The sequence below is a fragment of the Chenopodium album genome, chromosome 20, assembly GCF_948465745.1.
Source record: "Chenopodium album chromosome 20, dcCheAlbu1.1, whole genome shotgun sequence".
NCBI lineage: Eukaryota > Viridiplantae > Streptophyta > Magnoliopsida > Caryophyllales > Amaranthaceae > Chenopodium > Chenopodium album.
Genome location: NC_137853.1, coordinates 8,675,773 through 8,736,720, shown reverse-complemented (window position 1 = coordinate 8,736,720; position 60,948 = coordinate 8,675,773). Strand labels below are relative to the sequence as shown.

Below are 60,948 nucleotides of genomic sequence, written 5' to 3'. Positions count from 1 at the left end.
CGTAATCTCTTTCACTTTACGTTATTTACATGTTATTGGACTTGGTGATGACTCTCAAAGCATAGTAAAATCAATCAAAAATAATAATTCAATCAATCAAACATACCAATTTAATTCTTGAATATTTAGTGACCACATAATATTTAATGTTGAACCCTTTTTTATTTTACCTCAGTGTCAAAGACACCTTAAACGCATAAAGCGCCAAAAATCCTATCCCTCGGTGTTAAAAACACCTTAAGTGCACAAAGGCACCAACATACTATTTATTCCTTGTGTACATAGACACTTATATAGCTTCTTCCTCATGCTTAAAGCATCAATAAAAATTATATGAACCATAATAAAATTCCTTTTCAATATTCCAAACATAATTAAACAATTAGTTTGATTAAACATGCTCTCTATCAAGGCATAAATAAACATGTGATTCATAAATAATATTCCAAACTATAAATTTCCATTCAATAACTCATCACAAGTAAATCATGCTTCTCAATTCAATCACTAATAACATCCAAATCACAAATTTCCATTCCAAACCTAGCATGATACTATTTTTAATTAATCAAACACATTTAGCATGCTACTACATCAACATAACTATGCTAAGTACGCGAACGTACCTTGAATACGATCTTAAAATCGCCACGACTAGTAAAAATTGCTCACTTCGAAGTCTCCTACGCATTAAAATTATAATAGAGCATTAAAATCCACTCTAAACAAATTTCCAGCAATATATACTATTTTAAAACCCCTCATAAATTAATTAGAATAAGCTGAAATTATATTTTAAATACCATAATTAAGTCCCACTTAATGGGTAATTTAAATTTCCTTCAAAAACATAATATTAAGGGTTTTACATAAAATTCCAGCACTTTATTTCTAATTAAAACTTGCTGTAATTTGGTCTTAAAGCACTTAAATTGAAGATCTAAACATTAATACATCATATACTTTCATAATTTCATAAATCAAGAACCTAGGGTTTCAAAAATTAGGGCTTTTTAAATTAAAACCAAAGCTGAAAATTAATTAACATAATTACAACATTCAAACATCAAAATTTAATCCCAAAACTCATAATTTATAATTAGATTTAAGCATAGATTAAATTAAAATAAGAAAGCTAAGTTTTTTTTTTTTTTTTTTTTTTTTTTTTTTTTTTTTTAATAAGTGGTTCGAAAAAGGGAAAAAAAAAGGGGAAGAGAAACGGCAGCCACCACCGGCTGCTGGCGGCGGTGGCTGCCTGCTGCCGGCGGCTTGCGCTGCTGGCAGCGGCGGCCAACAGCTACCGGTGGCTGGCAGCGGTGGTGAGGGGGAAGGCAGCCGAAAAAATATAAGGGGAAGGGGAAAAAGAAAAAGAAAGAAAAATAAGGAGGAGAGAGAGAGAAGTTTACCTTGGGTTTTCTCCACTCTGGGCAAAGTTTGATTTGCCTCATAAGTGGGATATTTGTACCCCTTCTCTACTAACCCTCTTCCCTAAACTTTCCTCTTTTAAGTTTTCCTAATTCCTTCCCTAATAAAACTTATTAAAATTAAACTTTCCTAAAATAAAACCCCAACTTTTGATTTAAATAATTAAATAAACTTTCCTTTTATAATAATATTAATTAAAATACTTTAATTAAAATAATTACAACTATTTAAATGCTTATAAAATACATACTTTAAATAAAATACGTATAAAAATACGGGGTATTACAGAAATAAATCAATTAATGGGTCCCACTTAGGAAAAACTTTTGGCATAATCTATTATCCAAGGGTAAACATAAAACTTTGTCTAAAAATGCTTAAAAACTATAGAACAAAAACCAAAAGGCTAAAATTGACTAGAATTGGTTGTGGGGAAAAAAAAAAAAAAACCATATAATGCATGCATTATTCAATTTAAGTAGCCAAAGATTAATAGAGTATAGCAAGAAAATAAATCACAAAAAATAAAGATTGTTACTGAAAAAGTCTTATAAAAATTGAGAATATTGATGTCATAGCTCTTCTTATGCTACTCCGTAATAAGCAATTTAAAGCATTGGGAAATTGGGAATGAAATTTATCTTAGACCATCTCCAATGGTGAGACTTGAATAAGTTTTTTTAAGAGAGGGAGAGAATTTTTGCAAAGGATACCAATAAGTTAGTATCTAAATGTTTTTAAGAAAGGGAGAGTATTTTTGCAAAGGATACCAATAAGGTGGTATCTAAACTTAGCAACTCCAAAAGAAAGTTGCTAAGTTAGATACTCAACTTTGTGTCTTATTTAACAAAAAGTGTGGGCCCTTATTAATATTATAATATATTTTGTAATTTATCTAAGTTTTTTTTTTTTTGAAAATCTTTTAATATGGATTTGGTGGGCCATAAAATTGAAAGTGGTATTAGTATACTTTAGAGAGTTTCACGGTTTCACCCAGTGGCGGATCCAGCATTTGGAGAATCAGGGTATGAAATTAAGTTTAATAAAAAAAATTACAAAATAAAAAGTAATATGTGGACCGTAATAATTTTTTCTTAACTAAATTACAAAATACAAAGTAATATGTGGAGCGTAATAATAATTTCTTAACTATTGTATTAGTATTTGCGTGTACTATACACCCTATCTTCAACAACAAGCTTATAATTGAGTAACGAAATATCTTTTTAAAAAGAGATTGTCTAAGAAACCTGTTATGGTAATAATAGATCTCTTTGATTAAAAGTACAATTCTACCGGAGAAAATTAAACAATATTACCTAAGAGACCTGTTATTGTAACAACGAGTCTCTTTGTTCAAAAGCAATACTGTGGTTTGTGGAATACATATCACCTAGAAGACCGCCTAAAACAAGTTTTAAAATAGGCGGTCTCTTATAGTTTAGTAAATAAAGGCGCGCTGATTAGGCTGTTGTACGTGGTGGAATACTGATAAGGCTGTTGTGGTGGAATACTGATAACAGCATCTAAGAGACCGCCTATTAGATACAGGCGGTCTCTTTTTGTATCATTTTTTTTTTCGCGAAATGGGGGTACAGTTGTAACTCTATGTACCCCCTAGATCCGCCACTGGTTTCACCATTGGGAAATTAGACTTCACATAAGTTGTTATATTGAGAAGTGGGTTGTATATCACCATTGGAGGTAAAAAACAACTCATTATATATTTCATTACTCAAAGTTGTGTCTCACCAAAGTCACCATTGGAGATGGTCTTAGATTCCATAAAGATCACATGAATGAGGGACATTATGAAGTAGATCAGAGACAATATGGTAAGTGGTGTTGTAGGTTTCACGGATAAAAAGTTTAGGTTTAGTAGAGACTATTATGTTATTATATTGTCAGGTTTATTAATTTGATAAGCAAGATTGTCGGTCCCTTGAATGATGAAGTTCATGGAATATCTATATAACAGACAATTTATTAAGTAGGGGTAAACAGTGATAAAATTTTAGGTTTTAGTATAGACTAACTAGTATATAAGCATGTTATGATTGTAAGGTTTATATAGATGTGCAACCATTAATTAAAATAACAGAATAACTAGAGAAATCATAGAGACAATTTGGTAAGTGGTTCTAGGTTTCAGTGTTTCACTAATAAAAGTTAAAGATCAAATTGAAAACTAATATGTTTTTTTTTTTACTGAGGTTTGAATAGACGGCGTTGGAATAGATCACACGTTAATTTACAATCACCTAAATGATTGGAATAATAGAATAACTTAAGATATATATAGTGACAGTTTGATAAGTGGTAGTTTTTCACTAATAAAAGTTCAGGTGTAAGGGCCTGTTCTCATTGACTGAACTCAGCTGAACTGAACTGAACTGAACTGAACTCAGCTGAACTGAACTGAACTCAGCTGAACTGAACTGAACTGAACTGAACTGAATTGAACTGAACTGAAATGAATATTTTATAAGAGAAGGAAATTAGGAGCTGAACTGAACTGAACTGAACTCAACTGAATTGAGCTGAACTGAACTGAACTGAACTCAGCTGAACTGAACTGAACTGAACTGAATTTCAACGTAAGAGAACAGGCCCTAAGTAGATACTAATATATTCTTAGTTCTTACTGTGAGGTTTATATAGAAAACACTGAAAGAGGTCCCAACTCCCACACTAAGACTTAGCACATGTTACATAACTAAATCAACGGATCACTCGAATAACAAATTTACTATAGAAATAAACCACAATTGCTAATTTTGAGAAAGTTGACAGAGAGACAATTTGATATATGATGCGATAGATTAAAATTTAGGTTTTAACGAGGACTAATTTTATAATTCTTTTGATATAGAATTAATTTAATTGATTAAAATTTTAGGGGTAAGAGAAACTCTAATGGTTGTAGCTAGAGATTTGCTTGCAATTTTAAATAAGTCTTAGCTACTAGCTTGACCATTCGAGCTAGAAAATGCAATTAGCCTGGCCAAGCTAATTTGCTTGAAAAAAAAACTTGCCAAAAAAGAATAAATAAAAAACAAATAAAAAGAAGCTTTTTAAGTAATAGAGGTCATTTAAAAAGCAAGCTAATAGCTAGCAATTGGAGTTTAAAATAGCTACAATGACAATTAGTGTAAAGCTTATGTGGCACGACAAACTAATTTGACAATTATCTTGCGGAGTTGCTCTAAATACACATGGAAAGTTAAAGTTCCTAGGATTTTAAATTCTCTTTTGTTGTTTGGTTGACAAACTCATAAGAAGTACTACCTCCGTTAATTATTACTTGCAACTTTGGAGGTGAACACGGTTCCCAAGTCAAAATTTCATAATTGTTATTAAGGGATATAAGGGTATGTGATTAGGTATGAGAGAGAGAAATTAAAAATGATTAAATAACCACCTAAGCCACCACCAGTCCACCACCACTGACTCACTCCTAAAACCCAGACCTGCCATCACCACCACTGCCACCACCACCCTTCGCTGACATCCCCTATACCCAGATCGGCACGACACCCTCACAAACCCAAACCCACCATCGCCAAACCCCAGATCGAAGCTCACCATCTGCCGACACCCCCTAATTCCAACCTCACCACCACCGCACCCCCTAAACAAAAACCACCCACTCAACCCCAAACCAAAAACCCGGCCCCCAGTCAACCCGAAACCATCCACTGAACCCGAAACCACCGGAAATCAAACTCCCACTCAACCAAAACCACCAAAAATTAAACCACCGTACCCATCCTAGAACCACAAATGCCCTAGCCATTTTGAAACCTCCCCTAAACCCCCTGCTCATCTCGAAACCAGAAATCCCCACTCAACCCGAAACCATCGGAATTCAAACCACCCAGCTCTCAAACCATTAGATCTAAACAACAGGTGGATGAGGCGACGTTGTAGCGGTGTTTAGAGGCGGCGATGTTGTAGGTGGTGGTTAGAAATGGCGGCGGCGACATCGATATTGAAGGTGGTGTTCGAATGAGTTATTGGAAGATGAATCTGATGGTGGAATGATTTGTTGGGTTGGATTTTTGATTGAATAAGTATGGGTAAATTGGAATTGGGTGAGAATAGTTATGTTAAATAAGTGAAATTATTAATTTAATGAGTTGTAATTAAGTTATCTAAGTGTGTTTTTAACATTATTAGTAAGGGTATTTTTGTAATCTTATTTAAAAAAATTTACCAAAAAAGGAAAGAAAATGGAAAATTGCAAGTAATTGGAAGCATCCTAAAATGGCAAAAGTTGCAAGTAATAGTTAACGGAGGTAATATAAATTCTTAGGAATTTCCGTTTTTTTACAAAATGGGGGAAGTTAATTACCTAGGGGGACCTAGGAGCATGTTCTGATTGACTGAACTGAACTGAAAATTTTATGAGAGAAGGAAATTAAGAATTGAAGTGAACTGAACTTATTGGAACGGAATTGAACTGAACTGAACTGAATATTTTATGAGAAAAGGAAATTAAGAACTGAAATGAACAAAACTTATTGGAACTGAACTGAACTGAAAATAATTAGAAGAGAACCGACCCTAAGTAAGTGGAACTTTCTATTGGAATTTCCACATCCTATGGTTAACCAAACACAATTTAGTATTTCTTAGAAATTCTAATTGCATAGGAATATAAACTTTCAAGGAATTTGCAATTCCCACATCCAACCAAACGCAAACCTTAGAATCAAATCCCGTTTATATCTTAGGGTTTCACGTGTACTTGATTTTTAACTTTATGGTTAGATGGTTTCGGACTTTCGGTTCTATTTGTCTTACTTGGACTAACCCCTTCTGATATGCAACTCCCAACGTCTGCCTCTTTGAATAAAAAGACGTAAGCGTATGTGGGTCCCTACCATCTGACAAATCACACAAAATATAACCGTTAGGTACGATCCAGTAATTCTCCCAATACCCAAGGGGTAAAATCGTCATTCCATCCTCCTCTCCCCCCAAAATCCACGGTTCGATACCCAATACCATTGTCACCCTAAACAAAGACAATTTTAATTTCCACTCAATTTTACCATTTTACCCCTCAACACTTCAAATCCGAATCACTATGTTAAGGGCAAAATTAAAAATTCACAAAATTCCAAAAATTAAATTAATTTCGAAATTTCTAAAATTCGGAAATTGTCTCTCTTATTAAATGTTAATTCAAATTTTGGACTCTACTACCCTTTTTTCTCGCAATTTTCTCTCTCTTCTTAGTTCTCAGTGCTTCTCTCTCTAAATTGTGCGCAAAAACCCAGTAAAATGGATGAAGAAATGGAAATGGAGGAGGAGATAGTTCATGTTTATGATGTTTTTGAGATTGATTTTGATTACGAATTTGATGCAACACGGTTCTTTGATTTCACTCGTCCTGAGTCGGAAGCTGAGTCGAGATTTTCCGAGTCGTGGTTTTCTAGAGCTCCTGATTATCCTCCTTCTCGTAAGTTGTTGGTTAAACCCTAATTTTGATTTGGGTTTTTCAATTTGAAATGGGGTTTTCTTGGATTTTTGAAAGATGGTGCATTTTTGTTTGGGTTTGTGAAATGTGTGAATTGGAAAATGGGGGTGGAAAATTTGAATGTCTTTTTATGTAATTTAAGGTTTTAGGATGGTAATTAGTGATTATTGATTTGTTGTTGTCAATTGGGTATTTTTTTTTTTATTTCTTAATTTGAAATGTTACTGCTTGAATTTGAAATGTTACTGCTTGAATTTGAAATGTTACTACTTGAATTTATGAACAAAATTACATACTTGTATGGTAGTTCTTAATTGTCATGTTACTAGTTTAAATTAAATTAGATTACATTATCAATGTGACAACTAATTCTGGACGGATGGAGTAGTATCACATGGTGACATGGGGGAAGGAATTACTGAATTAGGGAGGTCAAATGTAGGCAGACAGAGAGTTATTGAAATTGTTTTGTACTGAAAAGAAAATGTTAGATATTGGTGGAAAATGTCAATTTGAATTAATACTATCTAGGGTTTTGATTTAATAGTAATTGTGATTAAGAAATGAAAGGTATGTTGTCCATCACAAAATGTACACAAATCCAAGCCTTAATTTTTAGGGTTCTTTGAGCTGATTTTGTTTTTGAAATTGTATGAGCAAATGGGAAGGTATTTGGCCTGTTTTTAGTAAGATATGGATTGCATTGTGAATGGGTGACTTCTAACTGTAGCTTGCTTGAAGCTTACTGAATTATGAAATAATAATTTTTAATATTTAGACTTTTGACTTCAATTGCATTTTCTGATTTAGAAATGCTCGATTTAGGACTATTTTTTTCCTTTCTTAGAAAATGCTATTAATGTAAATGGCATCGAACAATAACATGTCTTTATGTGACTACATAATATTGTTATCAGAAATCTAATTATTGTTTACCCCTTAAGCTAAACCTTTGATTTTTCTTTTGTGAAGTTGACATGTTCTGCTTTTGACTCAACAATGCAGCTTTTGTTGCTCAACTATTTCCATTAAATGGTTTGAGCTCACCGAATGTGGATGTGTCCCCTAAGTCTAAATATAATGACAGATTGTCTAATGATGACGGTAATGCTAGTATTGATCAGCACGCAGAGTATTGCGATCAAGATGAGGCATGCAGAGGTATTACTTGAGGTTTTTGTTTATTTGTTCATTCCTTTTTTTTTTTTTTAATAAGTGTAGAGCTCTTGTAATTCTTATATGCTATCTAAGTCTTCATTTCTGAAATCTTTTTTGAAGAGTTTTGAACTTATGTAGCATGCCATTGTAGGCACGTGTAACTTATGCATATTTTTGCTTGTTACACTACATACACAAAGTCAGGGAAACAGAATGACATTTATTGTAATAAATACAGTTTAATTGTCATATTGCTTTTGTATATGTTCTGGAGTTGATCATTAAGGCTGTATGCTTATAATCATGCCAGAGGTGGTTTTTTGGGAATGTTGTGGACATTATTGATTTTGATTGAATTCTAATGGACTTCATGAGTTAGTTAATATGCTAGTCTGTTCTTAGCTATTTCTCCTCTCTCTCTTGTTGCAGAAGACAGTAGCCAAGCTTTACTGAGAAAATTATACGACGGCAATTTCCTAAATTCCCAAAATCAAGCCAAGTGTTCACATGGAGGTCTAATTTTTATTCTTTGGTTGTTATTCTTCCTTTAAATTGTATGCTGTGAGAAAGAAAATGAATTCTTACTTGGTTTAAGGAGGCTGAATTTTTATTTATGATCGTGAAAGTTCAATATTAATTGTTTGCGATTAATATGTTTTTTTTTTTAAAAAAAAAAATTGCCGAAGCAAGGAAGATGAGCAACCTATTTGTATTTATTTATATTTTATTATTTTTTTTATGACTACACGTTGTTTTAATTGTGTAAACATGCATTATTTGTTCGAGCTAAGTGAGTTTCCTAGGTGAATACTTTGCATCTCTGTATCCATCCTCTAAATAATCTGAAAGTTAGTACATTCCCTACTTTGATGTGGTAAAGTATTTGGTAACCCTTGGCTAGCTTCTTAAATACTGCTACTATTTAATATACCAGGTCCTAGAGGATTGACTTTCTTCAATCACTTGGCCCATGATAATATGAAAACAAAGCCTAAATCCCTAGCTAAGCCATATATGCGAAAGACTTCAACACTAATGAAGCCTACAGCGAGTCAGCTGGCGAAGCAAAATCAGCAACATCAAGTTTATAGTTCTTCTAGGTGAGTTTGGCATTTCTTTGTTATCTTATCCTTCTCTGTTGTGAGTGAGTTAGGGATGGAGACACGGAGTAGAGGATGAATATTGTACACGTTTTTCTTTTGAAGATATTCTGCTTTTTAATTGAAGATTTTATGCTGCCAGATTGCAGAAAAGCGAAGGCAATTCAGGAGCTCATGCTGGGATGGAAAGTCAAGCTTCAAAGAGGCAAAAGCTAGATGGTGGTCACTTACGTAAGGTATGTACACTCCCTTTTGGTTGGGCTTCTTGTAGAGAACTATGTTATGTGATCTAAAGTAGTCATTTACTTCAATTTATGCATCTTAGATGTAAATGTGAATGTGCAGCTCTACTTGTTTTAGGAGAAGTGTTATTTTGACATAATTTTGGTCAACTAATTTTCTAGATTATGTTTGCAGTTTGCACTTAAAGCTGGTAAGAAAAAAAAATTAAATCATCCCATGCGAATTTTAAATGCTTTCAGTCTCATTTGTACGATCTTAGTCATTGATTAAGATGCAGTGGTTTTTATGTTATGTTTATTAGTTTAATATGATATCGTATCTATTAGAAGGAAGTCTATTTTAATGTCTGTGACTCTGTACTTCATATTATTGATATGTTTTGTTTAATGTGTCTATTTTGATCCTGTACTTTATAAATTGATATGTTTTGTTAAATGTATACTACTATCGCTTAGTATTTGGTTTTCGTGTGACAGATTGTCGATATGAAGCAGCCAGTCAATCTAACCCACAAGTTGCCCAAAAAGGTATCCACACTTCAACAGAATTTGATGGATTTCTCTGCCTGCTTTCTCCATTGCATATCTGATTTTTGGCTAATAGTTAATGTTCGCAACAAGATTATTCTGTGTACTTGGTGTGTGCAAAAACGGGTACAATAATTTGCATTTTGGTTCTTGATCATTGGAATTTCTACTAAACTTTGATTTATCCATTTAGGATGCTGCGCAAGGCTTGAATTCGCAAGCTAGGCTAAGGATTACAATTCCAAGGGAGCCAGCCCTAGCTACCGCGCATAGAGCAGAACGGACAAGGTTGAATTATATTTTTTATCGTTATATTTGTATTATAACTTGCTTCCAATCATGTGTCCTTTGGTTATAAGGACTAATCATCCAACCTCAAGTCTAAAATACATGTTAGTAGCTGTAGCATTTATAAAATTTTGGCATATGGTTTACTTATTATTCTTCATTCATTTACAGGTTAACTAGCACTAAAGAAATGGAACACACAGCAACTGCTAGCAGATTTAAAGCAAGAACGTTAAACCGAAAGGTAAATCTTCGTGAATTCAGAAAAAAACTTTCAGTTTTATTTCTTAAAATTTTTGTTCAAGTGCTTCTTGCTGTAATGTGCAGACCCTTGAAGCTCCTGTTCTACCATTCTCAAAGAGAACTACACAGCATTTGCCAGATGTTAAGGTGAGGCATCAATGCCTTAGCCTTGTTTACCTTCCCCTTGTCCAAAAATACATGTCTGATGATGTTGATGTTGCTCTCAAACATCTTGGCTAAATTTTGTTGTATTACTTCATAGGCCTCTCACCTTAAAACAAATGGACGGAAAAACCCGAGTACCTCCACTGATGCATCGACGTCAGTCTGTCGAAATGATAAGGTTAAGTGTTGTGCTTAATGAATGTATCTGTCTCTACAACCATATCTTAGCCTCTTTTGAATTTTGCTTGTAATTCCATTTAATATAGCATTTACACTGCTTTTAAGTGCTTATAATATTGTACCATAAATGCATTACTATGGAATCTCACCACACTTACTTCCACATTTCTACTTTAGGCCTTGCTAGTATCTTTAACTTTATTTAGAACTATTTTTCATGACTTTTGATAAGCATTCGCTCTTTGTACTTTTCTTTTTAAGAGCACCTCCACAATCTACTTCAAATCCGGAAATTTATCTTTGAACTGCTCTGCATGCACTACTTGATACCCATTCTTATTTCCTGTCCTCTGCATGTGTCTCATTATTAATGTAGTAGCATGGCCTTTTACCATGTGGGAAACATAATATGGCTGTGTGTTGAAATGTGACTGAAATTCAGCAAGTTTTTGATTGTTTAAAACATCAGACAATGACATGGGTGCATGAAGTGCATAAAATTCTGATGCGTATTAAGGACCATAGATCAAACATTCATTTCAAACGGATTTATCAGATTTGGTATGAGTAAATGGATGACTACCATGAGTAAAATGCTATGAATGGCTGACACTAGATTCAAGTAGAGACTACAATGGTCATAATGTAGCTGAAATTCTGCCAAATGTGATTATGGGGAGGGTGGTGGGTTTCTAAATGTAAGCTCACCTTTCCTTTAACCTGTCTAGTAGTGAGAGTTACCATGAACAATTATAAATTATTGTGTTTAAGTGTGGTAGTGTTAGTGTGTCTTTAAGCCCCTCCTGCAGTAAATGTATAAAATAAAGAGAAAATAAAAGTTTCTCAACATGAGAAACATTCTTTTTCGGTCATTCGTCATTTTCGGTCAATAAGTTGGGTAATATTGTAATTTTGTCAAATAAATAAATGAATTCTAGCATTAACAGAGCAGCTTCAATGGAGAATTGAAGAACAACTATAAGAAGTTTAATGAAGAAATCGAACAGGAGCTCTAATGGAGGTGCATGATGCACTACCCTTTAAGGTTAACCATGACCCTTATATCTCTATTGTTTTTTAGGATTTTCGTTTAATTTTCGTGGAAATGGTGGTTCACGAGAGGAAAAATTGACAACTTTAATGGAGTACTACTTAAAAGAAAATGGTTGGAAGAGGACGAAGAAGAAGGATGAAGATGGAGGTGGGTCGCAGGACGGGATCGAAGGAAGATGATGGAGTCGGGTTGGTTGTTAATGGAGATCTGAGGAAGAAGGAGGGACGGGAGGAAGAAGGAGATTGGGGAAAAAAAGCAAAAAAGTAAAAATAAAATAAAATAATATATTAATAAAGTTTGTTTTAATTACTAAAATGCCATATTTGTAAAACATCAATGTTTCTCATTTTGAGAAAAAGGGCAAAGCCTTAAAATAAAGTCTTGGGCCTTTGGTATCACTTGTACACAGAAATCTTGTTTCTCGAGAACTTTTTTTTTTTTTTTTTTTTTAATTTTATTTTTAATTTTATTTTTTATTATTCTATAATGGCTGTAGGGGCTACCTGTAATTTAAATCATATTTTCACAACCTTAAATCATTTTGGGACTAAGGCTTTGTTATTGTTGTTGTTTTTGTATTTTGACAACTTGCCAATTATCCCTTCCTTGGGGACATGCCTTGAGTTGAGCAAATACAAGCTAGTATGAGAAAGGACCTTGTGCCTTTATGGCTGTCATTTGTGATTTTATTTTTTATTTTTACCTGTGTGCTGTGTCCTAATGGTTTATTCTTGGCGACTAATAATCTCTGAATACAGGTTTTGAACAAAGTTCATGCTGATAGCTCTATAGAAACTGGAAATAAGGATGGAAAAGGGTATGTAATAGCATCTGTATCTTATAGCCCGTATTTCACTTGTTTTGTTTGGTGGGGATCAATTTGTCATTGATGCGTCTTCATATCTCTCTGTCACATTGTTTACTGATCTACAAATGTTGGTAACAGTCTCAACGTTACCTTTGCCTACAACAGAAGCTCATTATTTACAATAATTTTGGAACTCACTCTTTTACCTTCCCAGACTCTGTTTTGCATGGGGTTTATTATGTACAATATGAATGATTCATATTGATAATAAATGGTGGTAGTTGGTAGAGTTTTTCAAAGTATATTATACATGTACATGGTCATTGCTGTAATATTGTAGTATGTAGGAGCTTCATGTTGATTATTCATGAAATGATCTTAAGCTATCGTGTATCATTCCTGAAACAATGATTACTTAAATATGCTTAATCTGCATATAATTAGCTTATCTTGTTATGGGTGAACTGATTATTCCATCCTATGTATCGAGTGTGCAATACAATTCTGTGCCAGATGGTGGCTTACGTTGGGTTGATATTGCTTTGTGCAGAAGTGATTCTGTGGATGTTCCAAAAATGGCTGTACACCAAGTTGTACATAGCTTTAAAGCACGGCCTCTTGATAGGAAGGTAATGAATACTAGTTATCAAAAGACATTGATTTTCTTTTTTTTTTATTTTTTATTTTTTGTTTTATATTTTATTTTATTTTTTTTACTGTGAATCTGTGATCATGGAAGCAGCTAGCTTCATAATTTTAAAAAATTCTGGTTAAACTTTATCTTGCGCTAGCTCCATCAGTAAACCTACTCATTCCTTTCATAAAATAAAGTTGAATTGGTTTACATTGTCTGTATGCAGATATTGGCTAGTAGAGGAGACATAGGTGTTTTCAGAAATAATAAGCGGGATGTTACTGTACCAAAGGTAGTTTGTCATGCTCATACTCTTGATTGGTGCTTATATAGTTATATGCATTGCTTTGAAGCATATTCCTTACAACTTTTTTCCTCTAGGAATTTATGTTTCAGACATCAAAGAGGACTCAGCCAAATCTTCCAACAGAGCTTTTTAGCAAGGTATCTTTGCTTTCTGGTCGTTTGGTGGATTATTATTTGCAGATGCCATACTAATGTCTCTTTTAGAATGATATAATCGATCTATATTTCATAATGCTTTCTTTGTACAATTTGCAGCTCTCGCTTGCTGGTGAACCCCATTCAAAAAACTGTGCACAGGCTGAGTTACCCCAGAACACTACTATTCCAGCAAAGGTTCCTTCTTATACAATAACTTGAAGCATTTTCTTTCCTTTATCCTGGAACCTTGCTGACTTCTCACTTCTTGCTTCAAGGAATCAAAAGAAAATAGATGGGAATCTTCTCATCTGAATAAGCAAAATGTAAGAAAAATTTCTTTTGTTGGCAAATTAGCTTTTCGATTGATTGTTTTTATTATCAGTTGTCTTTTGCTTGTCTAGATTAGTTTTGAGTTAAACTTTTATACATCTTGAATTCTAGATCTCTATGGATTACTGGATAGTTCTGCATCTCATAAACTGCTCTATACAGACAATACATCTGCCAAAAGAAAAATTAGACACTCGTAATGGAAAGGAGCGATTGACTGTTGCTAATGGAAGAACTGGTGAAGTTAATTCTCGTTGTGGCATGAACAGGTGCTTTTTTCATCTTTAATTAGGTAGCTCTTTGCTGTTAATTTGTACAATTATTTGATTATTGTATGTCATGTTTACTGTAGGCCTTTAGGGAGCCGGAGACAACAATAGCACATATTTTTCATCTTAGACTAGTCCCATAATCCAAGATGTATAGATGCCTTTCGATGAAGTTTTATACCAGGGCTGAGGAATCGGTGTCACAATATATGCAGGAAATGGTTAAGCTTTTCAAGCTCTTACAGAATAAATTTAACTAAGCTTTGTATAGAAATGTTGCACCGCCTTTTTATTCAAACTTCTTGTGCCCCCATTTTCGCCTGCAGCCATAGATTAATCCAATACAATCTTCATCAGAAGGTGATACAGGAATGTAATTCAACAAAAGGAAAACAATTATTCTCATCAAAGAAAATTTATGCTTAAAAATTTTATGTCGACTTTGTCCTATTTAGATGCATCTGCAATGTGTTAAGGTTCTGCAAATTCGTAAAATGCTTTTAGCTGCGGCATTAGGATGGATTTATCACAGGGATATAACTTTATAGCATTCATGACACAGTAATGGTAAAGAATCAGGCACTATTTTGACCCAGTGTTGGATTCATGCCTTTGGTACATACATACAAACAGAGTAACAATTAACGTCAAAGTATCAATTCTGGTGCTAAGCTTTCATTTGTTGCTGCTCTTGCTTATGAGTTGTTTTTAGTCATAGCCGAAACAAGTGAAAGGGGAGACTGTTTTGTCCATCGCCTTATACCATTTGCTTTTTTAGGCTTCTTGTTATGTTCCTTCCCTTGCTTCCTCTTTGCTATGGCAATGGCAAGATCATTTGGGAACAAAGTTTGCCAGACAAAGCCATGTAAAATGGTTGAGACGAATAGTATGGCCACCATTGTACTAGACATAAATGACAGGGATAGAGCTAGGCCCTTGCTTCCTATCGATGGTGCCTGCTCTGCATACTTGATAGTAGCGATTGATGCAGTGGTCATCGGGAAAGTATATGACCACCATGACATTGAAAACCTGAGCAAGAGAAAGTTGATCACATAAACAATTCATTGCTCAAAAAGAAGAAGATATATGCTTGTAAATATTTTGTGTACATACTAGTAAAACTCTAAATAGGATACCTGAAGCCAGTGAAGAAGGTGGGTCGAACAACAAGTGAGATATAGAGAAACAAGGCAATGAAGAAGCAAGTCCTTGATAAGCCATCAAACTCACCATAAATAGCCTCCCATGCAATGCTTGCTGCAGCCGGTGTTGCAATGAACATACAATATACTGGGTGTAACTCCTTGGGCAATGTTTCACTCGTAGGCAATCTTTGATAAAGAGTAACAAAGACTACAAGGTAATGCGCGAAACCCACTGCCCACAGAAACTTTGCAGGCTCTTTCCACCCTACCCTGGCTCCTAAAATGGCACCAACAAAGTTGCCAATAACTGAAAGATGAGAAGACGGGTTAGCTACCATGCTTAAACGCCGTCTTCCTCCAGAAAGCCATTGACCATAGATCTTAAGCTCGAGTATGAATGTTGGTATGACAAAAACACAAAAAACAGCGGGATGGAGGGTGTTTGGTGCTATTCTTGGGGGGACTCCTATGGCCATAAACATAGCTACAATCCATGGAGCAAAGAAGAAGTTAACTCGAACAGGATGGAAGTACTCTCTTTTGATTGCTTCAAAGTAGAATATGCATTTGAGTAGATAAGTGGTACACACCAATACTAAAATGAACAAGGCTAGGATCCAGAGTACTAGGTTAATTAAAGGGGTTACTTTGAGGAACTTCATTGCCGGGCTGACTGATAACGACTTCCATAAGATGGATTGGCTGCTAAGGCCAAGGCAAATACCGAAACAACCTATTGGGAATCGGAGCAAAAATGGCCATGTCTCATCCCTTGGTAAAAGAATGTCATCATAGTCCTGAAAAACAAGTACAATTCAGGTATCTGCATAGAGAAAATTCATCATTTGATAGAAACAACAAACATGTCATTGGGTAGGTAGTAATGGTAATAGTACGAGCATTAAGGAATTTCAAAGTTTAACTATCGGTGTTTTTTGAAGCCCTAGACACATATATCGTGCTGAATATATCATCTATGGGACATATATGACATACCACTTACACAAATAACACAATCAACTTTAACATGTCTTTTGGAATGCCCTAGACATATAACGTGCTAAACATAACATCTATGAGATGTATAGGACATACCCCTTACATAAATCAATTTAAACATCGATATGGTAAGAATTAAAGGTTCTAGAGGGCATATTGCAAAATTATATATTTGGGACATATAGGACATACCAACTACATAAATCAACTTTAATATCAACAATATTATATATGATGGGCAACAAATATTTAAAATCAATGACATACACAGTGTAACAAAATATTATGTGTAAACAATACCTTCACTTGATCTAGCTCAGGACCTCTGAGAGCAGCAAAGTATCTTCCTGCAGGAACAGAATCATCTCCACCTTGAGAGTGTTGAGACCCATTATTATTATTATTTTTATTGTTATTATTATTGTTATTGTTATTATTGATATTGTTATAATTATTAATATTATGATTATTATTAATCTTCTGATTATAATCCACCTCATTAGTATTTTCCTTTTTCAAGTGCATCAAAGAATTCTGCTTAGTAAGAGATGATTTAGTCTTAAACATGCTAAAATCACCCTTTTTAACTTCTCCAACAACAGCTCCACTACTTTTTGCACCTAAACCTCCAAGACTTCTTCCACTCCTACTAAGTGCAACTCTCTCATTTTGTTGCTTCCCTTTTAAAACAGAGAATCCCGTTTCAAGAGATACTTGTCTACTTAAGCTACTCCTGTTTCTTGCCCTTCTTGCTGGTTCTTGAAGCCTTACCGGCCTCGACCTCCCTCGTTTCTGAGCCGTTGTTGTTGTTGTTGTTGTATTCGACGTTGTTCCTTCATCTTCTTCTGACAATACTTCTTGTATATCTATCAAATGAACATTGGAATCAGGTGGAGTTTTGTCCATCTTATCTTAATCTCACAAAATTGTTGGTTTTTGCTCTAAATAAACCTTAACGTTACATAATTGTATTTTTTTTTTTTTGGTATGTCCTTATATTATATGTATGTAGTCTTGCATATATAATATAATTGCTTATTTGATAATGTGATTGTATGCAAAAGTTTGCCTTTTAACTTGCTTTTTCAATATGAATCAAAATGTTGGTTTCTAAGCGTGAAGAAAATCACGGGAAAAGGTGAAAAGAAAAGTTTTTTTATAAACCAATTGGTATTTCATGAATTTTGAACCATTAGTTTTGGTTTTGGTAGATGAAATTGAAGGGTTTAAAGGATCACCTCGTGAAGCTAGGCGTGTTGAAGATCTATGGTGCCAACTTGAAAAGGGAAAAGATTTTGATTGCTCAACGAGGTTGATAAAACTCCATAGAAAAGATTTCACGGGTTGAAAGGTAAACGGAAATTCAAGGTTGACGACAAATTTTTAAAAACTTAAATTGGGTCTTTTGTCGAATTAAAATCCTCTGTCCCATTTAGTTTGTCCTAAAATAGGTTTGTTTTTAACAAATATAGTAAAGATATAAAGGGTAGAAATGAGTTGTTATAAAACAAGAATTTGTGAGTTACATTATTCTGTTGGCATAGGAACCTATGAGTGCAACTAACCTTTTTACAAAATAAATACTCCATATAAGAAAACAGTATAACTTATACTTGTAAAATTCATTTTCACGACATTGTAGCTAAGATTTACCTTTTTTTTTTTTTTTTTTTTTCATTTTATGATATTAGTAGAAAACTATGCCAAGTATACCTTGAACAGCCGCACAGGTCCCATCTAATCCGAGTTAGCGGCATATTAAAGCTTCTTAGAAGTAAGGGAAATGTTGACGAAATCCTCTCCCCCAATAGACTTTGAATGGGATTTGATCTTACAAACTCGTCATGATTATGATGTTTATTTTTTTATTTTTATTTATTTATTTATATTTTTTTTTTTTTGGGGATGAAAGTTAGATTTACCAATTGAATGATCAATGTTCTAGCATTTGGTGTTTCCTACTCCCATATTTCCACATACTTGTTTAATTAAAATTTTATCACAAATTCTAAGGAGCATTTGTGCTTTTAGGGAACTAGAATGTGCTCATGGAAATGCATGAGGTTTCTCAATTTACAATGTTATTTTATTTGGTACACATATGAGAGATGAATTAGTAGAGCAGGACTACTGTTTATTTTCATATTATTTGTATTGTTGTGTAATAAGAAAAAGTTTGCTTACACAACCTGTTCTATTCAACTTATTCAAATAATATTCAATAAAAGTAATTTAAGCTCAGCAATAATAAGGTTAGTTTAGTAAGAATAAGTTTTAAGTTGTAAAAATCAATAACATTAATGAACAAATATAATATAGAATCAATAAAATAAGTTATAATTGTTTTCAAAAATAAAATAAGTTATAATCAGAAAAAATAATTTAAGTATTGTAAAAGTAATATAAATTCAATAAGAGAAATTTAAATTCAGAAATAACTCCAATTCAATAAAAATAATTTTAATTCAGTAAAAATAAAGGAAAGAGAAAATGTCCTAAGGTAATTGATTTATTAGAGATGGATTTAATAGATGATAAATACACTTTAATTTAACAAATTTTGAACCGGTGCTTAAAGTCCATTTAAGTGGATTGTTTACAATTTGTGTTGTATAATTTTTATTTCGATCCAAATTTGTATTGTATAATTGGTTGTATGTAGTATATTACATCACCATGATCAGTTATTAACTCATTTGAAAGATCTACAAATATAATAAATATAATACGGAGGAAGTTAAAATTAGTTTTAGGGCTTGTTCACATTTACTGAAATAAGCTAAACTGAATTGATTATAGTTGAACTGAACTGAACTGATTGGAGCTGAACCGAACTGATTGGAGCTGAGCTGAAATGAATATTTAATGAGAGAGGGAAATTAGGAGCTGAACTGAACTGAACTGATTGGAGCTGAACTAAATTGAACTGAATTGATTGGAGCTGAACTGAATTGAAATTAAGTAAATGTGAGCAGGCCTTTAGTTAGGCCCCGTTCACTTCACCTTATTTTTGCTAAATGGAAATTAGTTTTCCTAAACTGAAATTATTTTTGTAGATTTTCTATTTTATTTTTTCTTTAAGCTTACTGATTTTTAATGAACTGAAATTATTTTTGCTGAACTGAATTTATTTTTACTAAATATTATTTTTTTTAAGGTGAAGTCAAAAATGCTTTATATACACACTATGCAACAATTTTATATCTTAGTCCAAAGATATCTTAATTGGTGGATTATCCGAGATTGCCCGATATAGGATTTGGGGTAAAATAAAAATATCATTTAAAATGTGACCAATCTATGACTGTAGGCTAAGATTTAGAATAATAATGTAGATTTGGGAGTCAACTTGTTTCCAACTAGAAGTGGTAAATGAGATCTTAAGCTTCGCCACTTGACATGGGTTTCGGATTTTAATTTAGCTGTGTGCAGTAGACTGTGTGGACTGTGGAGTATACACCACTCACCCAATAATTAAACTTAGGTTTACATCTGTTTATCATGCAAAGATTCGTTGTCATACTTTAATTTGATATACATTATTTCATTTCATATACTCAATTAAAATTAGATATTAGTCATGAATTATTACTAGTTTGAAAAAGAGTCATAAAATTTCATTAGAGAAGTATTTGACTTCAAGCTTTTTAAGATGGGATGTACATACTACATAGTAATGTATGTTAAATAAAGTTTGGCTAAACAAATATTTTTCTTTATATTTAATGTCATATATGCGGATTATTATACAGAGTATCTAATAAAGTAGAACAAATATACAATACGACTACTAAAGTTTACAGAAAAGAATAGTTAAAGTAAGATAAGCTAAGAGACGGTGGAAGGAATATAAGATGTGATCTGTAAATGCGGAAGAAGCCTGAACCAAAACAAAAAACAAACATGAATTTTCAACATAATCATGAATTAAAATATGTACAAAAGTCAACGGTACACACTATCACACTACTACTCTACTACGGTGTATTACACCGAAAACTCTCACTCGTACTAAGTATTTGCTACTCTAATTTTGGGTTTATAGAAAAGCACACCTTAGGGCCTGTTCACATTTACTTAATTTCAGTAAGTTCAGCTTCAATCAGTTCAGTTCAGTTCAATTCAGCTCCAACCAGTTCAGTTCTGTTCAGCTCTTAATTTCCCTCCTTCATAAAATATTTATTTCAGCTCAATTCAGTTCAGTTCAGCTCTTAATTTCCCTCCTTCATAAAATATTTATTTCAGCTCAATTCAGTTCAGTTCAGCTCTTAATTTCCCTCCTTCATAAAATATTTATTTCAGCTCAATTCAGTTCAGTTCAGCTCTAATTAGTTCAGTTCAATTCAGTTCAGCTCCAATCAGTTCAGTTCAGTTCAGCTCAGTAAATGTGAACAAACCCTTATTCATTATCTACTACTTTCGTTTCTTACTAACTGTAACCAAATGAATTATTTTTACCTTACAAATAATACCCTTTTGATGTAGTTAATACTCCCTCCGTTTTTAAATACTTGCTCCACTTTCCTTTTGCAACCGTTTTTAATTACTTGCTCTATTTCCGTATTTGGAAATCTTTTATAATATTTAATTCTTTTTTCTCAACTAGTGGACCCATTTTTATTACTTTTAGATTCTCTCTCCTCCAATTTACCTTCCACTAACCCTACTATCTTCATATTTTAATATTTATTCAATATCTCCTAAAACTCCGTGCATGAAAAAATGGAGTAAGTATTTAAAAACGGAGGGAGTATAAAACAGATGTACTTGTAGCATTATATCTCAGTGTACCTGGTGGTAATTAGTAAGTGCACTTAAAGTATTTTATCTTCCTCATTTGATCAATAAAACACAATCTCAAAGAAAGAAAATTGTTTGGTATAACACCTGGTTCTAAATGTCCCCAAGTGTAAGATACCAATTGCTCTTCACTTCTTAAAAGTCCGAAACTCCAATGGGTCAACCCAGCTCAGGTTGGCAGGATAGATAATTTGGCAGAGTAGGGGAAGTTAAGGGAATCTCATTCTCCAATCTAATTGTCACTAGTGGGGATCGAACTTTCATGGCTGGTCTAGAAAGTTTCGGTAAACTTGGTGCATAATAATTTTATACTTCCTCCGTTCTATTAATATTGCAACAATGGACTTTTTGCACTATTCATCACTCTTGTTTGACCATATAATATGATTTATACGTTAAGCAAAATATAGTCATGTGGGATCTTGTTGGATTCGTCTCATAAAATACTTTCACGATATCAACTTTTTATAATTTTTACTCTTACACAATTATAGATATTTAGCATATAAAATCTGCTTCGGGATGCGTAATTTCCTCCTTATTGCAATATTAACAGAACGGAGGAAGTAGTACATTAGTTAGTTTTAGAGTTACTTTCAGAATTTTTGAGGTAACTATTAATATTTTCATTGTAATTTTTAACTTGTTTGTTAGGGTTACTCGGGTATATTTGCCTTTATACATTAGGAGTCCAGGTGATCAAAATTTGGGACAAGGCAGACCTTAGCATCAAATCTTATACCCATAACTGTAAAAATTTGATGGACTTATTGGGCCAAAGCAGACTTTGTTGGGCCTGATGCTAAGGCCTGACTCAACCCTTAGCATCAGGCTTGTTTGAACTCGCACTTTTTTCGAGTCGGGCCAGGTTCGACTAGTGGACAGGCCATAGTTGATCACCTCTAACTAAAAGTAGTTTTTTACAACTTGATACGGAGTAATATTTTTTTTTCTAATTAAAAGTAATCAAAGAAAATTAGATGAATAGTGCAAAAAGTCAAAAATACAAAACGTTGTACGTGCAAAAATAGGGATGGAGTATAGTTCTAAATGTACAAGCAGTACAACCATTTGTTTGAATCTACAAAGTTACATTTCCAAAGAAATGACGAATATCATAAGAATCCAATTCTTGGAAACATATAGTGGAATAATCCATTTGGTTGACTTAAAGACTACCAATTAAATGATCTGCAGTGATTATGTAGAGAAAAAAAAAATACATATAATTCTTCAAAATTATAAACTTATTTCAAGTTTTCAACCAACCAACCAAACCATTAGAAGAGTCCCCAAATTCTCTAAAATTCCCGGAAGATATAAAAGAGCTCCCTTCCCAAAATCAGCTTATACTAAAGTCTTCACTACATCCATTTTCACACGAGCAAGTAGTGCAAATTTACTACTACTTCTACAAAGCAAAGAGAGAAATGAGAGACAAAGACAGATCACAAATTCATTATCTTAGATCAGATCAAGTGTATGTTAAATAAATCATCATCTCTTTATTTTTAATTCTTCTTTAAATAAAAAATAATTAAAAAGTCACCTTCATCTACAAGACTACAAGGCTACTTCACCGACAATTAATCCCCCACAAAATACCACCAAATTTTATCATCCCCAATCAAATCACTCCTCTCCACCTCACTTTACTCATTCCCTCATCCCATCTCCCTACAATCCCATCGCCACCACAAATGGTGGTCGAACCTCAAACCAAATGGACACCCCGTCGCAACAGCAACCCAAAACTCGACTCCTCCCCAGACCAAATCCTCCTCGAAATGCCCCAAACACCCCCATCCGACGCTCGTAACAACAACCTCCACCACATCGCCGCCGTGTCCGCCACCACATCAATCACAACTCTCACAATAGTCCTTGCTTGGTACTCCTCCAACATCGGCGTCCTCCTCCTAAACAAATACCTCTTAACCATTTACGGTTACCGTTACCCTATCTTCCTCACCACGATCCACATGATTGCATGCACCTTCTACTCCTCCTTCGCCATCCACTCCCTCCGCCTTGTGCCCGCCCAGTACATCCAATCTCGCAAACAACTCCTCAAAATCTTCTCATTATCAGTCATCTTCTGCTTCTCAGTAGTATGCGGCAATGCGTCACTTAAATACATACCCGTATCCTTCAACCAGGCCATCGGCGCCACCACCCCTTTCTTCACCGCCATCTTCGCATTCGTAATCACCTGCAAGAAAGAAGCTCCCATTGTCTACTTCTCCCTCCTTCCCGTTGTGCTCGGCATTGTCGTTGCTTCCAACAGCGAACCCTTATTCCACCTCTTCGGATTCTTCCTCTGCGTGGGGTCTACTGCAGGGCGGGCACTGAAGTCTGTAGTACAAGGACTACTCCTGACGTCGGATTCAGAGAAGCTGAACTCGATGAATTTGTTAATGTACATGGCCCCTATGGCGGCTGCCGTTCTCCTACCGTTTTCGCTTTACATAGAAGGCAACGTAGCTGGGATTACAATCGAGAAGGCGAAACAAGACTGGTTTATTGTGTTTCTGTTAGTAGGGAATGCTACTGTGGCGTATTTGGTTAATCTGACTAACTTCCTGGTGACGAAACATACGAGTGCGCTGACGTTGCAAGTGTTGGGGAATGCGAAAGCGGCGGTTGCGGCGGTGGTTTCGGTGTTGATATTTAGGAATCCGGTGACGGCGATGGGAATGGTTGGATTTGGGGTTACTGTCATGGGTGTTGTGCTTTACACCCAAGCTAAAAGGAGATCTAAACTTACAGCTCATTGAAATTATTTTATTTTTTTTAGTTTTTTTTTTTTTTTTTTTTTTTTTTGAAGTTTGAAGTTTTTTTAGTATTTTTTTAGTTTTGGGTAAATAATAAAGATACCAAAAATTATAAAAAAAAAGGAAAAATGAAAAAAAGGAAGAATTTATTCTTTGTGATTTTTAGGAGTATTTTTTTTTAAAGGGAAATTAACTCCAATTACTATCATAGTGTCATTACTATTATTACTCTCCATACTTCAAAGTTGATTAAATTTGTTTTTGTTGAATTTATATTGTATTGTGATTATTTTTTTAAAAAAAAAAAATAATTTGATGGGGGATATTGTTGTTATTCCAAAGGGAGAAGCAACTTGTGATGAGCATTAATAGAAAGGAAAAGGAGATTCCATTTTTTTTTTTTTAATTTGCTTGTAATTGTACTTTGTATAAGGACCAATTCAATAACAAAAAGTTAGGCAAAAAGAAGAATGGCATTAATGTCTTCTTCCTTTTTTCTTTAATTTTTGTTCGATATGTTGTTTTTAGCTTGTTGTTTTCATTTTTTTAATTGCTTCATTATTGAGGATTTATTTTGGGTGTTTGAATGATTAGAGAACAAGAGCACAATCTAAAACTATGGAATTTGCATTGATTTATATATGTATCGATTATTAGAGAATTAATTAGGTGATGGAAATTCTTCTAATAAAATTGTGTGTTAGGTTGTATAATTTTAATTCCAAAGAGACCAAAACTTTTAAATTTTTTATTTCCTCCTTTTCTAGTAATGGCTTAAATAAAGTAATTTTCCGCTCTTTTCAATCACTTGCATTCCTCTTCTCTCTTAAGTCTTAACTAGATTTTTTTTTTTCTAAATAAAAATAAAGAACTAATATAATGAAAAACAAACAAAATTTATAATCTAAGATAATTTATCATCACTAAAAGTGAATTTGAATATATTTTAAAAAAAAACCAATTAACCATATAAAATTTTAATCACACTATTTAGTAACCTTCCAAAAAGGTCCATATTAATATTATCCACTTTATAAGTTTATTCTCTTACAACTTACAAGGTTTATTTATCCAAAAATAAAAATAATAATAAAATAAAAAAAAGGTTAATTCATTATGAGCCTACCAAACAAAGGCAAAAATAAAGTATGGAATAGTTGAGTGGATGAGATTGGTAGCATTTAATAAGGCCATTTGGGACCTACTATCAAGTGGCGGCCGTCTTAGTGTTAATCTAGCAGCTTAGTTGTCATTGTATTGACAGAGCAGAGTGATAGAAGATCAATTGAAAATTAGTTGGCAATTTCACAATTTAATTACTCATACCATTTTTTTGTTGTTATTTAAATAAAATTACTAGAAAGTGTAATATATTCAAATTGGTTTGTATAGAATAAGAAACATCCAAAGTTGTAGCACAGTGCATAAGTAATAGTGGCATCTTTTTATGGTAAAAAAGCCAATGTTTGTGTTCAATTTGTCGGCAAGTAAATTAAATTATAGGGTATATAAATTAAATTATTGTGCATGAATTAGAATTGACGTTAACGCCATGGGACAATTCATATTTAATGTAGTATGGACTATGGTATATATAGTACTACATGATTGCAAATTTGTCATGCCTCATTTTTCATACCTACATTCGTTTACGAACAAGGTATTCCTGCAAATTAAACAATCTTTAAGCTAGTACTTAATTTTCGTTTTTTTTTTTTTTTTTTTTCTTTTGTTTATATCAATTATATGTACAAAGGATTCCCCCTCAAAAAAAAAAAAAAAAAATGAACACAGGATTTGTGGGGTTTAAATCTGAATTTTGTTATTGACACATTATAAGATGCATTACTACTCTGAAATCTGAATGTTGAATGTGAAAAGTTAAAATTTATTAGACTTGAAAATCTTATTATATACTGTAACTGTTACAATGTTAAGATAGTACATACACCTCATTTTATTTTATTTTATTTATTTTTTTTTTTTTTGAAATAAGTACATACACCCTATAGTTTCTCTGATTTTAAATACTAGTATATGTTTTTCATTTCTTTTTAAAATCTTAATTTGTATCATGATTTTTTTCAATAGTGATGTGAATTTAATCCTGACATTGAAATTGGAACATTAAGTGTAGTAGATATGCCATCTATGTGACTAACTGACTATGGGTAAGTTCTCCCTCAGATTATTTTTAGTTTAGTTTAATTCAGTTCTTAATTTCTTTCTCTCATAAAATATTTAGTTCAGTTCATTTCAGCTCAGTTCAGTCAATCAAAACAGGTCCTATGTCTACAAGCTTAACTTGAAAATGAAATAAAAACTACGTGACATTTAATTTTATGGTCACCAAATATTTATTCAAGCATGGACATACCAAATACTTCGTATTAAGATGGTATGTGTCTATCTCCATTGTTATATCATTGATTTAGAAATTTACAGTTTAAGCATTTGACTGATTGTTATTATACAATGTACGAACAAATTAAATCTTTAGCTTCTTAAAATAAACATACTACACCTCTCTTCATTTTGTCATTTTTTGCTTTTAAATTAGTTTTTCCTTTAGTACGTATTTTAATACAAATTAGCGTTTCAAGTTAGTAAATTAAAGCTTTTAGAGATTTTCATCCCAAAGAACGGACTTGAATGACCTGTTCTCTTCAGATTATTTTAAGTTAAGTTAAGTTAAGTTAAGTTCTTAATTTCCCTCTCTCATAAAATATTCAGTTTAGTTCAGTCAATCAGAATCGGCTCGAAATTGAGAAACTATACTACCACACACTTTGACTAATGTTAGTTTAGAAACGTCTATTCCAATATCGTTAATTTATTTATACTCCCTACTTGGTAGTATTAAATTAATTAGACTATATATATGAGCTGCCCCTTTAAATGACTAGTGAGGTGGTGAGCACTGAGCAGTCACAAGTGAATTCGGGCATATTTCATGGCGTAGGGCGTAGGTCATCATCCATCGATCTCAAGCCTATAGTTCCTTTCTTTCCGTGCAGCAGATAAGTTTTTGGCCAATCACAATTAAATTGCAAGTCAAACGAGTTAATACAAATTGAGAGTACTAACGTTTGGGAAAAGTTGCACAAAAGGGACTCAAGTTTCACAAGTTGCAGTTAGAGTACTCAACTGAAACTTTACCTTCTACAACAGGTTAACAAAACAATTAAAAAAAAGGAAAAAGAAAATTCTGATATAAAGTCAGAAGGTACTAACGTTTGGAATAGATTTATTTGTTAGCAATTAAAATATAGCCGTTAGAACTTCAAAAAAGAACAGACTTCTATTTAAACTCCTCTCCACAGCCCATCTTCATCAATTTTCATTTTCTGCAAAACCAAAAAAAAAAAAAAAAAAAAAAAAAAAAAAAAAAAAAAACCAGAAGAAGCTATATCAAAAAATTGAAGCAGAAGTTATAATTTATTTGAAAGGACTTGTAACATGTCAAGGCTAAGCAACTCTGGTAGCAGATGTCACTGTGGGTTGTTGGTGTCTAAGAGCAGGGCATGGACAAGAGATAACCCTGGCAGAAGGTTTCTTGCTTGCCCTGACTACGATGTAGAAACTGAAAGGAGGGGCTGCAAATTTTTCAAGTGGGTGGACATGGAAGACCCCAATGAATGGCAGAAAGAAGTAATATTGGGCCTTATGCAAGAGAAGCAGGAACTAAAGAATGAAGTGATGTGTATGAGGAAGGAATTGAAGGAAGCAAACAAGTATGCTAGAAAGGTTGAAAGTGATTATGTTATGCTTAAAATGAAGAGGGCTGCAAGGATGAATTTAGGCATTAATTGTGACTTATGGAAGTTTATTGTTGTGCTTATTGTGGTTGGAATTTGGTATGCAATGAAGAAGTGATGAAATGTACCTTGTGCTGCTAGTTGTTGCTGTTTCTCTTTTTCTTTGCTAAATCCTGTAAGAATTAATGAAATTAGTGTAAGAACTTATAGTAATGAATCAATGAAATTGAATAATGTCAATGTTATTATTATTACTTGCAATGCTTGACTTGTAATGGTGTTGCTGTTTTGGCTCTGCTGCTGGCTTGACATAGGGTACTGGTCCTAGCTGAAGGAGTAGACAGTTTGCTCTCCTTCAAGATCAGTGTAAAATGCTCTATGTGGTTGCTGTTGAGTTGGCCTAGGGCATGGTGGAACCTGTTAATTAGGAAGAACAAGTTAAAGAATAAGTAAATTAACTTAAATTATGTAATCAATTTGATAAATTAGATTTTCTTACTGATGCAACTCTCTGAAAGCCATTAGGATATGTGTATACACCATAACCCCTCATGTGCATGGGCACGGAATTGGTTGGTGCATTCCCAGCACTTGGACCTTCCTGTGTTGTGGGTGATTGCACAACAGGTTCTCTTTCTTTTGGGGCATTCTTGCATCCCCTTTTGTTATGCCCTCTTAACCCACATAAGCTGCAAGTTTGTGTTTGCCCTGTCCTTCTTAGCTTGCCTGATGCTGTAGTCTCACCTGACTGATACCTCCTCTTTGTTTTTGGTCTTCCTTGCACCTTTTTCAGCTTAGGTGGGAGCACAATTGCTTCTGATTGGGGCCATTCTTGAGGACCATTCAAGGGCTCTAATAGAAAATCATAGACCTTCATGTACTTGGGCTTTGTGAAAAACTCATTAACATAGTCTTCTGGTTGGTCTGCTTTATTCCAAATAGCTACCACAGTATGCTTGCAGGGGATGCCACTTAGTTGCCAAGCATTGCAACTGCAAGTTTTGGCCTGCAAGTTAACCACAAATTTGTCTTGTGTGGCACCCTTCCTGACCCCATAGCAGAATCCCCCATCCCAAAAAGCATTCCACCCCCTTGCCCAAATCTTCACTTTTTCTAATCTCTGATGAATCCTAGGACAAAACACTATAGTCTTCTTCCCTATTTCATCTCTTTTTTTGTGTAGTCTCTCCATCAACCCCTCTCTTATGTCCTCAAGCATTGTAATGATAGGCTTATGCCTGAAACTCAGAATGTATGCATTGAAGACCTCACTCATGTTGTTGTTCACACTATCACAACATGACATTGAGGTGTAGAAGGCCCTACACCACTTCTTATAGTTCCTATTCATCAGATCTTCAGCAGCATCATCAGATATGACCCTCAAGACTTCAATGTTTTTCAAAAACTCATTTTCAGTGTTACTTTTAGCTATTACCCAAAACTGCTTCCTGAATTCAAGACCCCCTCCAAAAACCCCTCTGAAATTGCAGTACACATGCCTAGCACACACCCTTGTTTCAGCCTCTGGGAATACACCTGATACTGCTGCAAGCAACCCCTTCTGTTGGTCAGACATAAAAGTGTAACCAGCCCCTGTTGTTGTCTCTAGGTCATCCCTAAGTAAGGACAGAAACCATGTCCAACTGTCAGTACTCTCAACTTCAACAACAGCCCATGCCAAAGGAAACATCTGGTTGTTTCCATCTCTCCCAACAGCAACAAGAAGTTTCCCTCCAAATGGTCCTTTTAGAAAGCACCCATCTAAGGAAATGAAGGGCCTACAACCAGCCTTAAACCCCTTTTTCAATGCCTCAAAACACAAATAAAGTCTCTCAAAAACATTGCTACTCATTTGCAACTTCACAGTGTTTCCCCTATTACTCTTAAGGATCTCAACAGCATACCTAGGAAGCAAAGAGTATTGTTCCTCATACTCTCCAATAATTGAAGCCTGACCCTTCTTCCTTTCCCTATAAGCCTGGAATTTGCTTACCCTTATTCCCTTTTCTAGCCAAATGGACTCCCTAATGTCCTATAACTTCATGTAGGGGTTAACTTTAAACCATTTTGCATAGTTTGTAGCAATCCATGTAGAGCTCATCAATGAAACCTTTGCTGCCCTTCCACAGTTATGCTCACCTATGTAAGTCTTCACAACAAAATTTCTTTTATTGCTCTCCCATGATGCCCATATTTTCCAAGGGCACCCTTTTTCATGCTGCCTACACTTAGCCCTTACTCTATTTCTATCATTTCTGTAGAAATGTATATTCCTCCCACTGCCAACACAATAATCAATCAAAGCCTTCCTAAACATCACAACATTCTCAAATGCTTGACCTAGATGGAAATCACTTGTTGTGATGTCATTTGACCTTTGACCTCTAGGTCTTGTCAAGTGGGCAGGTGCAATGAGGTACCCTACATCCTCTTCATCATCATCTTCACTAGGACTATCTTCATCACTAACACCTTCCCAATCATCCTCAAACATATGCACTCCCTTCCCCTTTGAATCAACAACCCTTTTAAGCATACCCAACTCCTCCTCATAGTCCAATTCATTTTTCTTCTCCTGTGTCAGTTTGTCCCTAGCAGACACAAATTCCACATCATCTTCATCAGTTCCCTCACTGTCATAATCATATTCAACTTCTATACTCATCCTAGGTTCAGTGAACCCAACACCACCACCAACATCTTGCAACAAGGACATGAATGACCCTTGACCAGACCCTGTACCTGACCTTGTACCAAACCCTACATTGAAGTTTGAATTCATGTAGATTTCATGTTCTGAGTACACATGAACCACTCTACACTCAAGCAATAAAGACAGAAAAGGGTCAAATGTCTTAGTATCAAAACCTAGAAACCTCACACCATCTGCCATGGTTATCCTAGGGTCCAAAAAGTGAAGCTTTACAATATCAGTGTAGCCTAAAGACTCTATCAACTGCTTCACATATGAGCTATCCACAGATTCAGGGATATCATCAAACACATTCACCCTACCACCCCTATAGTACATTACTTCATCTTCTACCCACATTCCACCATGGTGAACAACTAACACTACTAAAATTCGGCCAAATTGCGACCATCTCTGACGGTCGCAGATTATAGTAAAAACGGTCGCAATTAGTAATTGCGACCGTCAACGGTCGTAAGGTGGTGGTCGTTATTCACGTGGTCGCAAAAAATCATTATTGCGACCGTTTGACAGTCGCAGATTTTTTGCGACCGTTTTTATTATTTTCAATGACTGCTTAGAAAACGGTCGCAAAAATTAAAAATTACGACAGGTAATATCAGCGGTCGCAATTTTTGGAATTAGCGACCGCCATAAGCCGTCGCTAAAATTTAAAAAAAAAACAAAAAAAAAAAAGAAAAATCACATTACTGTACTTCACATCCAGCCTCACACCACCGAAACCACCTTTGCCCACTACTACTGCCAACCCAAACCACCTTTACCCACCACTTCTGCCCACCCTAACCACGAAAACCCGCAGCCGCTCACCTGAAACCACCTAACCCACCACCACCGCCAACCCACAACTCCCCACCCTAAATAGTAAATCAGCCGCCGCTCACCTGAAACCACCTTAACCCAACGCCGCTCACCTGTAACCACCTCAACTCAGCGCCGCTCATTCGAAACCACCTCAACCCACCGCCGCCCACAAAATTTAAAAAAATTAAGAAAATTACCCACAAAATCAGAAATAAAGTTATACAATAATTATACAAATTACAGAAAATCACCCACAAATAAAAAATAAAGCAATAACATAGATCTTTCAAAAATTATAAACTAAAATTACAATAAAACAACACAAATCAGAAATAAAACAGTAATATAGATCTTTCAAAATTAAAAATTAAAATTACAATTAAATAATTATACATAATAAAAAATGAGAAACAATAAATCGAGATCAACAATATAACCTAAATTAAATATTAGATCTAGAAGTTTTCAAAAAAAAAAAAAATCAGATCTAAAAAACCTTGACTTCTATTAGGCTCGTTCTTGTGACGGTGAGGTCTTGTTACAGTGTGTGGTCGTGACGGTGGCAAGCAGCATGGAGGAGAGAGAAATCGCCGGCATCAACACCACAAGCGAAGCTTCCGATTTGAGCCAAAGCTTGAATGAGCAGCGATTTTCGGCTTCTTATTCTTCAATTCTCAAGTGCTTTGCTTCATTTTCGGCAGTGAAATTCAGAGAATTAGGAGATGAGAGTGAAAGAGGAGGGGCGTGAGAAGGATAAAGTAGAGATAAGGAAAATGGAGGAAGAGAGAGAGAGAGAGAGAGGAAAGAGAAGAGGAAAAAGATCGAGGATGAAACAGAAGGAGAAGGGGAAGTAGATCAGGGAAAGAAGAAGAGGAAAGAGAGAGAGGAAAGAGGAGAGAGGCGTGAGAAGAAGAAAGAGAAATGAAAATAATGAGAGAGGGGAAGTGGAGCGGCTGTACACTTATTAGGGTTAGGGTGTGTTCCTCTTTTATATTACCTTTTTTTAAAAAAAAAATAAATCTTTTGCGACAGGCAATAAACGGTCGTAATTTTGCGACCTACTCACAAACGGTTGCAATTTTAGTGATTTGCGACCGACTCACAAACGGTCGCAATTTTAGTGATTTGCAACCGACTCTAAAACGGTCGCAATTGTAGAAATTTGCGACTGACTCTCAAACGGTCGCAATATCATTATTTTTATTTTGAATTATTTTTGACATGTATTTTATTTTAAAAAATTATTTAAATACCTTTGCGACCGTTTTATAACCCAAAAACGGTCGTAAATTTCATATTTTGCGACCGTTTTCATGACGGTCGTAGAAAAACGGTCGCAAATTAGCCGAATTTTAGTAGTGTAAGCAAGGCTTTATATCATCCATATTGTCTGCCAATGTGTATCCACAAATTAAATTAAAATAAACATGATGTATATAGCCACAACATTTCAATTAAATAACACAAAATGCATAAATATAACAACATGTGATCCACACAAACACAAATTTGATCCATAAAAACAGAGGCTTCATTCATATATATATAAATTGTTGATCCATTACAAAATGGCTGTACAAGCCAAGCCTTAATCTATGTCCTAACCAATGTCATGGTAGTGACAAATCCCAAAAGATGATCACTGATTTGTCACATACAAAAACCTACCTACCATGACATTGAATTCCTACCATAAACAAGTAAACCCTAACATAAAAACAGAAAATATTAACCCTAGCAGCTGCTAACACCAAAAACCTACAAGCTGCACATAGACCCCCCAACCTTTAACAACTGCCTACTCATCCTCCTTGAACAGCAGAGGGAATCCATCAAAGTAGGTTGTCATGTCTTTGTTCAGCCAGGCGTGTAAGTCCCGGCCGTCGTTGAAGATGAGGTCATGTAGAACCCACTCGTTCACAGACGCCCTTGGTCCGACAAAAGGTTGGAGGTTTGCCAGGTAGCGAGTCATCCACCACAGACGCCACTTCCTGCACACCTTCTTGACAGTATCCCGACTAAGCCAATCCAGCTTCGGGAAGACATGGAGGGCAAGGATGTCGGGGTCGCTGAAAATTGGGTGAGCTTCAGAAAGAGCGTCCATACCTAGGTCAAGCCATGTAGTTAGATGATTTTATTTTTAAATCGAACACTACTCTGTTTTACTAACTATAAACCCTAGAAAATTACAGAAATTCAACCACAAACACACCCTTTTTCCTAAATCAAATCAAACCAAGTAAAAACGCTGATAAACTACAAGATCAAGCAAACAATTAACATGCAAAACAGTAAAAAACTAAATTTTTTTTTTTAAAAAAAAAACCCACAATTCCGTACAGAAAAACCCAGTAACGACACATTTAAGAAGAGAAAGAGAAAACCAGGGAATATACCTTCAGATGATTGCAGCTGCTGTACTTTCGCTCTCTTTGCTGATGTTGATTCACCAAATTCCCACATTAATGGCGAAGAATTTGAAGGGGAAGGATGAGGAATTTTAGTGAAAGGGAGAGCTCTGTTTTTTTTTCTGAATAAACAAATGATGAAGAGAGCCGCCAATGGAGTGAAAGGAAAATAAAAAGGCTTTCTCCTTTCTCATTCTCGCGCCAACGTCGGACAAGTAATGATGTTTTTTCCTTCCCAAGACACACATGTCCTTATTAAATAATTTCCTTTTTTATATTACAGCTAATCCTTGTTCTAACCGGTAAACCAAGTTTCCATCGGATTGTTTACCTCCTATAACAAGTTCAGTACCCTATGTGCAACTTGTGAAACTTAAGTCCCTTTTTTGCAACTTTTCCCAAACGTTAGTACTCTCAATTTGTATTAACTCCAAGTCAAACATACTCCATCTGTTTTTTTTTATATGCATCACTTTGACCGGCACATTTGTCGAGACGCTACTTTGACCATAAATATCTTTAATTGTGTATTAGTAAAAATTGTAACAAAATTATATTATGAAACTAGACATTGTGACAAATCTAATGATATACTACCTCCGTTACATATTATTTGCAATGATTAGACATTTTTCCTCTCTACTTTATGTCAAATCGTTGTAAATAATGTGTAACGGAGGTAGTATAATATAATAACATTTATTCATTTTTTAGAGGTGAAAAAATTAAGTCAACCATGGTATGTAAAATAGTGCAATTGTCAAAGTGATGCATATAAAAAAAACGGAGGGAGTAATATTTTGGGATATGGTTAATTATTGGTAACTGAGATTTCATCAATTCAATTATGTCTTGTACGTAATTATAATAATTTGGGTATTAATTAGTGGACTATTTACATTGGCATTTGAATTCTCATACTACCCACAATTATAATTTAATTCCTAACTAGTGTGTAGCCCGGGCGTTACACCGGGTTGCTACTTTGAAACATAATGTTAGTTTAAAAAAAACAAATTTGATAGAATAAATTTACAATGTCTTAAAATTGTTAAAGCTATTATCTTTATTTATTTTTTTATAGGAAAAAAGGTGTATTTAGATAGAATAATTATCCGATATTGTGCTTATTTAAAGATATATTTATTTACAAAAAGAATGTAAACTACTATTGGCTAAGATAGTAAGTGATTTGATATTATATTCATGAGGTTTAGTGTTCGAATCTAGTCGAATGTTTTTTTTTCCTCATTAATAACGAAGGTGACGTGGCGTAAGTGAAAGGATCTACGTGGCGCGTAAACTTTGTTATAAACGCCTTTTAATATATTAGTATAGATTCAATTCCCATTGATAATCTCGTAACTCATAAACAATCAAGGAATAATGCTCCTTTTGTGATTCCCATACCTACCTCTTATTTCTCTAAAGTCTAACAAACTCTTGGTAACCGGATTCCCTCGACAACAAAAATATGTTTGTGTTGTGACTAGCTACTATTTTGGTGGTTTATAGCGAGCATGCTTAGTGAAGATAGTTGTTACAAATTTGAGCCCTTTTATTTACATTTGCTTGGGACTGACCTCTTTCTATACCCTCAAGCACTTACACTTGTGTAATTGGACTAATTGACCTTAAAGAAGAAAAAAAATTTCCATCTTAAATCAGTTTAAGTAGGTACAATGCTAATTTTACAACAAAATTGTTGTAACTAATTTAAATAACAACGGAGAAAGTTTATGATTAGGGATTTAAGGAAAAACTACAATTTGGATGATTCTTATCAACCTTTAAACAAATGTATCTAAACTTAATTTTTCTAAATTTATCTTATCTATGGAGTAAAACTTAGGGTCTGTTCTCATACGATTATTTTCAGTCCAATTCAGTTCAGCTGCTAATTTCCTTTTCTTATAAAATATTCATTTCATTTCATTTCAGTCAATGAGAACAGACCCTTAATAGCCCTATTTGATTTAGAAATTCACAACAAAATTATGTGTTAATGACTTGGTGTGATATTGTTTGTTTTGAGACTAACCCACACAGATTTGATTTTTGTAGCACCTTTTCAGAATGCCTAGCTCACACTAATGGAGTAGGTGGACATTTATAAGGAATACAACCCTTTATTATTCTTTCCATGTGAGATGTGACACATGGATTGTGTAACCCTATACTTGTATATATTACACATTTTGATTTCTTACGGAGTAAATTTTTAGTAGTATTACACTATTATTAGTACAGCATATACAAAAATGTGCTTCACAATAGGTGCAAGCTTGTATCTTTCTTTCCGATCCTCTTCCTATAATCCTATCATATCAGATGTTGTACATATGTTTAGCGCAAATACTACAAATTACCAAGAACTTGAAATGTTGTAGAGTTGCTCGGGCGCCACGCATGGGCGAGCACCATATAAGAGCTTATGCGGCCAGCAAAAGAAATCAAGTTATATGTTTCTCAAAATAAAATCATCTCGTTATTTATAACGTGACATATATACTAAAATCTTATTAGTACACTTCTAGAAATATTGATCATACATGCTAGATTTATAACTTAATTTTGTATTGTTATCGTTTAAAATTACAATATACACCATAAATACAGTGAGATGTGGGATGCACACCACATCCAGTGAACAATCAAATACAGTAAGATTTTAAAGTAGCATTTACTTCAGCACATGTATTGTTCATTTGACAATCTCTGTTTGTTTTAAATTTTTTTAATTTAAAACATAATATAATATAATGTTGGGCAATTTCAAGAGTAGAGGAGAAAGTGGACTTTTCAATTATGCATGAGAAAGTGGATGCCTTAACATGCGTCAATTTTGTCCAACTGTTTGTGAATATAGTGCTTGACTAGTTGGTTTGGTGAGGAATGTGTTTTAGTTCCTGGTATGTCAATGAATTTGAGTATTGGTTTGTGACTATAAGTAGTGTTTTACGACTCATTATTATGCACATTGTGGAGGATGAAGACGTTGTTCTCTTAGGTGGCCTTCAGACGATATCAAATAAATGTATATAATAATTGATAATCATAAACCAACCACCCACACCACCACCTCCAAACCTGCCAGCCACTGTCACTTCTCCCCTCTTCATTGTTGACGCCGGCCTACCCTCTCTGTCAGCGCCGAAGCTTCCCCTCCCTCCGACGACATTGCTATCCCTGCCCCACGAAGCTTCCTTTATCTCCTCTTACTCTTCTTTTTCCACCGCAACTCCCCTGTCTTTCTCCTCTAAGGTGCTTAGGCTTTCGACTAAGGTGCGGCGGCTCGTGTTGGGGTTTCAAACCAGTGCCACCTTTGTCAAAACCCTAAATTGATGGTTTGGGTTGCAGGAATTGGGTTCGGTTTGGGCGGAGGTGAAAATGAGGGAGGTGCGACGAGTGGGTCGTTGGTCGAAGGAGAGAGAGAGAGAGGGAGGGTCTTGGGTCTGGTAGGGGTGTCGAGTGGGGGTGAGGGGCTGGTGACGGCGACTGGGTGAGGCTGAGGTGGAGGCATAAGTGGTGCCGGCGGCTAGGAGAGGGCGATGGTGAAGGTGGCTGGGTGGTTTAATTTTTATTATTTGGTTTTCTATATTTTTTTTATAAAAAAATTTAATCGTGGTTTAATTTTTAAACCAAATAAGACTCATTAATGTCATAACTAGGATAAATCTCTTAATGAGAGTCATTTTGTATAATTGAAAAGAGGGGTTACCATATTAGTGTTACGGAAGTTGAGAGTTACCGTTGAGGGTTTCCCTTTTATTTTTTGTAAAAGTGGTGGTGTGTATTTTTAAATCAATATGTATTGTAACACAAAGTCTTATATGTGTGGCTAGCCACATGGTTTGACCACTTCACATAATCACATATAAGGCAATTAATTAAGTAATAGGGGGTTACGGTGATGAGCAAATGGGGTTACCTTAACGTATGTAGGTTACTTAAATGAGAAAAAGAGGTTACTCTCTTAAATAAATGGAATTATTCTTTCATTTTTTAAAACGAACGAAGGGAGTTACACGAATGAACAAATGAGGATACTTATTTCTAAATTACTCGATTTCACTCATATAATGAATTTGGGTTACTTTTATGGGCAACATAGGGTTACTCTTATGAAAAAATAAGGTTACCCATACATATAAATAAAGATTATTCTACTAAACCAATGTGACCACACTGTGTGGCTAGCTACATACAAGACTTACTCTTTTTGTAATAGAATGACTTTTAGTTTCTAATGATCCTTTAATGTGATACTAAGAGGTATATTAGACCGTGGATCTTACCTTATCATGTAGTTCTTTGGAAAAAAACAGAAATTAACATAAGTTATTAAAAACTAAATAATAAAATAAATTAAAAAGGTATCGAAAGGAAATTTATACTTAGTACATGACTACTTTTTTTTTTTTTTTTGACTACTTAGTACATGACTACTTGGTACGGAGTAATAAATAGTAAAAAAGTACTCGTACATTAGAAGCATAGTGATTGAAAACCACGTACAAGTATTAGAATAGATAATTTTAGCTGCCGGCCTTGATTATTGACATTGTAATTACACATACGCACTTAGTTATAAAGCAAATTACACCATCACTAATTACTTATTTAATACAGTATGTAGCTAATTTAAAACAAGACTGTACTACTGAGTAGTACATATATGACCTTAAGCAGCTAGCTAGCTAACATTATTATTAAGCTTGAGCATAACTTGCTACAAATCCTGGGTCGTACGCTTGCCGGTAGCCGTTCTTGTTATCGACGGAGACATCAGTAGGAAACGGCAGTCGTCCATTCAACAAGCCATCGTATTGCCCACCATCGTCGATGCCATAAGCATTGTCAAGAAATGCCACCATGATTCCACCAACTGTTTTTATCATCTTATCATTAGAGTCTGAACAATATTCACAAAATATTTTAGTAAACGGGAGTGTATAATCATCCAACATTTGCAAATGACCATACTTTGTTATAACAAAATGCGAACTTTTCTTGCACTCGTTGTAGAATTCCTTGTGGCTTAGACCGTTTGGGGCGCATGGAAAGTGGCCGTGATCACCCAAACCGGAGCCAATTACAGTAGTTGGAATTGATAAATTGAAAGAGTTGGGTTTGTTGGTTAGAACATAAGGATATGTTTGCCAATTATGACGGAATACTGATACTCCAGCAACAGGGTCTACACCAATCAGTGCTGAAAATGTAACTTGTAGTTTGATATTGGAGAAACCAAGTGCAAGAGCAAATGCTGACTTTCCACCTCTACTATGACCGGATATGGCGAGCTTGTCGAGATCACCTTCAACTCCGGTAACGTAATTTTGCAACACCATTGGAAGATGTATAGGCATCCAGTTTGCCACTTTTGCTGCCGTATCTATCTCAGGTTGTTGATTGAGTGATGTAAATATTGTAATAAGTGTAACAGGAGTTACCTGAAAATCATTATTCCCTCATATTTATTAATTCTTATACATTCATAAATCATATGCAGTTGTTTCAAAAAATTAATTCTAATTTGACAAAAACTAAAACGTTGATATTACTTGTATACATAATCTTTAATTTTTTTTTTTATTTTTTTTAGGTAAAATCGGTATAAACTACCTTTTTTGTCCGACTTTTTTAAAAAAATCACCTTTTAAATTTTATTTTTAACTAAACCACCTTTTAAGTACCTAAATTTTTTATTGCACCACCCCTATTTCAAATCTAACATATTGCATCTCAACCATGCATCCACTTCCAAATCATCAACCACAGCAAATCTTTCCCTTCCATATCAACCATCCACTTCAATTACCTCAATTTAGGTTTTGAGAATAAACAAATACTACAATTTAATTTTTGTAGCAAAATTAAGTGTGGTTTTTTAGAGCTTTACTCAATTTAGTCATGCATATATATAAAGGGGAGGGTCAAATGTTTTTGGAGGTGAACAAAATACATGATTTAGGAGCGAAAGTCACAAGTTGTGGGCCCCTTTGACGTCTTAGTTAATTTTTTCGTCATAATTTAAAATAGGGGTGGTGCAATTAAAAATTTAGGTACTTAAAAGGTGGTTTAATTAAAAAAAAAACATAAAAGGTGGTTTTTTCAAAAAAGTTGGACATAAAAGGTGGTTTTTACCAATTTTACCTTTTTTTTTTATTTTATTTTATTTTGAAAGAATCTTCTTGTCTTCTGTTTGCTTTAGTTGCAAAGAAAGAGAAATAAGCTAATTACTAAGCTCAGTGGCAGAGCCAGGATTTATAATTCGGGGGAATAAATTTTGGAGGTTAATGTTTTGGCAAAAATCTCAAGAAAAAAAAATTGATCACTTAAGTTGTTTAATATTTACTTGAAATCACTTACGCCAATTATTTCTATATGGCAAAAGAGGAGTAAAAAAGTTTAAATGTATATTAAGAAAATTATCCAACAATAATGAATAAATTTATGTTTGTAAACCCACTTTCAAGTTATGTAATCCCATAATTGATTAATACGAATTAATTAGGTTTTGACAGCCCTACTTGGGAAGGTAAGGATAGCATACATGCAAATATGCAATAATAATGGCAAATGAATTAAAAAATTAATCATAGGCCGGGTTGAAATTTACCTGAGGAGCTACGACGATGAAGCCATGTGAAGCGATATGATTAAAGAGTTGAGTATAGTATTTATTGGACAAGGCGAAGCCATGGATGAACAAGAGTACAGGGTAGTTTCCTGGTTTTATTGGTGAAACAATGAACAAAGGCACTGGAGTAGAATACTCAGTAGCATCTGGATAAAATGGTGTAACACTGAAATTTCCGATTACAAAAGAAGAATTGTCAGAAACAGAAACATAATGAGATTTAGTGCTACTGTCTAAGAATGTTTGAGCTTGGGAGGTGGCTAATAACACCCCTAAAGTAACCCAAAACAACTTAGCCATTTTTCTTTTTGGTATGTATTACAGTGTTTTTCAGGGCATGCAATACAAGGTTAGCGTTGCATTTTGAAATCTTCCTGTCACAAATTATCTTATCTATAGGCAATTGTAGCACTTTGGAGTCTTGCACTTTACCTATCACAAAATATGGTTACAGTTTATTATGTATGAATAGTTAAAAAGTCAAATTGTAGCTATTAATTAGAGACAAAGAAAAGAGTGAGGGATAGCTCAAGTGGTTAGAGGCTTAGAGCCTACCTCCCGGTTCCAAGAGGTCTTGGCCTGGGATCATCTCCCTTGCCCCTTGTGGGCTGTGGCTCTCTAAACACCAAAAATAAAATTAAAAATAGAGAGAAAGAAGATAAAATATAATGAAGACTATATATGGACAATCAATAATCTATCACTTCAGTTGTCTGGGTTAGGTTCGGTGAAATCGAGTTGGGTCTAATTTAAACTCGAGTCATGCTACATTCTTGTTCAAACAAGTCAATAACTGATTTTTTTTTCTTTGTCAAGTCAATTTTGAGTCAAGTCAGTTGGATAGGTTCTTGACACCTCCTCTAAATCTAAATAGAATTGTTGTATTCTCTTTGTTAAGTTGTTGTTCTAATTGCAATGTTAGATTTTTCAATACTTTTCATACACTCGCTCATATCATTTTAAAACTCTAGTACTACCTTTATTTCATAGTGCAAAAACTCAAAAAGTTGCAAGCTTTTTGGGACGAAAAGGAGTAATTATGTAGGATACGATTTTATTTGATTTGTTTTAATGAGGTCTTTAAAAAAACATCAGATTTTATAATTCTTAATACATAGTTAGAAATATCGTTAATGGTAAAAGATGGAATATTGATGAATATACATGTACAGTCAAAACAAGTACATGTATATCATATCACCAATACATTTATAAATATTAAAGGTTAGTCGTGTAGCCAGACCACAAAACTGTCATTTCAATTTTTCGAAAAGTGTAGCACCAGGCGATAACTATGCATAAACAAGTTGGCATAATGGCAATTAATTAAGTATGTTCGCGTTTTGTTTTTTTTTTTTTTTATACAAAGTTTATCATAGATTCATACTCCCTCATCCCTAATATTTGCACCATTGCAAAATTAGGTTAAACTTTAAATCTTTGACCATAAAATACTGTAAATTCATAAGAGATAATAAAATCATGTGAGATGTATGTTTGATGTGTCTGTATGTATATTTTATTAATATCTAATTTTTATAATTTTTACATATATGAAAATAGAGATAATATTATTTTAACATGTTTAAAGATTGTAAGAAATCAAATGAGATAAAATATTAGGTAACTAATAGATACTTGTCTTCTTGTAGGTGGTATTAAATTTGAACACATATCACGACATCTATATATAGCCAAAACAAGAAACACGTTGTTGTCTGGTTACTGTGGTACGATGTCAAATTTAATATTAGGATTATCTTATATATGATGTCAAAAAAAGGATACCTTATGTCCAAATTAATCCTTTAATACTACATCCGTTACACATTATTTGCAACGATTTGACATAAAGTAGAGAAGGAAAATGTCTAATCGTTGCAAATAATATGTAGCAGAGGTAGTATGTTCTTTTAGTACGTATACCTCCATTCGTATTTAATTGTAACGATGTAGATTTTGTGCTCCTAATTTCCTTCATTCTGTCATAACATATTCATTTCAGCTCAGTTCAATTCACCTCCAATCAGTTCACTTCAGTTCAATAAATGTGAACAGGTCCTAAGTGAAAACAAGGAATAATCTACTTTTAGAGCCTGTTCTCATTGACCGAACTGAGCTGAACTGAACTGCACTGAACTGAACTGAATATTTTGTAAAATAAGGAAATTAGGAGTTGAGCTGAACTGAACTGAACTGAATTTCAACGTAAGAGAACAGGGCTTACTATGTTAGTAATTTATTCATAAGAAAAAAAAAATAGTTTTGTAAAGTTGTAATTACTTGTTTGAATATTAATAATTATGTAGTTTATTTATATTCAATTTTTTTAATTTATTATTTATAATGGTATCATTGGTCGAAAATTAAAGATTTAGGGTGCGTTCTATTCACCTGATTTTTACTTATCTAAACTTATCTGATCTTATTTGTACTTATCTGAACTTATTATACTCCGTAACTTATTTTAGTTATACATTGAGCTTAGGTAGCTCTGATTAACCATTTTCCCAATTTATCTAGAACTTATATTTCCTGAACTTAACTACTTATTAACCGTTATATGAACCTATTTTTCCTGAAACAAGTGAAAATAAGGTGAACTGAACAAAGCCTAAGTGCATTGACAAACATGTAGTAAATAACGTTGTAGTTAAAACATAAAAGAACGGGAGAAGTACTCCCCTTCGTTCCACAATGATGTTCCTGTTTGGAATCTTTGACTTTTTTTAAGAAAGAGAGAATCTTCTAAATTTCTCTTAATCTATAAGAGTAAATATAGTCATGTGAGATTTAGTTTGATTCGTCTTGATGAGTAGATTATTAATATATAACTTTTATAATTTTTGCTAGTGTGAAATTAAAGATATTTGTGGTCAAGGATGGGTAAAATTTTGCATCGATTTGCGAAATAGGAACATCATTATGAAACGGAGGGAATACAATATTTGAAATTTCTTTAATGTACTTTGATAAGATAAGAGTAAAAAATTGTTTGAAATTTCATACCTCCTCCGTCGCTTTTTTACATTCATCCTTTCCTTTTTGGGTATTCCAAAATTACATTCTTCCTTTCCTTTTTTTGAAAGTTTTTCTTTTTTCCTTTTTTTTTTCCAAATATCTCAAATTATCCCTCTTTTTCTGTTTTGTAATTAATGCTCACTCTTATTTTCTCACTCCTCCTTCATCAATCTTTGTGCTTAAATTTAGATGAATATGATTGGTTCTTAATTTTCCAATAGGAGCATGTTATTGTTCCTTTTTTTTTGAAAGGATTGATGACATGGCATCATCAAATATTAATACATCTTTGTTTTACTCAAAGACATCATTTAATCTTTTGTCTTCCCATTGCGTTTTGTTTTGTTGTTATTTGTTTTATTCTTATTTCCTTAATTCCCGTGTAATTTTACAAACAGGAATGTAAAAAAGGACGGAGGGAGTACTTGATTATGTAAAACATGCATGCACTTTTAATATATTGAATGGAAATTATATAAAATTCATAATTAATGAAAATACATACTTTGTATTTCATATTTAAAAAAAAAAAAAATGTAACATTAGTTCTCACATAGTCAGTCACATTAGTTCTAATCCTTCTGCATAATCATAAAAAATTTAATTTAAAGACTATATAGTGTGAATAATACAAGCATAAAACTTCAAATATTGCAATTATGAGGGAGTAAGGTTCTTGTGTCATTATATCAATGTTAAATAATGTTCAATGTGAACTCTATCTCATACTCTTTAAGTCCTGCCCTTTTAAAAGCAACGGTGATGCACTGATGCAAGTCTCACTGTCCGTTAGATCAACAAAACCGTGATTCTCGTGGCCGGTGGCCTACCAATTCAAATAATTTCAATTGTACGAGAGATAAGAAAAGTTAACAAATTATCTTAACAATAATAAAAAAAATAAATAATAATAATTATGGTTTTTTCATCGGCATAGAAAAAAGGTCAAAAAAAGGGACCAGTTTTAAATGTGTGAAGTGTTATAGAGTATGTCTGTATGTATACCAGAGGCACAAAGATTTCTGATAGTTGTGTCTTTTTCAAAATTTGTTTCTAGTGTCTGTTGGCCCAAATCAGCCAGCTTGTTTGTGCATGAAAGTGTAATAATGTGATTGAGTGTGTTTATAGATACCTTGTATGTTACCCCAAATCAGCCAACTTACGTAATAAATGTGATCGAGTGTGTTTCTTATGTCTGTTGGCCCAAATCATCCAACTTGTGAAAATGCATACAAGTGTACAGTAGTAAATGTGATCCGAGCGTGTTTGTAGATAACTAGATACCCTGTTTGGTGAACATTGGAGTTTATTATACCTTGCTTGAATGGACAAATAGATCCTTGAAGACTTTGTATAAACTTTGGCTTGGCTGGACTCTAATACCATGTTAAATATGGATCTTGGCCCCACCCATGACGCATGTACAAATTAAGTGAGAGTTCACTTCACAAGTTCAAGGAGGTTACATCCTAATACCGTAATATGAAAACTAGCCTCTTATCATCATAATAAAGTTTTTAACTATTTTTTTCTTCTTAATGTGGGACGCTTACATGTTTTGTTTCAGAATTTTATGTTTCAATAATCAACACTCCCCCTCACATGTAAGGTCCCTTTTGTATCCGGTCACATGTGATGTTTCATGGGGCCATGGTGCATTTTCACACTCCCCCTCACATGGACCCATTTAATTTGACCTGGAGTACAATATAACCATTAAAGGTTCCAACCGTGAGCCTGACTATGATATTATGAAGAATTTGTATAAACTCTGGTCTTGCTTCTTTTATTAGCTTATCAATGAAAATATAGTGTTACAATATTCCTAAACCTAGAAAAAAATCATATGCTAGGAAACTAAAATATTCACTAAAATACATAATAATATCACGAATACTCGGTATATCCTAAAAAATATTCTACAAGATATATGTTTCTAGATATATTATACGGTATTATCTCAATAACACTTTAGACATATGTGGATTGGCACATATGCTAGGGCTGAGACTTATTATTGAAATTAGGAGAGTTGAACCTTTGGCTTTGGGTCATTTAATCACCAATCCAAATAGGCGTTTTGGACCCAAACATATAGTTATAATTAAAAAAAATTGGATTGCTAAACATCGCCATAAAAAATGATCACCACCGCCAACATTTGTCGTGATTGGACAACCATACCCTTACTACTTCACCACCCCAGCCTTATCCTCCCTAGCGACCTATCACTCCTTCTGACCAGCGACAACCACCACTACCCTAACCAATGACCCACCACTTCAATGACGACTCACCACCTTCCCTCGCTGGCGAGAAGGTGTTGGTTTTTTAATTTCCAGCAACCGCGGTAACCGGAGCCCATAATCGTATTGGGCTTCAATTATCGTGCTAGGTAAACGGTTTTGTTGGTTAATTGATTCAAACTTATTTGGAGTAATTTTAGGAATATTTATTTCTAGTATTTTTTCGTTAATGACTTAGTGGTCATAAGATCTAGTTGAGTTGTTAGTGGGCTAGTTAGTGGGTAAGTGTTAGTAGTGGTTTTCTAATATTTAGCTTTGTTAGTTATTATAGATTATCAAATATTTATCTCTCTTTATAGTTTCTACATGGTATTAGAGCTTCAGGTTAAATCTGACAAAAAAGAGAAAAGAAAGCGACGGAGAAAAAGAAGAAAAAAAAAAGAAGAAGAAAGAGAGTGTTAAAAAAAAATTCTTTAAGAGAAACAAGTTACACAACTTGATTTCATTGATTGTTTGTGAGCAGTATATAAGTTTTTTTTTTAAGAGAAATTTATTTTGTTAGTGAGTGGTTTTTGTATTTAACCATGGAAGTAATGAATGGTTTGGTGTGTTGGTCTTGCGGGGTCATGTAGAGAATGATATCATTACATGATATTATTCTTGATATGCAATTCATAGGCTAATTAATATCATACTCCATGCTATAAAGTTTAAGTTGATGGTTGAAGCACAGGAATATGTTTTATACTATATCACGCTTCCTCACATGAGAGCCCTTTAGGCTTGAAATGTGGATGCAGCATGAGCCCTCCGCATACGAAATATTTCACTTGAAAAGTTGAAGGGGGGGGGGGGGGGGAGGGGGGTGGATGAGATTCGAACCCGTGGCCTTTGTGTCACGTTGGCTTCAATACCATGTTATCTCAACATAGAAATATGTTTTATACTCTATCACATGTGATTATTTTCTTAGGCTTGTAATCTAGTAATCTACAGAGTATATAGCATGTAAATACAATCCATTTACTCTTACAGAATATGCTTGTGAGTTGTGACCCAATTGTACATACGTGCCCACTGAGCCACCAATCCATGCAAATATGAAGTATGTAACAGCCTTTGTAAAGCAGCTAAATCCACTTTGTATCACCTCGTTGACCACCCTCAAGCAATATCTAAGTTTCTACAACTCGTAGCTGTTTGGTCCATTTACTTATTACCTGATAAACTTATTATTATTATTATTATTATTATAAAAACTTACAAAGTCAATCAATTTACAAGAAATTAATGGGGAGCCGAGATACAATCTGGGCCCCACCCCTCTAGCTATAACGAACCCGATTCTGCTGAAGATGTGAGCAGCTGCACGAGCACCAATATTCTGAGTCTTAGCGAACGTCTGAACCCGCTTCAGCAACGCAATAACATCCTTCACTGATTCCCCCAACGAAGAAACGGAGAGAGGAAGAAAACTATAGCCAATAGCCCTGCAATGCGCCCCATACTTGTCCCGCTTCCGCTGAGCCGCCGCAGACACAACACGACCAGGAACGAAGTCAGATAACCCCGATTGTGTCAAAGGTGAAGACCCCATCAAGTCAACACATACATCAAGGCCTTTATCCCAGGAATAAAGCAACACATCTGCTGGTCGAAGAGCCCCGTCGTTCCCTCCAGTCAACCCAACATTAACCTCCTTTCGAGCAAAAATCCCAGACCGAAAACAAATATCAACAAGGGTGTCACGAACAACGTTGTGCTGATGTTTAATACCCAGCATCCCAGCACAAGACACTACATGATCCCCATAAATATCCCCATAAAAAACCCTTGAGTAAGTAGAACACGATGTTGAAATGGAGAACAAAGGAACACCCAACCTGTAGCAAAGAACACTACATTAAGTCTTACCATTCATAGTCTGACCCAAACTCGATATCGGGACCGTCTGCAACTAGGGCAAAGAGTGATCCCCTTATTGGGACTTCCATAAGGCAACTTGACACGCAGATAAAGAGAAAGTGGAATCCACAGATGCAGTGACTTTCGTGAAATATATATATGCGAATTTTTTCACGAGTCTAGGGGCAGCGATCTCACTAGGGCTACTTATAAGGTCAGTCTCCACAGTCCTGTTAAAAAAACTAAGAGTACAAACCTTTCCATCCACTAAGGTGTCACTAATAAGAGTGCCGTCATCTAAATACCAAGCCTACAAACACAAATAAAAAGAATCCCTGATTTTTTCAAATCTCTATCTTATTGCATTATTCAATTATTTTCTACATTTATAATGACATTTATTATCATGCATGCACGTAGTCAGTGTAAGGGTGCAGTGGCTTTTAATAGAGGAGGACCATTAGCTTTATTTTATAGCCATGCATGGTAAATTAAAGGTAAAGATATAGGATCATATTTGGCTATCATTCTCAATTTTGATTGTAGATTTTAATAATTGTATGCACATAAAAGGTACATATATAGTATCTTGTAAATTGTAATCATTGTATGCACATTAAAGCTATCATTCTCAGTGACGTTAGTGTGATAGCATCCAGCTATAATATCTCTTAAATTTGATGTCCAATAGTTAAAATATTATTCTTATATATATAGATCTGGTTGTACATAGAGGTAGATGCACTTAAAAGTATGTGAGACGAAAAGAGCGTATTATATAATCAGAAATAATTAGATTCGGTATTTGAGTACAATAAATAGAAGGGATATATTCTAACTTCACACACAGATTATATTATTTCATGCATAAAGCATTTGAAAGTCATGATTGGTTACATAATATGGCCTTGAAGGCCATTATTACTCAACCTAATACATGCAAGCCGTTCTTAATAAGCAAATCACATGTTACTAATTACTTATTAACTAGCTGAAACAAGACTAACGAGTAGTACGTTGTGAACTTGTGAAACATAGTACACGTACATCACATGAAACTATATAAGAAAGCTAATAAGCATTAAATTAAACTTGAGCATAAGTTGATGCAAACCCAAAGTTGATGCCTTTATCCTCAACAAAGAGGTTAGTAGGAGCCAAGGATGTATTAGCCATAATGGCGTAATATTGCCCTCCATCGTCTCGAAAATAGGCGTTAAGAAAGGCCACCAAGATTCCACCTAGTGTTCTTCTCATGGTAGCTTTCGGAACGTAACTTTGTGCACACATAAGTGACATAGAAACGGCTATAGGACTTAAGTAAAACTCATTTAACATTTCCATATGACCATACTTTGTTATCACAAAATGCGACGAATTTTCCTTACACTCGTCGTAAAATTGTTGATGGTTCACGTAATTTGGAGCACAAGAGATGGTGTGGTTACCCAATCCAGAGCCAATTACCGTGACTGGAATCGATAAATTAAACGAGTTGGGTTCGTAGGTTAGAACATACGGCAATGTTCGATCATCTACACGTCTACCAGCAACGGGGTCTACACCAATTAGTGCTGAAAATGTAACATCTAGCTTGATATTAGAAAAGCCAAGTGCAAGAGCAAATGCCGATTTTCCTCCTCTACTATGGCCGGATATTGCGATTTTTTCGAGATCACCTTCAACTCCGGCAACGTATCTTTGTAACACCACTTGTAGATATAGAGGCATCCAGTTTGCTACGGATGCTGCCATGTCTATCTCGTCTTGTTGACTAGGTAGTTTAGGCGGGAATATTCGGAATAACTGAAGAATGAATTTAAAATCATTAATTTATTGTCACTCAAATATAATTTAATAATGACAAAGATTAAGATTACGGTTACAATTTTTATAAACATGACACGATAGCAACTAGCAAGTACTCACATAATCACATACGTTAATACGTATGTTGTTTTTTTTTAAAAAAAAACATACGTGTGTTGTTAGATTTTGTGCATCACATATTGACAAGCATGCATAGTAATTAAGAGGGGTTTTTAGTGATGATAATTAAATGAATTGAGTTTGTAAAGTACAAAAAGTGGATTAAAGGAGTACAAATGATGATATGAAGTACATAAACTATGCATGCCCTTTTTTCTAGCAATATTTATATAATTATAGAAAAGGATACGTTGGTCATTATACCGTCTTAAAGCTCTTAACCCATGCTCTGGTCAGTGGTCAACGAAACAACATATGTTGTGACTTGTGGGTCTTGTGACCACTAGAACATATTATAATGACCATCATGCCCCTCTTTAATGTGTAATTAGAGAACTATATAACGGATTAAAGTAACGATAGTACGTTACAAAAATCACTTAAATCAACAATTATTAATACAAGTATATAATTTAGTATTATCTATTTGAAGCAATTATCAATAATAAAATATCTACAATAAAATACTTCCTCCATTCTATTAATATTGCAACAAGGAGGAAATTACGCATCCCAAAGCACATTTTATATGCTAAATATCTATAATTATGTAAGAGTAAAAATTATAAAAAGTTGATATTGTGAAAGTATTTTGATAACACATTTATATACTCATTGTTATATGTTATATTTGAGTGTTTCTATCATATTTTCTCTATATATTTAATCTTTTAGAGCTATATTTCTTTATATTTCGATGTTGCTCTCCTCGTGCTCTCTTTCTTTATTTTGTAGGATTTACGCGTAAAAGAGCACCTTTGCAAGCTAAGTGAGCTAGGAGCGTGTAGGAGATTACGAGCCCAACATCATATGGTCATATTCCAAGCTTGAAGTTGTTTTCGAAGGAGTATTGTGTAGAAATTGCCTAGCCTTGGCCTGGTCGTGGCTTATTGCATTAAGCTTTGGCCTGGTCGTGGCTCCTCCTTTTATGCCCAAGAGAAGCCTACCAAGATCAGTAGACACCACGGGTTGGCCGTGGCAAAGTCCTAGCAGCTTTGGCTAACCCGTGGCTATCACCTGATGAAGCATCGAAGCCAAGTTTGAGGCGGTTTGGAAGACCTATTTTAGGAAACTTCTTAACTTATTCCTAGGGATATAAATAGGCTTTGGTTAGGCATATTAGATCACTTTTTTGGACTCGTTAAATTGAGTTGAAGAATTCTACAATTCCCTTCAATTTTAGATTTACTTTGTTCAAGATTTCATCTTCAATTCCATTAATTCAAGTATTTCTTCTTTCCTATATTATTATGTCTTTTGATTATTTTGTTAATTTAATTATGAGTGAGTAGATTTATATTCTAGGGTTAGGTTAAACCCTAGTTATGAGTAATGCATGATTTCCCCCAATTCCTTATTTAATTAGATTAATTGCTTTGCTTATTGAATTGTGCTAATTTATCAATGTTAGGTTAGACGTAATTTGATATTGATTGAACCAAGTATCTTATTTATCAATGAAAGTTGAGATTAGATGGTTTTATTAAATTCAATAAGGGCATGAAATTCTCCATGGAAATAGGTAGGATGAATTGCTAGGATTGTATGGATGTTGAGTTTAATGTCTCTAAATTGCATGACACCATGGAAATAGGTTTGATTGGATTTTAGAGAAGCCATAAATACTCGGAAGGGGTTTATTGGTATTTTCAAGGGCACGTCCTTCCTTTGAGTATTATTATTTTGATTAATTGGGGTAGGGATTTATCTTTGCATTATTCATACTAGTGGTGATACTTAACTCTGGATGTTTTTATTAATTGAATTATTTCATCTTGATTCTTCTTGTTTATTTTGTTTAGAATTAGATTAGTTGAATATCACTATTGATTGGTTACTTGCTTAGTAGTTACTTGAGTCTAATTAATTAGTTGAACCATAGTCTCTTGGGATCCGACCCTTACTTGCCTGTCTACATAGTAGTGGTCTTGTTAGGTTATTTTTGTTAGGTACGCGACACGCCTATCATATTTTATGAGACGAATCCAATAAGATCCCACATGAATATATTTTGTTTAACATATAAATCTATATTATATGGTCAAATAAGAGTGATGAATAGTGCAAAAAGTCCATTGTTGCAATATTAATAGAACGGAGGAAGTAGAAATTAGGTGAAAATATCAAGCTAGCGCGTAAGAAAATGAAAAGCACATGTAATAAGTTTATGATTTACCTTAGGAGCAACGACGATGAAGCCATGAGAAGCAATATATTTAAAAAATTCAGAGTAGTCTTCATTAGAAAGCATGGTGCCATGAATAAACAATATAACAGGATAAACTCCTGCTTCTTTAGGTGAAAAAATGATCAAAGGCTCTGGAGCAGAAAATTCATATTTTTCCACCTTAATTGGTTTATCTGTCACTTGAAAATTACCCTTTTGGAAAACAGTAATTTTTTCAGAATTATGTTTTTCTAATAATGTTGGGAAAGTTTGAGCTTGGGAGTGAACAAAGCTGAACACCCCAAAAATTAACAATAATAACTTTGCCATTTTATTAATTATCTAGCTATATCTTATATGGTTGAGGATTATACTTTGCATGAACCATCATATATATAGCACCTAAAAGTCTCCTATTTTAATATTTTTAATATTATATTAATAAGAAAGACATGTAATTTCAAAAGTACTTTATGTAAAAATAAAAATAAAAAAAAAAAGTTTGAAATAATAGAACCTCTTTTCTTTTAGGGGCTAAGGTGACCATACTTTTGTTCCACAACGGTTGCTATGCATGTTATCGCAATCTTTTTACAACCCGAAAAAATTAATGCAGTCTAAAGAGAGAAAGAAAGAGACCCAATTTCTTAATGTATGTTATTTTTAAATAAGTTGAAATGATGAACAAATAAAAATGAAGGATGTAGATGATGCTATCGAATACGTGAAATCCAAATTATTGTATGGAGAAAATTAAAAGAGGTGGTATGAGAGTATGAGACTGATTAGTGATTGTAATGCAACATCATATTTATCCATTATTAATGCATGATAATGATTTACTTAACGTTTTGTGGAGGTGTAAAACCATCCGTTACGTAAAATACTAAAATGATGATCTAAATGTGTCCATGACAAGACCCATGAAAGATCCATCTAAGAGCCCAAAAAAAAAAAAAAAAAAAGAAGACTTTATAGAAGAAATCAATGTTTGGTTTTTGCCACCATACAAATTTTTTAAAAGTTGAAGGCAATTATTTAGAATTTTCCAATTAAAATTGTTAGAATTAGATATATGATGGAAAAAATTAATATCAAATGATAACACATTTCATGTAGATATGATTATGCATCTTTTTTGGTTTTAACTCATCAATCAAACAAGTGAAAATGTTTTTCTCTTTGTTGTTGTCCCAGTGTATGTTGTCCTATTCAGCTAACTTTCAGTGATCTAATTAACCAATATGATTTTATTATTAGAACTTATTTTAATTGAAAAATCATCTCTGATAACCTATAACCATATATGATATACTTTTAAATGATAATTGATACAAATATGATATAATTGCATCACAGACGCACCACAAATCTTTATCAATCGACATTAATTTTGAGTGATTACAAAAAGAAACACATCTATTAGCATAACAGTATTTGTAGACTTGTAGTGATTGACTAGTTTTATGTAAGACTTTTTAATAACATAATCAGCCACCCACATCTATATATGCTTAAAACGTATGTGCCATGAAATAAATCGGGGTGGATCAAGCGAAAAAGTATAAAAATCATCACGATTTTTTTAGTAAAGAGTATGCATATATGGAAGTTTGTAAAATTATACAACAAAATGAAATGACACAATTCAATTCATGATAAATTATTTGAGTTGGTAGGCTAGCTTGTAATCCTTAGAAAGAAAATTTTTAACGTTGATGTGTTTATGACTATATAATTGACAAAATAATTACATCAACACTACTAATTATTTTGTTACAAGTAGGGCAAAAGACAGCAACACGCATCACATACCATATGACCATATCCATTAAACTTGATCATAATTTCCTGGAAACCTAATGTTGCCCTTATTTTGGACGTAAAGATTAGTAGGAGCCAAAGAAGGATTAGCCAAAATGGCTAAATACTGTCCCCTTTCATCTCCAAAATACGCGTCAAGAAAATCCACCATAATCCCACCTAGTGTTCTTCTCATCGTACTTTTAAGACCACTCCCGGATTTACACACAAGTGACACAGCACCTGCAACTGGATCATACACGGAATCATTCAACATTTGCATATGACCATAGTCCGTGATCACAAAGTGTGAACTTTCCTTGCACTCGTCGAAAAATTGTTGATGATTCACTAAATTTGGGGCACAAGGTTGAAGGAAGAAGTTGGATTGGTTACCATATCCGGTGCCAATTGTTGTTGTTGGAATATTTGCTTCAAATTGTTAGTGGTTAGTTAGCTCCTAATGTTAGTGGAGTCATAATAGTAGTGGGTTAGTTTAGTGGGGGTTAATGTTAGCATGATCAATGATCATGGGATTATGTTCCTTATGTTTGAGTAATATTTTGCACTATATATATGTTGCAATGTAGTACAATTTTTAAATGGATTGAATACAACTTTTATTATTCTTTCCCTTCTCTCATCTCTATTTTATTATTTCAACATGGTATAAGAGCTTCAGGTTAGATCTGAGATAAGAGGAAAAAAAAAAAGGGAAGGGAAGGAAAAGAGATGAAGAAAAAGAAGAAAAGAGAGAGAGAGAGAGAGAGAGAGAGAGAGAGAGAGTATTAAAAAAAATATCGAGTAAGGAGACAAGCAACGCAGCTTGATCTCATTGTTTGAGAGCAATATTTTGTTTTCGAGTGAAATATTTTTGTGAGTATTTTTTTTGTGTGTTTAACCATGGAAGTAATGGTTAGTGTGGTGTGTTGATGGGTTCACTTTTAGCCCATGAAGGTGTGAAAGTCGTAATCAAGGTGACATGGTCAATTGGAGGACAATGTCAAAGAGAGTTAATGGAGAGATGTGCTCCATTGAATGTAAGTTGATGATAATGTGCATCAACAAGATCAAGTAATTGATGAGAAGTGCATCAATAAAAAAATGTCGAGGATTAGTTGTGCGGAGAGAAGTGCTCCGAGAATATCATGTTGGTGATAATGTGCACCATCAAAATTGTGTGGGTGATGAGATGTGCATCACAAAATGCTGTAAAAGCAAAAGAAAATTTCGTCGAGATCAGGCATGAAAATCGAATAGTCATTGTAATCCAATTTGAAGCAAGGGGGTGTGTTGGAATATTTGCTTCAAATTGTTAGTGGTTAGTTAGCTCCTAATGTTAGTGGAGTCATAATAGTAGTGGGTTAGTTTAGTGGGGGTTAATGTTAGCATGATCAATGATCATGGGATTATGTTCCTTATGTTTGAGTAATATTTTGCACTATATATATGTTGCAATGTAGTACAATTTTTAAATGGATTGAATACAACTTTTATTATTCTTTCCCTTATCTCATCTCTATTTTATTATTTCAACAGTTGTGACAGGAATTGATAAGTTAAACGAGTTTGGTACGTACGTTAGAATGTATGGTTGTGTACGGTCATTTTTGCTAGACCCGGCGACTGGGTCTATGCCAATAAGTGCTGAAATTTTGACTGATAGTTTTGTTTTGGAGAAACCAAGTGCAAGAGCAAATGCTGATTTTCCTCCTCTACTATGACCGGATATTGCTAGTTTGTATAGATCGCCTTCCACTCTTTTGTCAACACGTGTTTGTAACACGTCTTGTAGATTTGAAGGTAGCCAGTTTGCTATTGAAGCTGCCATTTCTATCTCATCTTCTTGACTAGGGAAGTAGATTATTGAGAAGAGCTGTGGAATTAAGGAAAAAAAAAGGGGAGATCGATTATGTCCACACAATAAGTATTAAAGTATATACATGTTCATATACAAATCGTATTAATATGACCCTTACTTAGCATAACAAAATTATTATAAATTTTGAACACCCAGCTCGATATCCATTTTACTCCTGATTATACCTACAATTAGGTGCATCTAAGGGATTTTTTTTGTTGTTTAATAATTAGATAAGCGAGGTTGCAGAAGTAGATTTTCATATATATGATGAAATTCCATAATTTCTCATGACATCCCAAAGCAATATACGACGTGCTACTAATTGAGTACCGTATGACATATATCCATTGAAAATGCATGTTAGTTATAGGGCATGCATGCAAATAAAATTATCTAGTACATAAAATTAATTAGGATATACACTCTTGACCTCCAAGAAAATTACTACGTAACCATTAATTAACATAACCGTTATGGAAGTATATGAAGGAAGAAATACATAGCTACCTAGCTATATGGAATAACTTGTTAGTTGTTACGTACCTTGGGAGCAACTACAATGAAGCCATGAGAAGCAAAATGTTGAAAGAGATCAGAATAATCTTCATTAGAAATAAGCGTTCCATGGATAAACAAGAGTACTGGATACGATCCCGGTTCTTTAGGTGAAACAACTAGCAAAGGCTCCGGAGCATTAAACTCCGATTTTCCTACCTTAATAGGTTTAGCCAACTCAAATTTTCCATTTTCAAAAATAGTAATATCTTCAGAAATGGAGTTATGATGAGAACTACTCCTTTCTAAGATTTTTGGCAAATTTTGTGCTTCTGAGTGGTAAATTGTGGCTAACAACCCTAGAATCAAAACTGTTATGACGGCCATATGTTTGAACTTTGAAAGAGTTAGAGTTGTACAACTTTAATTTGGGTTGTAACTTGTTAAATATTATTACATGCATGCATGAACTAAGTTTATTATAAAGTAGGACTCTAAGACGGCTAAGAGTCTGGGACTCCCTCTATTATTTTTCAATTGATTGCATGGTAGAAAAGGACTCATTGATTATTACTACAAGAAAAGAGCCCATCAAAAACGGAAAGTCTCGTTGTAAATCCATCGTAAAAGATCATTTATGACACGATTTTCCGTTGCAAGCCCGTCCTAAAAGGAGGCTGTCATAGAATACTTTTGCAAAGCCATCCTATACGCAGCACGCCTTGCTCGAAGCCACGGTCGATCTCAAAGAAGTCATTTTTGATTTAGATTGCAGCAGCATCGTCTCTAGGCTCACAAAGGCTTCCATCTTCCTCTCTGATTTGGATTCTCTGCTAGAAGATGTTCTAGATGTGTGTTCTTATTTCTCTAGTGCTTCCTGGTCACATGTAAAACGGGAAGGAAATTTCGTTGCCCACTTATGTCTTTTAGTTACTTATGGTACGGTCTTGATTATGTTTGGTCTGACCATTGTCCTAGCGAAATTGCTCCGTTAGGGGTGCTAATCGAGTAGAGCAACTTGCGAGCAACTCGAGCTCGACTCGGTCAAAACTTGGCTAGATTTGCTCGACTCGATATGTTAACGAGCACGAGTTGAACAAGCTCTAACTCAGCTCGATAAGCTCGTGAGCAACTTGATAATAAATTTAATTAATACTACCTCCGTCCCCTTTTGATAGTCCCTTATGGGCATTTTTCACGGGAATTAATAAACATAAATAAGAATAGTAAAATTACATGAAAAAGTAAATTGACATTGAGTATGTAAAAAAGTAGAGAGAGAAAGTAATAAAAGTACATGGAAAAACAAAATTTATATGGGAAATTTAAATTTGCACAAGTATTGTTGCAAATTGGAGGAAATTTTGGTAAAAAATTAATAATAATGGTTGTTGAGAAAAGCAAATGGGGTGAACATTTTGGGACTAAAATTTGTCCATAAGGGACTATCACAAGGGGACGGAGGGAGTAAATAATTTACAAATAAAGTTACCATAGTTTAAAATTTTTGACACGTGGAGTTAATTGATATTATTAAAAAAAAAACAATAAATCTTTAATAATAAACAAACAAAAAAGAAAATAATATAAATTGAAAATAATAATAATAAAGGTCTATAATTTTCGAAGGATCAAAACCTTAACGAGCATATCGTGAGCTACTTGACTCGACTTGAAACTTTAAAGAGCATGAGTTGAGTAGGTTTTATTAACTCAAAACTTTACCGAGCACAAACTGAGTAAAGTTTTCAAGTCGAGTCGAGCATCGCACCCCAGCTCGTGATCGACTCACTCGATTAGCACCCCTATGCTCCGTATATACCATCGGACAAATCGTCCTTAGTTAATTCATTAATAAAGCTTATGCTTTTCAAAAAAAAAATAATAAAATAAAAACAAAAATAAAAATTCTTATTCCTAATTTCTCACATACCAGACATATTATAGTTAAATTCAAATGTAAATTTAACAAACATAAAATTAAGTCAAAGTGTGGCGATTAAATTGAGAAGATACGAAATGTGGGTATACATTAATAGACTAATAGCCACCCAGTTGATTTTGATTGGTGGATGTTAAATACTAAGTACCAAAGTGGTGAAATTCAAGTTGTTACGTTTGACCTTAATAACGCTAGCTCCCAAAATCCAAAACAAGCAGCGTTAGACTTGTACTCGTAACTGTTAGTCTGTTAAGGCGGCAAGCCTTGCTACAAATCTACAATGCAAGTACAAACTATACGTAGTATTGTATTGATCTTGCAAGCTTTATTTCTAGATTGATTAATTATACCACTTTCTTCAACGTCTAAGCGTACAAAGCCTTAAGGTGGCAAACTAATACGAGTAGATCAGAGTACATTGACAACGATTAACATGCTACGACGAGTATAGATTATTGGAATTTGGAAGTATAGACCGGGGCAATAAGTCAATAACAACGCATGCATGTTGGAATATTTGCTTGAAATTGTGTTAGTGGTTAGTTAAATCATAGATATATAATATGTACTTTGTACTTTGTACTTTGTAAGACTGTTATGTTTTCTTACAAACCTTTAAATTTAGTTTCTCTATATTTTTTACAATTTTTGATAACAATAATTAAGGGTTTGTTCTGATTGACTGAACTGAACTTAATGGAGCTGAACTGAACTGAATTGAATTGAACTAAACTTATTGGAGTTGGACTGAATTGAACTGAAAATAAGCTGAAGAGAACAAGCCCTAAATATATTACTCTGTATATGGCAATTTGGCATTTGTATATAATTTCAAGATATTACTCTGTACAGGCAAATTGGCATTTGCATTTATATTTAAAAAAGCATGTTAATGATCCGAGTGAAATGGTAAAAACATTACAGTAGTAACTATTGGTATGAATAAATTTATTAAAATCAACGATAAAAAAAGTGGGAGAAGTACTTGCGCATAGGTGCTGCGCAACTTGCAACTATATGATGTAAATATTGACTTATGTATTAGCTTAGGTAATACAAAATTGTTAGTGTCGATCAATTTGGGGAAAAATATACAGAAGAAATCTAGTGAGAGAAAAACTAAGAGAAGGAAAGAGAGAGAGATTTTTTTATTATCTGTAATAATGAAAAATTACAGTAGGAGGAGTATTTATATCTCATTAATACAAGCAACAGAAAAATAATTAGCTAGGCCCACTGTAACTAATTCCTGCCAGCTGTGCTTGCTGACGTGGCAACGCACTAACATCTTCACTATTCTTCACACCCCCCCGCAAGCTGGAAGCTGATTGAAGCATTCCCAGCTTGGACAAAAGCTCATTAAATTGAGCAGAAGGAAGGACCTTAGTAAACAAATCAGCTAGCTGAACTTTGGTAGGCAAATAGCACAACTGAATCAGACCTTCCATTACTTTATCTCTTGTAAAGTGGCAGTCGATTTCAATATGTTTGGTTCTGTCATGAAAGACAGGATTCTTAGCAATATAAATTGCTGACTGATTATCACAGTGCAATGTGACAGGCCTTAAACCTTGAACACCCAGCTCCTCAAGGATCCTGACTAACCAAGTAATTTCAGAGGCTGCATGTGACATAGCCCTGTACTCTGCCTCAGAAGAACTTTTAGACACAATAGGCTGTTTCTTTGACTTCCATGAGATTGGAGAATTACCAAACATCATCAAGTAACCAGTAATGGACCTCCTTGAATCTGCACAAGCTCCCCAATCTGAATCTGAAAAAGCTTGTAACTTAAGCTCATTAGAACCTCTTAACAGCAAACCTTGACCTTCTATCCCAGCTAAATATCTCAGAGTATGATGTAATGCAGCAACATGAGAAGTCCTTGGATCATGCAAAAACTGACTAAGAGCCTGGACAGTGAAAGACAGATCAGGCCTAGTGTTGGTTAAAAAATTCAATTTACCAACTAGGCATCTGTAGTAAGCAGGATCAGGAATAGGATCTCCATCTAAAGCTGTCAATTTCAGATTTAAAGGTAAAGGAGTAACAGCAACTTTAGACAAATCTATATCAGAATGCTGTAACAATTCCTTTGTAAACTTCTTCTGAGTCATAATAAAACCTTCTGCAGATCTTGATACTTCAATACCTAAGAAGTAATTGACTTCCCCTAGATCCTTTATGCTGAAAACATTGTGAAGGTGAGCTTTGAGGTCTTGCATACCTTTCTCATCTGATCCTGTGACCAGAATATCATCTACATAGACAGCCACCAAAGTCAAACTATCTGATGTTCTTCTGATGAAAAGGGGGTAATCATTTTTTGATTGAACAAAACCCTGAAATTGCAACTCATGAACCAATTTAGCAAACCATTGTCTGGATGCTTGCTTCAGACCATATAAAGACTTCTTAAGCTTACAGACATAGCCCTTAGGAACATCTAAACCCTCAGGAGCCTTCATATAAACTTCCTCAAAGAGATCTCCATGTAAAAATGCATTGTTTATGTCTAATTGGAACACTTTCCAATCCTTAGAAGCAGCTAGAGAGAGTAAACACCTAACAGTTGCCATCTTAACAACTGGAGAGAAGGTTTCTTGGTAGTCAATACCATATTTCTGTGTAAATCCTTTAGCTACAAGTCTGGCTTTAAACCTTTCTATACTGCCATCTGCCTTTCTCTTGATTTTGAACACCCATTTGCACCCTATTGCTTTCTTTCCAGCAAGGAGAACAACAACATCCCAGGTATTATTGTCTTTCAAAGCTGTCAACTCTTTATCCATAGCCATGAGCCAATCTGAGGACTTTGAAGCTTCACTATAAGAAATTGGTTCTGTAAGATCATTGAAACTAGCCACCAAACTCTTATGTTCATCAGAAACATTCTGATAAGTCACCATATTACACCAATGCTCAGTTGGTTTAGTTGGTTTAGTAGCTGCCAGAGTACATACATAATTCTTGTGCCAAAATGGAGCTTTAACAGGTCTTGTAGACTTTCTTATGTCAACCACAGGTTGAGTAATCTGAGAAGATTGTGAAGAAGTAGAAGATTGAGTATGAATTTGAGAAGAATGAGAATGTGTTTGGGAAGAATGAGA

General features: G+C 34.2%; 6 protein-coding genes across 8 annotated transcripts; 2 read left to right on the top strand and 4 right to left on the bottom strand.

Moving 5' to 3' along the window:
* Positions 1 to 6,656: 6,656 nt before the first annotated feature.
* On the top strand, positions 6,657 to 14,588 carry LOC145598187 (protein TPX2-like). Of its 2 annotated transcripts, none has more exons than XM_081654505.1 (18): positions 6,657 to 6,892; positions 7,916 to 8,071; positions 8,501 to 8,581; positions 9,003 to 9,168; positions 9,311 to 9,404; positions 9,888 to 9,938; positions 10,132 to 10,226; positions 10,398 to 10,470; positions 10,554 to 10,616; positions 10,732 to 10,812; positions 12,627 to 12,685; positions 13,227 to 13,305; positions 13,537 to 13,602; positions 13,692 to 13,754; positions 13,872 to 13,949; positions 14,030 to 14,077; positions 14,247 to 14,353; positions 14,437 to 14,588. In XM_081654505.1, the coding sequence occupies exons 1-18, from the start codon at positions 6,715 to 6,717 to the stop codon at positions 14,462 to 14,464; spliced, it is 1,566 nt and encodes a 521-aa protein (XP_081510631.1). In that variant the 5' UTR covers positions 6,657 to 6,714; the 3' UTR covers positions 14,465 to 14,588. The 2 variants fall into 2 exon arrangements, with proteins under 2 accessions (XP_081510631.1, XP_081510630.1); XM_081654504.1 differs by having other exon boundaries at positions 8,498 to 8,581.
* A 59-nt stretch (positions 14,589 to 14,647) lies between these two features.
* On the bottom strand, positions 14,648 to 17,513 carry LOC145598186 (guard cell S-type anion channel SLAC1-like). The gene is made up of 3 exons (XM_081654503.1): positions 16,801 to 17,513; positions 15,493 to 16,298; positions 14,648 to 15,385 (listed from the first exon to the last, which is right to left on the bottom strand). Exons 1-3 carry the CDS (start codon positions 17,404 to 17,406, stop codon positions 15,049 to 15,051), a joined length of 1,749 nt encoding a protein of 582 aa, XP_081510629.1. The 5' UTR covers positions 17,407 to 17,513; the 3' UTR covers positions 14,648 to 15,048.
* A 5,384-nt stretch (positions 17,514 to 22,897) lies between these two features.
* LOC145597688 (putative sugar phosphate/phosphate translocator At1g12500) lies at positions 22,898 to 24,638 on the top strand. Its single transcript, XM_081653921.1, has one exon. The coding sequence runs from the start codon at positions 23,001 to 23,003 to the stop codon at positions 24,075 to 24,077; it is 1,077 nt and encodes a 358-aa protein (XP_081510047.1). The 5' UTR covers positions 22,898 to 23,000; the 3' UTR covers positions 24,078 to 24,638.
* Positions 24,639 to 38,151: 13,513 nt separating this feature from the next.
* On the bottom strand, positions 38,152 to 40,825 carry LOC145598997 (chlorophyllase type 0-like). Of its 2 annotated transcripts, XM_081655410.1 has the most exons (3): positions 40,386 to 40,825; positions 38,747 to 39,216; positions 38,514 to 38,648 (listed from the first exon to the last, which is right to left on the bottom strand). In XM_081655410.1, exons 1-3 carry the CDS (start codon positions 40,704 to 40,706, stop codon positions 38,621 to 38,623), a joined length of 819 nt encoding a protein of 272 aa, XP_081511536.1. In that variant the 5' UTR covers positions 40,707 to 40,825; the 3' UTR covers positions 38,514 to 38,620. The 2 variants fall into 2 exon arrangements, with proteins under 2 accessions (XP_081511535.1, XP_081511536.1); XM_081655409.1 differs by having other exon boundaries at positions 38,152 to 39,216.
* Positions 40,826 to 48,408: 7,583 nt separating this feature from the next.
* LOC145598772 (chlorophyllase type 0-like) lies at positions 48,409 to 52,106 on the bottom strand. Its single transcript, XM_081655161.1, has 2 exons — positions 51,744 to 52,106; positions 48,409 to 49,384 (listed from the first exon to the last, which is right to left on the bottom strand). Exons 1-2 carry the CDS (start codon positions 52,062 to 52,064, stop codon positions 48,665 to 48,667), a joined length of 1,041 nt encoding a protein of 346 aa, XP_081511287.1. The 5' UTR covers positions 52,065 to 52,106; the 3' UTR covers positions 48,409 to 48,664.
* Positions 52,107 to 53,560: 1,454 nt separating this feature from the next.
* LOC145599491 (chlorophyllase type 0-like) lies at positions 53,561 to 56,283 on the bottom strand. The gene is made up of 3 exons (XM_081655862.1): positions 55,945 to 56,283; positions 55,082 to 55,413; positions 53,561 to 53,956 (listed from the first exon to the last, which is right to left on the bottom strand). The coding sequence occupies exons 1-3, from the start codon at positions 56,281 to 56,283 to the stop codon at positions 53,566 to 53,568; spliced, it is 1,062 nt and encodes a 353-aa protein (XP_081511988.1). The 3' UTR covers positions 53,561 to 53,565.
* Positions 56,284 to 60,948: the final 4,665 nt, after the last annotated feature.

Excerpts from the sequence above, each read along its gene's own strand:
- LOC145598187 (XM_081654504.1), top strand. The coding sequence starts at position 6,715 with ATGGATGAAGAAATGGAAATGGAGGAGGAGATAGTTCATGTTTATGAT. Across the intron at positions 9,939-10,131 it reads CCCACAAGTTGCCCAAAAAG|GATGCTGCGCAAGGCTTGAA; the intron begins GTATCCACACTT and ends TTATCCATTTAG. Across the intron at positions 14,078-14,246 it reads CTCATCTGAATAAGCAAAAT|ACAATACATCTGCCAAAAGA; the intron begins GTAAGAAAAATT and ends TGCTCTATACAG.
- LOC145598186 (XM_081654503.1), bottom strand. The coding sequence starts at position 17,406 with ATGGACAAAACTCCACCTGATTCCAATGTTCATTTGATAGATATACAA. Across the intron at positions 16,299-16,800 it reads CTGAGCTAGATCAAGTGAAG|GACTATGATGACATTCTTTT; the intron begins GTATTGTTTACA and ends CTTGTTTTTCAG. Across the intron at positions 15,386-15,492 it reads ACCTTCTTCACTGGCTTCAG|GTTTTCAATGTCATGGTGGT; the intron begins GTATCCTATTTA and ends TCTCTTGCTCAG.
- LOC145597688 (XM_081653921.1), top strand. The coding sequence starts at position 23,001 with ATGGTGGTCGAACCTCAAACCAAATGGACACCCCGTCGCAACAGCAAC.
- LOC145598997 (XM_081655409.1), bottom strand. The coding sequence starts at position 40,706 with ATGGCTAAGTTGTTTTGGGTTACTTTAGGGGTGTTATTAGCCACCTCC. Across the intron at positions 39,217-40,385 it reads TCATCGTCGTAGCTCCTCAG|GTAACTCCTGTTACACTTAT; the intron begins GTAAATTTCAAC and ends AATGATTTTCAG.
- LOC145598772 (XM_081655161.1), bottom strand. The coding sequence starts at position 52,064 with ATGGCAAAGTTATTATTGTTAATTTTTGGGGTGTTCAGCTTTGTTCAC. Across the intron at positions 49,385-51,743 it reads TCATCGTCGTTGCTCCTAAG|TTATTCCGAATATTCCCGCC; the intron begins GTAAATCATAAA and ends TTCATTCTTCAG.
- LOC145599491 (XM_081655862.1), bottom strand. The coding sequence starts at position 56,283 with ATGGCCGTCATAACAGTTTTGATTCTAGGGTTGTTAGCCACAATTTAC. Across the intron at positions 55,414-55,944 it reads TCATTGTAGTTGCTCCCAAG|CTCTTCTCAATAATCTACTT; the intron begins GTACGTAACAAC and ends TTAATTCCACAG. Across the intron at positions 53,957-55,081 it reads TTTAACTTATCAATTCCTGT|AACAACAATTGGCACCGGAT; the intron begins CACAACTGTTGA and ends AAATATTCCAAC.